Below are 72,089 nucleotides of genomic sequence, written 5' to 3'. Positions count from 1 at the left end.
AATGTTTACAAAAATCTACACATAAACATGACATACATGCAAAAAGAATAGCTAACTAAAAGGAACATAAATAGTAAATGACACAAAGTTCATTTACTTGAACACTGCATTACATATTGAACATAGAGAGAAAGATGAATGGTCTTTTGCAAACTCATAAACAATTAAAGAAAAAAGTCCAAAATATAACTATGGCATTAATCATATATATCAAACTGCATTAAGAGATAACCAAGAAAATGCAAAGACCAACATTGATCAGAGATTTAAAACACAAACTCAAAGTTTTGATGTATTAAAATGCTCCTCCTTTGAACACAACAAAATAAAACTGACTTTTTTTGTTTGATACATACAAAACCACTATCTAAAAAAATATCTTCCTCCTCTCCTTGTACTCACAATCCCTAATTCTACTATCACTCAAAGTCTCACACAACAAAATTTAGAAAAACTGGGACCCATGCTACCTCTGAAATCCCATCATAAATAAAGCTTTTTTTTTTTTCACTTTCGGTTCTGATAACCATTTCTTGGTAGTTCTTCCCATCTTTTGTTTTGATAAGATTTTTATTAGTTATTAAAACCTAACCTTTGATATTACCTTTTCTATAGAGTTTATTAGAAACTCTCTTAAATATCTCCTTCGTATCCCTTGTTTAATATATTCTAATAAAGTTTTAGAAACCTTTTAAAAGTCTCCCTATATTCTATCATAAGGAAGTAAGGTGATATTTGAGGGGAGAATATAATGTTTTCAATAAAATATTATAAAATTCTTCAAACAAAACTAACACTTTTTGGGAGACATGGGTTGCTCTACACATGACATCCGTTCAAATGAATCTTCATATTTAAATTAACAAATTCCCAATCTTACAGATGATTCATTAGAGAATTATCTATACTCTATTAAAATACCCCATAGAGCATGCACACATATTCATGCTTAGGATAAATTCTACTAAATCTGTTGATGGAATTTGGTTTTGGACTCTTGCACAATGATGCTAATGGTTTAAGCAAGAAATGATTGGGATCTTCAATTTGTCTTTCTAATTAAGAAAGGGCTTTTCCAATTGCTACTCTTTATGTTTTATGGACAGAGGGCTTGATACATCTTTTCACATTATGAGGATTCTATCCCAAAAGCATGCCATTCAATAATTAATCATCCTTCCCCGTGATGATCCCATGATTCTGCTTCCAAGCCGAGCTCATAGTTTCTCATGAACACCATTGGGGTCTTCGAGTTCAATTCAGATTTGTGTTTCATGTAAGAGTCCATTGGTTTTACCATAACTTCTATTCACCAGCAATGTTCAAATGTTTAGTTCTCTGAATGGGGAAATTAATATGGTCATGCACTAGTTTGTAGAGCCATACATTATGATTGTTCCCCATTTTTTATTGCATCATGGGATAGAGTATTACTTAGAATACTTGTCCATCATCTTTCCCTACTATGTGAATGTCACCATCTAGGCATCCATAAGTTCTAATAAACATCCACCAACTCTAGTATTCTATCAAAATATTCACTTGCATTTGTGAACATTGTATGTTCCTAGGTGTAAGCACCACTTTCTTCATTCCTTTCACCTTCTTGGTGTCATGAGATAAGGCCCAAGCCTGATGTTCATAAGCTTTCACATTGTTGTTCTCATAAGATGACATTCCATTATGCTTAGGCTATGGGTATTGTGGTTGGTAATTCATACATTTTTTGTGCACATTATGTCAACTTGGCATATAATACATTTATCCAGAGTGTCCTTTGAGCCATGAATACATTGAAATTTTATTAAACCTTCATCTGCATCCAATCTAAATACTTTGAACATGCCCTTGTAAGAAATATTAAAGGTGTCATTGCAAGTCATGAATTTCAACCAGACCTAGACAACATTTCTCTCTTTGGTGCAATTCAATAAGCTCTACTTCTGATGGCATGTGGTAATTGGAAATGAACACACTTCACCTTGGAGTTGTCTAGCATTAGTAACATGGTGCTTTAACAAACATCAAACACTAACTATATATTTCAAAAATTATCAAGGCTACTTAGGCTACTATATTCTAAAGACGAGTGTGACTCCATTCATACCATCTACTATCATGAGTCACCAAAGATCTCAATGGTCTTGAGGACCCAGGTTCTATGCATTCTAACATTGAAGACTTTACGACTTTGCGTATAGCATTAGTTAGTGACCTCTACTCATAGCCATGTGTTTCTATTTATCTAGTTGATAATGCTCACATTTATTTTTGACTCTCTAGAGTGTTTCATGTACTTCAAGACCATGTAAAAATAAAGAACAAGCCACATGTGAGTTTGGCTCTTTTTCTCTATGCATCTATAGTTTGTGGGCAACTTACATTGTTACTATGTTACTATCATAATCTAGTCATGTTGAATCTCTTAAATCTCTAAACCACTGAACTTTAGAAATACTACACCTAAGATTCCAACCATAACCTTGTACATTCTAATAATAATCCTCTAAGCACATCTGTTGTGCAACATCAAACCAACAAGCCTGTAGAACTATTTGCACCTATTTCAACAAATTAAAACACCTCAAACTGCTTTGGACTAGTTCAAAGAGGTTTGAAATCCTAAAATACAAATTTAAATATTGGGTCCATATGGGTACCAACAATCCCCCTTTCAATTTGTTTCCCATTGACCACAAAAACTCAAATAGTAGTACAATTAATTTCATTTGGACTTTCAATAAAAGGCAACAATACTTTCTTTCTTCCATTCACCCAAAGGGTATGTTGACTCAATCTTCCATCATTCATTGCATATCTATCATATTGCCAAGGTCTACCCAATATAATATGACAATAATCCATAGGCATAACATCACACAAAACTTCATCAAAGTAATTTCCAATCTTGAACTTCACCACACATTGTTCTCTTACCAACACATTATGTTCATCCTTGATCTATGAAACATGATAGGGTTTAGGGTGTCTCAACCTCTACAGTTGTATCTTTTTAACTAGCTCCTTTGATGCTAAATTTGTTGAACTCCAACTATTAATAATCACTTTACAGTATTTTATAGCCATCTTACATCTAGTCTTGAAAAGACTTCACCTCAAGATAGGTTCCTCATTAATTCCCTTATTACACAAAGTTTTACTTACCATTAAATTTTCTCCAACCTTAGGTCCACTTAGTGAGCCCTCAAGGTCTCCTTGAATCATAATATTTCTATTACCTTGTTCGTTCTCACTAGAGTATCTATACTAAAAGGATCTATGCCTTTCTTTTCCACATCTACAATAATTACCATGAAAAACATCTCTAGAATAAAAATTACCTCTTCCTTGGTAAGAACTAGTACCTCCTCAGTAATAATTACCACCTTTCCATTTGATCTTTCCTTTGTCATCATTTTCCAGTCAGATTTTCCCTTATCTTGCACATAGCTTTCAGATCTACCACCTTCTCCATAAAACCTACCTCTACCTCTCTAGAATTTACTACCTTTACCACTTTTTCTTTTTTCATACTTCTTTGTCAAGATCTCCTTAGCTTTCAAGTCATATTAATATGCTTCTTCCACACTTTCCAATTTCACAAAACTTATCTCATCCCAAAATCCATATCTTACTCTATTGAGGTACCTTGCAACTTTCTCAACCCCATCACCTACATGTCCAGATCTGATGTCCAATCTATAAAATTCCTCAATATACTCTTTCATAGTCATGTCCTTTTGTGTCAATTTTGGTATCTTTCTCAACAAGATAACTTGGTACTTAGAAGGAAGGAACTTCTTCTTCACCTTGTTCACCATTTTCAGCCAAGGCCTAATATTCTCTTTTCCTCTTCTCTGTCTATCAGTTTGCAAATGCTCCCACCATAATGAGGCATGACCTTTCAACCTAGTGACTCCAATCTTCACCTTCTTATTATCCAGAGTGCCTTCAAACTCAAAGAACTTCTCCATATCAAAGATCCAATCCAACACAACATTGGTGTCCAATTTTCCATCATAAGGAATACCTTCTAAAGTGGGCTTTGAATGTTCCCTAGACAATACTCTCAACGATCTTTTGTCATCCTAATCTTCCTTGGGTTCTAGATTAGGATTTGGTGCTATTATTTGATCATCACTCACATCATCAAGATTAACTCCTCTCCTTTGGGTTGTCTCCACATCATCTAATATAGCTATAATTTGTCTCAACATGTCCATAATAGTAGGGTTAACATTTCCTCTACTTCAAACCTTTTTTACAAATAGGTTCCTCCAAGATTGTAACCCTATGCAAGTTATAGGTCAAATTTTCATATCAACAACCCTAAAGCCAAATTAAACTTAAGGTTCTACAAGATCCAATCTCTACAAGAATGAAACTCAAGCTATGATATCACATGATGCAAGGAGGGATTGAATAGCTAGGGCCAAAGGCATGCCTAACTATCTAAATACCTTGCTAAGTAAACACAATAGAAGTAAACACACAGTGAACAACACCAAGGAGAGAAGAGACAACAACACTTTATTGATTTATCCATTTATTTTCATACATGCCCACCTATAAGGCCTTCTAGGTTATGGAAAAATACAAATGCAACTTTAAATTCTATGATCCAACTTCAAATTTTCTCTTCTAGAAACATTTGTTCATCACCCTCTAAATCCTACCTAACCTATACCTAAACACCCTCATTTATACTAGCCAAAATGATTTAAGGAAGATTATAGATCATTATATAGTAGAAAATTCAACCTTAAAATGGTTTGAACACATCCTAAGACAAGATATGAACATTAAATTCATGATTCGATTTATTTACATAAGTCAAAGAGCAAACTAAGAACTAATCACATAAAAAATCAATCAAAGAAGGAATTGAGCATTGACAAATATGAGGCTCACTCATCACATGAAGGAACACTTGAACAACATAGAATACGTATAGTAACTCGGTAGCTATAGTAAATTAGCTAACTCTAAATAGCTATAGTAACTCAACAACTATAGTAACTTGACCAAAATTAGACAACTCAGAAATAATTGGCACTCGACAATAGCTAGAAAAGTGAACAAAAATGAGTAGGATTATAAGGAAACCTAGGATTCTCATGTATCAAGAAGGAAATGAAAGTGAAAAGCCTCTACAGGTCATAGAAGGAAAATGAGAGGATATAACCATAAGTGATGATGATGAATAAGAGGTAAGGAGATAGTGGCTATTGAGCCACAAGCTAAGAGGGGAAAATGTATTATTATTGCTAACCCTAGTGTGAAAAAGAGTCTCAAAGAAGTGGTAAGAAAGGAAACACCTTTACCTAGGGTCATACATTAGAGAATAAGGATAATTACTAAAGTTGTAAAGCCCTAGAAGAAAGGAATTATAAATATCATCAAGTTTGCACCATTCATAAATTCAACAAAAATGAAGTCCACTACTATGGAAGCTTAACCAAGAAGACAAGAAAAGAAATCAAGAAGAATGTTCACTATACAAAAAGATGATGAAGATGATGAGGTTGAAAGGATAGATTTAGAGAACCTAAGTCAATTCAAGGTGATAGTACACAAGAAGCTTCAAGAAATTGATGAGTTATGTGATATTCTTAAAAATACTATAGGATTATTAGTTTTTCATTACAATAATATGAAAAATTGAGCAAAGAAAATAAGAGTAAAGTAGATGTTGTCATAGATATGATGATAAACTTTAAATGTAAACATATAGAGCTAGGGAAATTGATTCCTCAAGAAATATACAATAATATTGATGGTAAGTGAATATTTTCTCTAACCACTAAAAGATAAATAAGGAAAGTCATAATGGCTCAGATTATGCCTGAATTAAATAAAAGTCAAATTTGTTTAGCTTTGAGAGAATACAAAAATAAATTTGTGCCAAAGAGAAGAGCATACCTAATAATGAAAAATATGATAGAAAGTCTTGTTCAAGAAATTAAAAATGTAGGGAAGAAGATCTATGCTCTAATTCATGTTGATAATGAACAAAAGGAGGAGGAAGAAAAGGATGACCACAAAAAGTTTGAGCTAGACAACAATAAATATTTTGATAATGGATAGATAAATATTGGTGATAATTTTAATAACCTAGCAAAAATAAGTGAAGAGAAGACATAGACTATAACTATTGATGATAAACCTGAAACTGGTCTTGCTAAAGAAGTCTTAACATATAAATAAACTAAAAGTGTACGTCAAGTTCAGACCAAATCTATGAAATTTCCAGTCCATGCAAAGTTGATAGAATCTAATCCTATACTAGTAAAAATAAATAATTATCCAAAGATTGAGATATAGGTGGACATTCAATTGGTCAAAATTATATCTACCCATATTTCTATACGAAGCCCAATTGTCATCCAAGGTAATATATAGGTTGGTGTTACTGAGAAACAAAGTTTTTCAGCCAATATAGGAGAAATCACACAGAAAAATGAAGTCAGTAAGGGCATAACAGGAGATGAGAAGAAATATGGGAGCCTAAATGTTAAATTAGATGAATTTTCTACAAGTGAAAGAACACTAGCCTTAGAATGTCAAATTGAGGGTAGTAAGGAGGCATGCTAACAAAGATTGAAGGTAATGAACTCTAAATAGTTTCAATAAAGGAAAAACAAGATGAATCTTTATAGACTGTAGGTATAATTGTAATTTTAGAAGAGTTCAAGAAATGTGATCTGACAAGGATAGTTGGGATGACAACAAAGTCACACAAGCCAAGTCTAGAGGTTACAACACAAAGTCTACTAGTAACTGTGCCAAGCTCTAGCACACCAGACTCTAAGGGAAAGAGGTTGAAGAAGAAGGTGAAGCACTCACCTCAAGAAATAAAAGGAAAACCTATAACATTAGATGAAGTGATTGTGTTTCCAAATTAGGATAAAAACAAATTAACACATGATTAGATAAAGATACTTCAGAAGACTTTGGCAACAAAGGATAGCAGGAAGAAATGAGAACAACAATAGAAAGAGGTATGATATGAGATCAAGGATATATTCCATGAAAAAATTGTTGTTGATAACCTAAATAAGCAAGATCTAAGCATTGAATAATTGGTTCAAATAGTGAAGAAATATAATGATCTAGGAAATTGACACAAATGAAAAATGTATGCAATGGTTTAGAAGAATGTTTGAGAAAAAGTTAATGGAAAATATTGTAGCAAAGATCACTATAAGATAGGTGGAACTTTATAAAATTATATATAATTTGGAAAAAGTTGTACAAAATGCACATATATTACATAGAAAATTGTGTGACGTTTCATTTTTCACAAAGAAAGTTCAAGCTAGTATAGGTAAACTTGAGGTAGATTTAAAGTATAGTGCTAATACATTGAACATGGATGCAAGTTCAAGTTCTACATATTTTTCTAAATTTGGATTTATGCAAGGAAGGATATAAAAATTAATGGTTGAAGATAGTAGAATAAGAGCTAGAGTCATTTTCTTTCAAGCTATGTTGACACCTCACTTGGAGGTAATATAGAGACTCTTGCAAAGTGCTAGAGATCTAGTAAAGAGTGATCCTAATCTTTCTATAGTAGATAATATAGTTGATCTTGTTGCTAAGTTAGAGATTGAGATCCAAGCATTAGAGTCTATAAGGACCTCATGGGACAATGCTTTAGCAATGATCTTGCAAATTAACAAACTATATTTGAACAAGTATGGTTTGACCCCTACTCCCCAACAACAACCCTAACAAAATCAAGGGGGAATGTAATATGCATGATCAAAGGTATGACAAGAAACACAAAAAAATTTGAATTAACATTTTGAAATTTTTTTTGTTAAGGAGTAATAAGGGTTTGACAAGTCATACACTTAGACATTTGAATATAAAAAGATTTTGAAAAATACAAGTATAGGAATGTAGATTGAGTAGAAACCATGGATTATATCCTAAGGGGTTACTTATATTTTAGTTTTGTAATGTAATCTTTTTATCAAGACAATGTGTTTTTTCCATTAATGCCAAAGACGAAGATTGCTAATCCCTAAGGCAAAGTTGTCTACTAGTGTCAAACACTTAGTCATTCACAAGGTAGGATTAGTCAATCATTACTACAACCAAGCCATTCTATATAGTTGGAGCCATGTACTAAACACTTATACTTATTTCAGTTAAGTGTTGACCACTAGAGATTATTGAGCAAGTTAGAGGTTGTTGAGTACTCCAGTCATTTCCAAGATTTTTTAGTAAGCAATAGATGTCGAGTGATGTAGAGACAAAGAAAACAAGTATTAGGTCAAGTATAGTTAAGAGCAAGGGACAACATGAAGAATTAGTTTGAGCCAAGAACTAGTAAGGTATATGTGTTGAGTAAGAAAATTTGATACATTTGTTTTGAGTGGCACAAAATCCTATGTAAACTATTTTTTTCAAGATAAAAACATTTTTTATTGATCAAGAAGTTGATAACACATCTAATAGAGGATCATTAATTCAGGTATTTAAGGCAATCCATCAATGAAAAAATTGCAAGGACTAAGAAGTAAAAGGACTGAATTTAGATTATTGATAAGAGTCTAGAAGCTTCACCAAAAAACTATTTAAGAAGGGTTTATGACCTAGTTTTCATGTGTGGAGCATGTGTGATTATGAGTTTGAGTTCATCGACACTTAAAGGTGAATCATACAAAGTGACCAAATAGTGCAATGAATAGTTTTGAGAAGAGTTATTAAAGATCAATCACATAGAGCTAATAATACATTGGATAGAGGAGATCTAACATAAACATTGAAGTTAAAACTAAAGGATCAAGTACTAATACATTCTAACATGTATTTTAGGGTTTAAATATCCTAACATAGTACTCACATAGATGTGATGTAAAATCCTCCAATAAAGGTAAACCTAACAATCCTATAAGCCTTTAATAGGGTAGACTCCTCATAGGATAGATCATTAGAAGTGATCAAACATTTTATCCTTAACAGGCACACTTAGTTCCTGCACTAGTGAATAAGTTATGAGTGTAATCCCCACTACAATTTTACCTTCACCTTGGAGGGTTACCATGTTACCAAATCTTTTTGTTAAGTTTTTTATGTGTTTGTGATTTTTATTCATGCAATTAGATATTAGATATGATGTTATGTTAAAGTACATGATTGCATTAGTATAAGGATGAGGTTTAATGAGGGTTTATGCAAAGATATTAAATATGGTTTATGTTTGGAGTGTTAAAGTTCTATAGATACTTATTTACCCTACTCTCAATATCTTACTTTTCTTATTAGGTTTCCAATATAAGGAACTTAAGAGGTAGTCAAGAAAATAGTATCAGTCGAGTGTTAGTTATGGCTAAGCAAGATGAAGGAGAAAATGTAGTAACGATCAAGTGTAGTGAAGAGTGATAAAGTCAGTGAAAGTTGAGCAAGATATACAAGTAGAGACTAAGTTTCCTAGTTTTAACCAAGAAGAAGAACATAGTGATGATCGAGTGTTAGCAAAATAATAGTTTGTAGAAGAATCAAGCTTGAGGCCAACACAATTGAATTTTTTTAATTGGTCAAAATGTGTAAATGATAAATATTGATGAGCTAGCATATTTAATGCGTGCATTGATTTTTTTATGTAATTGGAGGAAATAATTTAAAGATAAGTTTCTAGAAATTCCAAGAGAGGAGTAGAAGGACAAAACAATGGATAGATTCAATGAATCTGATTAAACCCTAAGATCTACATTGATGTTTAAGTGGCAAAAGATCAAAGATACCTATTTAAGGAGGGATAAGGGATGTTTTGTGTTAGGATTTAAAGAGATAGAAATAATAATTACATATAAATATATCCAATGTTAGAAAATAACAAAGCACACACAAGAGAACATAATACACAAATATTTAACGTGGTTCACCCAATCCCTGGGCTACATCCACCAAATAGTGAGTCCAATAATTTTATTATCTAGTGATTACAACCTAACTACAATATGTAATCCCTTATAGCTCAATACCACCACAAGAATCTATTATCACATCACACCTCATGAAATCCCTAACCCTAAGCCATTTTATACAAGATTTTTTCTACTTTAGGGTTATAGTTAGTTACAACATGTCATTCTATAAATTGCTAATAAAATAGGCCCAAATTAAATTTTTCTTTTGGGGGTGGGTGGGGGGTATCTCTCCCAAACCTCCACTTAGAGCACAATCTAGCCCCAAACTCTACCAAGAAATTATGGAGAGTGTGCAACACTTCCTTGATCAATTACTACAATATAACAATCTTCCTCTTTGGGACTAATTAGGTTTCACACTAGACAACAACCTCCCACTTGGAGATTGATCCTATGGAAATTTTTCTACTCCATGAGGCTCCCACTAGATTGAACTACCCTTGACTAAGCTATTCCTTTATTCTGTTAAGTCAAGAACACCAATCAAAGTTGAAGAGGAGTTCAATTTTCCCCTTATCACTACCTTTGTAATCATATCTTCTAGAGTATCATCTATATGTATCTTGTTCAACTTTAACTATCCATCAACCAAAACTAATCACATGAAACGGTACTATAATTGTATATATATATTTTCATTGAATGCAGAGGAAAATCCTTGGTAAGATGAATGACACTATAACTATCTATAAATAAATTATCATCCCTTTTTGGGTGTCCCAATTTTTTGATGAAGAACTAAATCTATATCATCTCTTTGGCTATCTCTGTAGCAAAAATATACTTTGCCTCTATAGTGGATAAAACATTTACCTTTTTTAATTAAGAAACTCAGCTTATTATTGTCCCACTAAAAGTAAATATATATTATGTAGTACTCCACCTGGTATTGAGATCCCCTACTAAATATGAGTCAACATAGCCATGTAAATTAATAGTAAAGTACCCAAAATATAAACATTTACTCAATTTTCCTCTCAAATATTTGAATATCCATTTGACTGCATTCCATGCTTGATTCTAGGATGACTCATATACTTGCTAACAACTCCCATTTCATGTGTAATAGATAGCCTAGTATATACCATGACATACTTTAAGCCCACTACAAATGAAGCATATGGTACCTTTGAAATATTATCATCCTCTTCTATGGTCTTTGGACACATCTCCTTAGCCAATTTCAAATGACTAGGCAAAGGTGTGCTAACATATTTGGCATTTTTCATACATAAACATTGCAACACCTTCTAAATATAATCAATTTGAGATAATGTTAATTGTTTTTTCTTCCTATCTCTACAAATTTTCATACCAAGAATTTGTTTTTCTTCCCCAAAATCCTTCATATAAAATGAACATTTGACTATTAAAGTTTTTTCTTATTGATTTAATTATTAAGTCACTTATTATCTCTAGTTTACTTAAGCTAAACTTTGGGCATATAATAATTGATTCTTTTATTAATTATTATCATGCAACCTAGGTTAGTTACATTTTAGGGTTTTGATCTCCTTTATAATTATTGATCTCTTTGTAATAATTCATTCATTCAATATAATTTTAATTTCTTCTTTGCACATCAACAATGTCTCATCTGTCGATCAAGGAATTCCAACCTCAGCTTTTTCTTCTATATTGACAAGCGTTTGCATGCAGGTGATTCTTGAGAGCTGTGGAGTTGATATTTTATCAACTTCAACATGGTATCAAAGCTCCAAATCTTCATTCCCCTATTTAATTTATGAGATGTTTGGCATGGCTTTTAGATCTGTGCTTTTTTTTCTAGAGGGTTTCAGTTCTTGAGAATAATTTTTGTTGGATATGGAGGCGGGGGGTCACTAATTTTCAACTCACTTTGAGCCTAAAAAGAAATCACCATTAAGATTAGAGCACCCAAAAACCTTCATTTTTATACAAGAAACATCTAATTCAAACATAGATGAATTTGAGGGAAAAATACTTAATTCCTAGATTGGGCACATTTCTTAAGGTGTTAATTTTATGATTTTTGGCATAGAAATTGAGATTTGTTGATAGAAAAATTGAGATTTTTTGGCAAGAAAATTGATAGTTTTTGGCATGGAAATTGAGATTTTTGATACACAAGTCAAGACTTTTTGGCATAGAAATTGAGATTTTTGCCACCAAACCAATGCAGTTTGGCACAAAAACTGGGGTAGTTTGGTATTGAAACTTAGACATGTTGTTGATCATAGATTGGTTTTGACAAGTGAGTGTCAACACACATAAATTATTTACTTCATGCCAAACAAGTAGTACATGCTGAGTATAACATGTATATATTAGAGCATGTCGAGTCCACAGTGAGTGTTGGGCCACTCAAGTGCCAAGAAGGAAATATATGTTGAGTGACATAGGAGCTGAGAAAGAAGTGCATGCCAAGTGATACAAATGCTAAGTCATAACAGAAAGATTAGTGTATGCCGAGCATCAGATACTTTAGATGTCGGGTGACAGTTTTGACATAATTGTTCGTAATGGCACAGACAACTATGTAAACCATTTTTTAGTTGACTAAAGATTGAATTATGATGTTTTGGAGATAAGGACAAATCTCAAGTTGGATTCCCACTGCAATTACATGCAACCAATTAGAAAATGGAAGGTTTAAGTGAAAAAATGGATGAATCATAGCTGTAGATTCATACCTAACCCTAAGTCTCCTAAGTCTTCTTAAGGAGGAAAAACCCTAAACTCTCTAGAGTGTGTAAATTGTTGAAGGTGTGAAGAGAGTAGTTTGCATGTGCAAATAGAGTATTCATTGTGGCTAAGGAGTTATGATCTAAGACTACATTGTAGAACTAGTTAGAGTAGAATAGAGGAAAGAAGATAACATACAACAAAGAGACATCTGATCAAGAAGGATCAAGAAGACAATTGTTTAGAAGTGATTTGTCATCAGGCAAACAAGTTCTAATTGATGGATCAATGTTGAGACATTTTAACAGGCAATTTCAGTCAAAACCTCTTAATAGAGTAGTCCTAATAGGCTATATTGAAATCCTTTAATATAGTTCTTAGTTAATTGTGAGTTAAACTCCTTTAGCAAGGCGCACTTCTAAGAGGGTGTTGAAATCCTTTAACAGGGTGAGATCTAACAATCTTTGTAAGCCTTTAATAGGGTAGACCTTTCACAAGGTAGATCATGTTTCATCGTCAAAACATTGTAACCTTCATTAGATACACTTTATTACTATAGTAGTGAAGATTTGTGGGTGTCATCCCCACCCTCGTTTTACCTTCTCACTTGGAAGGTTTTTGGGTAATCATATCTAGTGTCATATGCATGTGAATGTTTACTTGCTTACATGTTTTAGATGTACATGCTTTACATGTTATTTCAGTTTACACATTGAATATATCAAATGGATGTGTGGTGAAAGCTTTATGGGTCCAAGTTTACATTGCTAATTCACCCCCCTCCCCCCCCACCCTTCTCAGAAGCTTACCTTTCCTATTTTAATTCCAACAATTGGTATTAGTGTCTTGTTCTGTGAAAGAGAAGCTTTGTATTTGTGAGGAAAGATCTTGAAAATAGAAGTTAACAAGTTGGGACAAATTATTGAGAATTAGGAGATTGAAATACATCTCATTCTACATCAACTGAATGAAGCAAGTGAAGAATTAAAGAAATCCTTTAAGAGAAGGAAGGAAATTTCTATTGTGGAGAATAACACACAATACAAAGAGATAGACACTACTAAGCTATTTGTAGATGGAGACTCTAATGAATTTGATGCAACAATCATAGATCTAATGGAAAAGAATAGAGACCATGGTGAGGAAATCAAAAATATCAAGTTAGAACAAGAATCACAAGCTATATTACTATGTGAGGTGACTGAATAGAAGAAGAAAGCTATGGTAGACAAAGCCATGATTGAAGATGATAAAAGATTTTTTGCCAACAAAGTAGAAGAGAAGTCAACAAAACTAAGATCTCCAACATGCAATTAGATACTCTAAGTGAAATGATGAATGCCGACTATGAATTGGATGTCGAGGACATTGAGATAACATCATTGAAGTTGCAGAATGAACAATTGCAAAGTGACCTAAAAAGGGAAAAGGAGTTTGCTGAAATTTTCAATAAGCCTAATGAAGCCATCAGATACTTTGAGCAATTATTGAGATCCCCTAGATCCAATAATGAAACATTTGGACTAGGATACACAAGCATTGAAGAAGGAGAATCATCCAAAAGTGCTAAACAAAGGAACAAAAAGGTTAAGGATTCCAAACCCACTTGTCATAATTGTGGTAAGAAAGGATATATTACTAATGTTTGCAAGAGGAAAACTACAAATCAAAATGCCAAGTACAAGAGCATGGTTCACTACCATAAGTTCAACAAACAAGGTCATCAGGAACATGAATGTAGAACCAAAACCATGCACACACAAATATTTGAAGGATATTTCTATAACTATCAAAAATATGGACATAGAGCTTTTGAGCGTAGATCCAAACCCATGTGGTCATGAAACAAGTAAATAAAGGTAAGGAACAATGGAAACTATTATATCTAGGATTATAATACAAGATATAGCTATCATTGCTATCAAGAATATGGACATGTTCTTGATAATTGTATCAGTACACACTTTAGAGGTGACTGCAAGAGGTGGTTGAGTCAAACCACATGTTTTAACTATTTGAAGACTGGTCACTTTAGTACGTATTTCCCAATAAGGTCAAAGGCACCAAATTGTGGATTTGATAAAGGCAAAGGCAAGGCAGATGTTGAAAATGTCAGAAATGAAATGAACAAGACATGGAAGAAGAAAGAGGATTGTAGCACATCAAATGGAGAAGGGTTAACTTCACCCAGTGGGTCTAGTGATCACACCTCATCAAACTAGGCAATCAAGAGGTATGTGGGACTGATAATTAATAGTTATATCATTCATCAATTCCAAAGGATTTAGTACTAAAGAGATTATAATTAGCATGAATAAAGATGCAAGATGTCTTTAGGAATCCAAGCAAAATTTTTAAAGCTTTTCATAGTACTATTGAGCACGAAATATTTCCTATGTGTGCTGATTGAAATGATAGAAGATATTAAGCTATCAGATTGGCTAGTTGATGCTGAGCTCATAGTAGTTGCTAAGTGATTGAAATGGTAATGGATCCTGAGTGAGCTTGAAATTGGTTGATGTCGAGCTTACAACTATGTAAGCACTCATCATTTATTATAGGGTTTTCAAAAGGTATTTGATCAATTTTTGACTCATTTTTCATCATTTCAAAACTGAGAAAGAGCAAGGAGAGAAAGAGGTGATCTGAAAACTCATTCAAAGAGATTACAAAAGATCTAAGTAGCGATTCTACATCATTTCATTAGATCTTACAAGGTATTTATGAAGAGCAAGGCTACATAGTTTATATTTTTTTAAAACCCTGGTTTTGCACCAATGACATCTAGTTCTAAGAATGTAGAGGTTAATGAGGTTTTAAATGTTTAGCTAGTTAGTAATGAAGATAAGAAACTAATTTACAAAGCTATTCCTAACATTTCTTACAAGAAAGACCCCTTGGTGTGTTATCCATGAAACCGCCAATTTTTTTAATGTTGCATGATGTAACGAAATGCTATAATTGAAAAATAGGAAGCATTGATGATATGGAGATTAGGGAAGCATATAATAGATTATGTGAGAACAATGTACTAAAGGAAGAATTCAAAATTGTTGAGAAGAAAGGGGTGACATGAGCCCTAGATTTTTCAAATATGTTCAAAATTGAATGGATTAGGATAGTCTTGAGTAGAATTAGTGATATTTCATTATGGCTAGATAATGGACCTATCAAAATTACTAAGAGGAAAATTCATAGGGTTATTGGTTATCCAACCCTATGTTGGCCTAAGACATTGAGAAGTGACTAAAAAGAGGTGATTGAGAAGAAAACTGGAGCTATATGGAACAAGAGAGGAATGACTATTGACACAATTACTAATCCATTGAAAGAGTTTGTTGTAAGGGTTATTTCACACAAATTCTATTAATCTAGTAGATTGAACAATGTGCTCTATATAGCTATGGATGTGGGATATAAAATTGTTAAGAAAGATCACATATATGATCTAGTAGAGTTACAACGACAACAACTAGTTGATAGTTTAGGAACAATAAGGAAGACTAAGAGGGCACAATGTAAATTTGGTTCTATATTGATATGCATATTCTTTTATGTTCAAAACACATTCCCTACATTTGGAACAGTTGCATGGAAAACCAACAGATCATTAGTAGTGCAGATTGGTGAATACATTGAGCAATTAGGTGAGAACTTTGAATCTATGATGAAAAGCTAATTTGAGGACTTTAAATAGTCAATGAAGAAGAGATTGAGAATATCAATATCTCTAGTATAAAATCATTATGATGATGTCTATTTTCTAGTGGATACTGACTATACATTTGTCCAAGCTGCTACACAAGGGTAAGATGATTGAGGTCACTTGGATATGAAATAAATGTAGATGAAGCCTTTGCAACCATTACAACTTTAATATCAAAATAAGTTGATAAAAATGCTAGGGCATTTGGAAACTATGAGTTGGAAAAGTCCAAAATCTCAATGGAATTGAAAACTACTTATGTTATTAAGAAGAAAGATAAATTGGTGAAGAAATTAAAAGCTAAATTTGGAGAGGATCTTGAGCAAGAGGAAGAAGAAGATGAAGAGGAAGAAGGTTCTCAAACTCATGCACCACTAGCTTTAACACAAGGAATGGGAGAAGATTAGGAAGAAGAGGAGACTGAAGTTACTGAAGATGTCAAGGGAGAAGAAATTGAGGAAGCACCTACTCCCACTAAAAAAAGAAGAGGAAGGCCAAGGCACAACCTATGGTAAGGGCTAAGAAAATTATAAAAGAAAGCCAAGCCAAGCCTACAACACCTACTACGAGGGCTAGTGCACATTCAACTGAACAAAAGCCAAAAGAAAATACCAAACCAATAGAGCAAGGAGGTCAAGTGCAGAAAAGACCAAGGAGGAAATATGTTGCACAAGAAAAATCTGATGAGGAGAAGATAAAATCAAATGACAAAAACCAATTTAAAGTGATGAGTCACAATCCTCTATTAGACTTAAAAAAATTATGCAAAAATATTAAGATAGTGTAGATTTATTAGGATTTATTCATGTAGATTTTGATAATCTTGGTAAAGTGGAGAAAAATCAAGTGGAGGAGGCTATATATGCCATGATGGTAAAATTCAAGAGTACCCTAGTAGATATTTCCAACTCAATGCCAAAGAGTTTATATGATAGAGTTGAGAAAAAATGAATTTATTGTCTGAACTTGGAGAGACAAATAAGAGAAACCTCACTTGCACAATGTGATGCCTGAACTTGGTAAGGCACAAATTGCTAAGGCTATGAAGACATATTTAGTTAGGTTTGTACCTAAATACAAAGACTCTTTCATTTTTCAAAATAACATTGAGGATGTAGTTAAGAAGTCCACACAGATGTGGAAGCTTACATATGGGTTGACTCCAGTCAAGGAAGGTGAGCAAGAGCTCATTGAGGTAAAGGATGATGATGAAGAAGATGATCATGACGATACTATTAAGGGAGGAACATAAATGCACATAGCTGATAAGGTAGCAACTGAGCCAGGCTAGTAAGAAGAATAGAGTGTGCAAGACACACAATTGCCTATTGTTAACCCTCAATATGTAACAAATGAGAACACTGGAAATAATAACTATTAAGGATGTTTCTAATGTCATAGCATAGAAAATCAATCCCCTTATATAGGAAGATCTCAACAAGATACTTGATTAGTCCACACTATAGGCACAACTTTGTGATAATCCTCTACTAGTTAGTGTGGATGAATTACATAATTCAATGATTGAAATAGAAAGGGTAGAGGTGAATCAACAAGACCCACCTTCTATCATCCCTCAAGTCACTAATATACAACCTTTTGTGAAAATAATAGAAGCCACATATGAAAATATTGATACAATTGAAAGGAAAATGTGGAAACATAGGTCACTACTAAGAACATCAAGAAATAGGTCAGATTGAGTCATCTGCATCTACTACACAAGATCAAGGTGCATCACAAGTCATTGTGGAAGTCAAGGGAAAGCCTAAAGTGATAGAGTTGACACCTAGAATGAAGGAGCAAGCAACTATACAAGCCCTTGTAACCTTATCAATATCTGGCACTCCTCCACTCAAACTCTTCAGAAGTTGAGCATAGATGCAACACCATTGCAGATCATAATGTCGAGCCCAAATTCATCAAAGGCATAAAAATTCATACAATATAGAGATGTGAGACTTGATGAAGAAATTGTTCTACCAAAGTATGACTATGATATAATGACTATGTAAAAGATGGGCGTACTTCAAGAAGCCCTAGCAAGGAAGAAGCATCAAGAATTGCTTAGAAGGGAGCACATGTAGAAGTGGGCATTGTAGGATATAAAAGACACACTTTTAGATGCATTTAGTCTAAAAATCTAGATGAGACCAAACCACTAATTAAACAACTAACAAACATGGTGGAAAAGGTTAGTGATATAGAGCTTGACACTAATGCAAAATTATCAGATTGGTTAGAAAAGAAATTCCATAGTAAAGTAAATGAAAAGATATCAGGTGACATAGCACTGACACAAGTTGCATAGGAAACTAAGGTTGAGGATGTGAAGAGGTACTTGAGAATATATTCTCATTGTACACTAAACTGTGTAATCCAACACTCTTCACCCAAGAAACTAGAAGTCACATTTTGAGTTTGGAAAGTGAGATCAATTCATTAGGTGCAAGACTACCTATGAATCTAACTCAAAATGAAAAGCACTTCAGAACATTGTTACAAACCAAGTCAGTTAGCTACATTGTTAGTCCAGAAGGGGAAAATTAATTAGCATCCAGACCACATTGACCCCCCATATGGAAATCTTGCACAAGGAACTAGGCTATGCTAAAATCCTAATGAAGAAAAACCCAAATATTTCAACATTAGATGACCTAGTCCACCTTGTTGTTGAGCTAGCTATCCAAATCAAGTCTTTGGACATAGCATGTGGGAATCAGGATTAGCTCTCAAGATAATCCTAGATGTCCATAAATATTTTTTGGACAAACACACTATAAGTGTAAAGTCCATTTACATAAGTATAAAAAATAGGAAGAATAAATTTTTTGGGGGAGATATAAGGAGAGTGATATAATGGGGGAGAGTAAGAGGAAAGGGGGAGACATAGATTTTGGGAGAAAAGGGATCGAGAAAATATAGATTAAGCTAAGGGGGAGCAAGGAAAAAATGACATGAAGTCAAAGAGTATTAATTGAGGCATATTCACTTAGTAGGAGTACATAATTTTGGATACAAAAAAAACCTATAGATTCAGGGGGAGTTATCAGATTTTTAGGTATACAAGTTGTTACAAAATTTTGACATTTTGTATATAAGCTGAGTTATAGATATGTTATGCTTGTAAGATTAAGGATGCTATTGCATACTCAAGTGTTTTTGACACTCATGTCAAAGGGTAGATTGTTGATCTTAGATTAGTTTTGACAAGTAAGTGTCAACACACTTAAGTTATTTACTTAGTTCATGCAAAACAAGTAGTACATGCCAAGCAAAACATGTATATATTAGAGCATGTCAAGTCCACAATGAGTACTAAGCCACTCATGTGCCGAGTCACTCAAGTGCTAAGTAGAAAATATATGCTAAGTCACATAGGAGCCAAGTAAGAAGTGCATGCCAAGTGATATAGATGCTGAGTCACAACAGAAAGATTAGTGTATGTCGAGCATCAGAGACTTCAGATGTTGAGTGACATAGTTTTGACATAATTATTTGTAATGGTATAAACAACTATGTAAACCATTTATGAGCTGACTAAAGATAATTATGATATTTTGGAGATAAGGAAAAATCCCAAGTTGGATTCCCAATGTAATTACATGTAGCTAATCAAAAAATGGGAAGGTTTAAGCAACAAAATGGATGAATCACAACCATAGATTCATACCTAACCCTAAGTCACCTAAGTCTTCTTAAGGAGGACAAACCCTAAACTCTCTAGAGTGTGTAATTCTTAGAAGGAGTGAAGAGAGTATTTTGCATGTGAAAACAAAGAATTCATGGTGGCTAAGGAGTTATGATCTGAGACTACATTACATGCTTAGTTAGAGTAGAATAGAGGAAAGAAGATAGCATACAACAAAGAGACATCTGATCAAGAAGGATCAAGAAGACAACTATTTAGAAGTGATTTGTCATTAGGAAAGCAAGTGCTAATCAAAGTTTCAATGCTAAGATGTTTTAACAGGTGATTTCAATCAAAATCTCATGACAAAGTAATCCTAATAGGCTGTATTGAAATCCTTTAATAGGGTGCTTACTTAATTGTGAGTTAAAGTCCTTTATCAAGGAACACTTCTAACAAGGTGTTGAAATCCTTTAACAGGTTGAGACCTAACAGTCTTTGTAAGCCTTTATCAGGGTAGACCTTTCATAGGGTAGATCATGTTTCATGGTCAAAACATTGTAACCTTTATTGGATACATTTTATTACTGTAATAGTGAAGATTTGTGGGTGTCATCCCCACCTAAGTTTTACCTTATCACTTGGAGGGTTTATGGGTAATCATATCTAGTGTCGTATGTGTCTGAATGTTTACTTTCTTACATGTTTTAGATGTACATGCTTTACATGTTATTTCAGTTTACACATTGAATGTATAAGATGAATGTGTGGTGAAAGTTTTATGGCTCCAAGTTTAAGTTGTTGATTCACCACTCCCCCACCTCCTCAGAAGTTTACCTTTCTTATTGCAATTCCAACACATGTTGGCATAGAAATTGAGGCAATTCTCCTCTACTTTTCCTTCTAGCTCTTTTTTGACCTACATGTCATGTTTTGGTCGTAACTTACTCATTGGGATTCCATTTTTACCAAATGAGATATTGTTGGAAAACTAGTTTCATGCCCATTCTAATGGTGGAGGTCACTTTTAGTTTTGGTGTTCTTTTATGTTTTTTTTTCTATCAAAATCAAGAGTTGTATTTTACACTCTAGGAGACATCTTGGGCATCCAATCTTCAATTTGGAAATTCGTTATAGCTTTGGAAAGGTTTTTATGTACCCTTTTCATTGATGCTAGTTGTATTTCCAGATTATGTTTCGGGCACATTCTATTGTATTTTTGCAATTTGGTGGATATCTTGGTTGTTTTAGGTCTAAGGATAATTTTTTTTGCTTAAGATGATTCATCATGGGTTGTACTATCTATTGTATTGACCTTATGTCTCTTTTGGTCTTTGTAGATATCATTTGTATGCATTCTTGCAAACACATGGAGATAAGGTGTCATATTCCATCTGCAATTCCATTTCAATAGTTTTACCTTATTTTACCTTCTTATTTGAGCAGTGTCATTTGAGGACACTCATATAGATTATTGTATTCTTAGGATTCACCATATCTTGTGCTTTATTTTATATGCACTACTCCAATTAGAGTGTCATGGGGGGTTGATATTTTGCCTTAATTTTTAGCCATCTTCCTGTGACTAGTGAGTTTCCCTTTTGTGACATTAGCCACATGACATGTTTGAGATTGATCACCTCAATATACTAATATGTACTCTTTCATGCATCTTGATCATGGTTCCTTGACATGTAGTTCTATTGGCCCACTTTTCCAATTGCTTGTCACCTCACCCTTGTCTACATTAGGGGGGGGTTCTTTTGTTGTTTCTAACGCTTCCTCAGTTTGATGGAGTGAATTATGTATTTATTATTTATTCCTCTATAATAGGTGGATGTAGTGGTTAGGTACCTATGCATTTTGGTAAGATGGTGTTGAAATTCCAATCATGTTTGTTATTAGTGACATATACTTATTCGGATTGTAAGTATTTATTGAGAATTTTGTACAGTTAACCGTGTTCACCAAGCATTTCAATTGCTACAAGGTCCTTTGGACATATTTCAGTTTGCACTGACCAATTACTACTATGGTGATGATCAGTAGTGTAAACTGAGCATCTCAATGTATTCTAAGTTTACCAGTACAAACCAAGTTGTACAATGCTTAGTGAGTTTGGAGTTGATGTGATGCAAGTCTAGTGTTAACCAAGCTACTCAGTGTTAACCAAGTGACTCAATTTATACCGAACTCATAGTGATAGCATTGACTGAGCCATGTAGTGTGAATCAAATGATTTAATTTATATGTTGTGTTTGATAGTATTTGCTGAGTCACCAATGAAAAAAAAATTCAAGACAACTTGGAAGTGATCAGTATGGATAAAGCTTCTATGTATACTGAGAACATGACAATGTTGAGCATTGATAGTGGATGCTGAGTATCAGAACCTCACCGAGTCAGCCTCTAGAACCCAAGTTTCTACACTTTGGCCAACTTTGTAATATTTTTGAAAGCTTATATTATGGCTGACTTTGTAATTTATAAATTGAATTGGTATATATATAATGTATTGTGTCACATCCAAAATGACATGAGATGGAAGAAATATAATAATCAAAGATGAGAAGAAGAGTGTATTACAAAGGCTACAATAGTATAAGGAGTAGCAAAGATTTATCTATCATAGCAAAGTGATTTGTATACTTAGAGGAATCTCATTTAGAAAACTAAGTTGTAGATCAGGGATTAACCACGACTTCATCCTAATAGGTGGATGAATTAAATCCTTTTACAAGGTGGACCTAGTAGTCCTTATTGCTCCTAACAAGGTAGATCATCATAAGTGATCATTGTAAACCTTAACAAGCCAACTTTAAACTGTAGTACTAAAGCTTGTGGCTATCATCCTCACCCCATTTTTACTTTCTATTTGGAAGGTTTCTAGGTCACCAAATTGTGTGTCAAAAGTGTTATGAATGCTTTAATATTTTTAGTTTCTCATGCATGCAATTAGATTAGAATTCATACGAAGGATTAATTGCTAATTAAGGATTAAAATTGATAAGTTATTGATTCATCCCTCCCCTCTTAGTAACTTAGCCTATCATAATATTTCCAACAATTGGTATCAAAGCTTTGTGGTTCTCAAAGTAAAAGTTTAACAACTTGAGCAAAGATCAAAGGCAATGGAGGTATTCAGACTTGAGATTGCTATTGATAATGAGAAGCTAGATTTGGAATTGGCTTTTGGAAAACTCAAGAAAGAAAAATAGAAACTCTCTCAATCCCTGAAAAGAAGAAATGATCTTACAATCTAGATGAATTATCAACTCTAAATTGAATAAAGGATTGAAGACATCCCTTCAAAAAATTTAGATGAAGTTGATGAAGAAATCAAAGAACTATTGGAAATGAATAGTACTCTTCAAGAAGAAGTAAGAAAACTAAGAAGAGAGAAAGAAATTTAGTCAGTAAGATTGTGTGAAGTCATGGAAGAGAAGAAAAAGATAAAAGGAGAGATAGAAGGAACGAGCATTGAAATTTAGCACCTATCCCTTCAATAAGTAGACTTCATTAATCAACTCACCAATGCAAATGAATAAATCATGAATCTAAGATCAGAGAATGAAAGATTATAGAATGATATAAACACTAAAAGACAAACCAATGAAAGGATAATGAAATCTCAAGAAGACATGAATCAGTTGAATGACCAAAGTCATTACAGAAAAAAATGAAATGTAGGAACTAGATATATAGAAGAAGGTGAATCATCCAAGCAAGGATCTCAAAGGAATAAGAAACCTACTTGTAGTCACTATGATAAGATAGGTTATACATTAAACAAATGTTGGAGCAAGGAGAAAGAAAAATTCAATGGAAAATGCTAAAATTGTAATTAGCATGGTTATAGAGCAAATGAATACAAAGAAAAACCAAAATTTGAAAAAGGTGAATGTCACAAATGTAAGAAACATGGGAACAAGTCATGATAATGCAAAACTAAGATATTGAATCCAATAGAATAGATTGTAAAAGCTATATTTGGTTGGGACTACAACACTTGGTGTAGATGTCATTACTATGGAGAATTTAGACACATTGGAATGAATTGTGAGAAACATCACATGAGGAAAAGATATACTACTAGAAGATGTTTCATTTGCACAGAACTTGGCCATCTTGCAAAGAACTATATGAATACTCAAAGAATTGAAGATGAAGAGAAGGAAAAAGCTAATAACATCGAAAAGAAAATGAGATAGCAATGGGTTCCACAATCTTCTAAAAATGCTAGTCCAAGTAATGATGATCAAGTCACTCAAGAATTGGGTGACTCCACCATTTCCACTTGATTTGTCTAAAGAGAATTGGAACTAGGATATTGAAAGAGACATCTAATATCAGTTCCAATTAATAGGATGAAATATCCATATTATCATTCAAGATGAAAAGTGATCACCAAGTAAGAAATGGGAGTCACTACTGAGTTACTATTTTTATCGAGCAAGGTTGGGTTGCAGACTCTACCAAGCAAGGTCAAAAGTAACTAAATTTTGTATAGTTACCAAGTCACAAAAGAGTATTGAGTATTTAATGCAAGTGAAGTGGATGATATTTTCTCATTTAAGTGAACAATTGTACCAGGCATTTATGAAAAAAATTGATAAAAAGGGTGAAATCAAAGTCATTTCTCACTATGAATTTTCAAGAGCTATTTGTATAGAGTGATCTTCTAAGCATTAAAATGATTTGAGCCAATTATTACTCAAAGATTTCATATTCTCCCAAAACCTATTGAGAAAAGATGACATCCACCAGCAACAAGTCAAAGAAAAACTCAGACATGTTGGTTTGAAGTGTGGAATGGAAGGCAACAATTTTCAAATTGACTGCTATAATTGCAAAAACCCTAGATCCAAGTAGAGAATAATCACAAATTCCTCCAGAGGTAATATTAAGTAATGATATTTGTTCACATTTCAAATGTGCTATTCAAGATATTAGAACATTAGAGATGGATAAATGTTTGAACGAGTTATGTGTTGATGGTGTGTTGAAACCTGAGCACATACATCTTGAGATAAAAGGTTTAACTCACATTCCTCATATGCCATGAGATTTCCAAGTAAAATTAATAAGATTTATCCTTGGTCATGTGCAAAATGGTTAGCTATGGTTGAAATAGCCAATTTTGATACTAAGAGTATGACCCACAGGATCACTAGTCTTCCCATGTTGACAAAGGCAAAAATTACTAAAACCCTATGTTAGGTTGAATTGGAGAAGAAAACCATTGGCGAGTGGGATGGAAGGGGAATGAAGATAAGCTATGTCACTAACATGGAATTGAAGTTTGGCATATATGTCATCACCCACAAAATCTATAGTTCAAGTACACTGAATAGTGTATCTTGTGAAGTAGTTGATTTGGCATACATGGTGGTCAAAAATAATCTATCACTTGACCTTGTCGAGTTATTGTTGAATCAATTCAATAAGAAAATGGAGAGCATCAAAACTTCCAAAAAAATCCATGTAAGTTTGGTTCACTTTTGACTTGTTTATTTTTCTATGTATAGAATTTCTTCCCATCAAAAGGCATAGTAGTTTGGAGAAAAGATATACTGGTCCTTTATTAGATTAATGAGTACATTGCTAAAATGGGAGAGAATTATGCAAGCATTATGGAAAACTACGTTGATGCATTTAAAGAAAAGATGAATAATAGATTCACGATTCCAAAGAAGTTAGTTAAATATTACAAAGATGATGTTTGTTTCATGGTTGACAGTGACAAAGTGTACATTTAGGCAGTTAAGCCAAGAATAACATGGGTAAAACCTCTAGGATATGAGGTGAATATTGGTCAAACCAAAGACTTAATTAAGGCATCAATAAATGAGCTTATTGATCCTAAGGCTTCTTATTTTGGAAAAGTCTAGAATAGAATTGGAAATCAAACTCCCTCAAGTAGTCAACAAGGGAAAGAAGAGAATTGCTAAATTGAAAACCAATTCCACTCTTCTATTGACTAAAGGAAAAGGAGAGGATGAAGAAGTAGAAGATGAAGAAAAGTTAGAAGAAGAAGAGCCACTGAAGAAGAAAGGTAAAGTAATTATTACCAAATTTGCCAAGAAATCTACTACTGTGTTCACTAGAAGATCATCCAGGAAGAAAGTAGATAAAGAAGGGGGAGACAATTTTCAAGAGGTCTCCACCAAACTTTGAGGAAAGAATAAAGGAATTAGAATTAGGATCTGGAATTACAAATTTCAAGGTACTAAAATAAGAGACTAAGACTGTAGAGGAGCAGAAGCAAATAGAAGATGTATTAATATCCAAGATGGGTAAGTCAAAGTACTCACCTAACTAGCTAGCTCAGTAGATTACTAATGCTTTGATGGAAAAGATTAATCCAAGATGGGAGCATGCCATGAAAACTACAAAAGATATAGATGAGCAATCCCTATGGAACCTCATGCCAAATTTGGGTGACAAGGAGGTGAAGGAATCTTTGAAGAAAAATGAAGAGAGTTAATAAGATTCAACACTTGTCTTATACTATTGAAAGACATTGAGCATGTTGTGAAGAATGCTAAAACACATGGAAGAATGTTTATCTTTTTCACAAACCAAGTGATTTTGTAGTTAGTTTAAGTAACACGAATGATGCTGATGATTAGGAGAAAGATGAAGAGATTGATAATGAAGAGGCACGACTCATTTTGATAATGTAGATGATGAAGAGGAACAATGATAGGAAGCTATTGAGGAATATGTGCAAGATACTGAGGAAACCAACCAAGTAAAGATTGATGTAGTGGTCATAGCCTCACTTCCTCATTCTCCAAGAAAAAAATTGAAAACACCAAGCCTAGAGAAAGCTTTAGCAGGATTGACCAACATTGCAAACACAAGCACTTAATCAATCTTTGCACTAGTCTAGGTCAATACTACATTGATAAAAGTGCTAAGCACTTCATCTACTCAGCAAAAAGCTCTTCCCTCTACATCAATTTTGGCCACACAAGGTATTTCTACTACTAGTATTTCATCAATAAGTGCATTATCCACATTTTCAAAAAGTTCTACCATTTCAGCAATTGTTTCCATTCCTACCATGCAAGTAATAAGTGCAAGGATAGTTGATACTAAGCTTCAAAAAAGCACAAAAACTTTGGGAAAAGGAAAGTAGAAGGAAGAAGATATAGATCTTGATGAGGAGATTATCATTCCTAAATGGGACATCTCAATCAAAATCTAGATCAGATCATGTTTCTGGAGAATTTTTTCAAAAGAAAGCCAAGAAACAAAGGCTTAGAGAGGAAATAAAAAATAATTTAAGGTAATTGAGGATGTTAAGAATATTCTAGCAGAGGCTCTAGGCATAGAGGTTGATACTTCTCAACCAATTTTGAATCAGATAGTAGAGGTAGTCCATAAATATAATGAAGATTTGGATGGATAGGAATTTTTTTTGCAGAAAGCCAAGAAAAAGTTTGAGAATAAAATTTTAGAACTTATTGCTCAACAAATTACCATTCATCAAGTAGAACTATCTACTATTCTAGGCTCTCTAGAGACCTCCTGCACCAATGTATCTTCAATTTTTGGTAAATTTTGGGATATATCAATCTTCACTAAGGAAATAATAGATAAATTGTCAAAGATTGATGAGGATCTAAAGGCAAGTGCACAATAGTTGCAACTTGACTCGAATTCAAGCTCTACCCACTTCAACAATGTCAAATTCCTGATAGATAAGTAGGCAAAATTGTTAAAAGAAGAGGAAAGAACAAGATCTACTTTGATAGATATTTAGAACATGATTCTCCCAAACATGGATGCACTGTAGAAGCACATTGCACATTAAAAAATTCTCATCCATGACAACAACTTCTCCATTGCATACCATATGATAGAAGTGTCAATAGAAGTGTAGATTGCATTGCACACATGCAAGGTGTTGCAAGAGAATTTGGACAAGACTTTGACACTTATCTTGAAGGCACATTCAGATTTCTTGTCACATTTTGGCATTAATATATAAGTACATATAACATAAGTCTTTGACATTAATGTCCAAAATGGGGAGAAGATGTAAGGAGAAAGGTGAAAAGAATAAAAATATTGAAAGATTATAGAGAAAATGTATATTGTATAAAGGGGAAAAGATGTATTTAGATGTATTGTGAAAATATGTAAATTATAATATATATTATGTATTGGGGGAGCATTACCATGTACATAAATATATCTCTTACAAAACCAATTTTGAAAAATCTCAAAAACAATATACAATACCGAGTTGGAGATATAAGGTGATAGATATAAGATGTTCTTGAACATTCTTGAATTCAATTTTGACTAATAAATGTTCTTTTCACTAATGCCAAAGGGGGAGATTATTGACATTCTAGTCATGTTTTTTATTAGTGACACACTTATTCAGACTATAAGTATCTATTGAGCATATTGTACAGTTAACAGTGTTAACCAAGCATTTCAGTTGCTACCGAGTCCTTTGGACAGATTTCAATTTGCATCAAGTAGTTACTACTATGGTGATGATCAGTGGTGTAAACTAAGCATCTTAGTGTATGTCAAGTTTACCAATGTAAATTGAGTTGTGTAGTACTTACCATGTTCATAGTTGATGTGATGTGAGTCTAGTGTTAACCAAGATACTCAATGTTAACCAAGTGACTTAGTTTATACCAATCTCAAAGTGATAGCATTGACCAAACTATGCAGTGTGAATCAAGTGATTCAATTTATATGTCAAGTTGTATTGTATTTGTTGAGTCACTAGTGTAGACTGAGTTCAAGACTACTTGGAAGTGATCTGTATGGACTAAGCTTCTACATCTACCAAGTGCATAATGTTGTTGAGCATTGACAGTAGATGCCAAGTATCAGAACCTCACCAAGTCAGTCTTTAGAACCCGAGTTTCTACACTTTGGCCAACCTTGTATTATGGCCAAATTTGTAATTTGTAAATTGAATTGGTATATATGTAATGTATTATGTCACATCCAAGATGACATGAGATGGAAGTAATGTAATAATCAAAGAAGAGAAGAATAGAGAATTACAAAGGCTACAATAGTAGGAGTAGCAAAGATTTATTTATCACAACAAGGTGATTTGCACACTTAGAGGAATCTCATTTAGCAAACCAAGTTGTAGATCAAAGATAAGCCATTGCTTCATCCTAACAAATGGATCAGTTAAATAATTTAACAAGGTAGACCTAATAGTCTTGTGCAAATCTCTTTACTGAGTGTATACTTCATTGTATGTTTGTATATCCTTTTGCAAGGTGGACCTAACAGTCCTTGTTTCTCCTAACAGGGTAGATCATTAGAAGTGATCATTGTAAGCCTTAACAAATCAACTTTATATTGCAGTACTAAAGCTTGTGGGTATCATCCCCACTCTAGGTTCACTTTCTATTTGGAAGGTTTATGGGTCATCAAATGGTGTGTAAAAAAGTGATGGGGACACAACCCAAGAACAAAATGGACACAACAGAAGAGGGAAATTGTATTAATTGAGAAAATAAGCTAGTACAAATAGTACAGAGAAAATCAACTTCAAAACATGCCCTAAGGGCTTACAATAGCATAAATCTGGAGATAATTTCTCCTTTCAGTACCTCCTCTCAAACTCCACTCTGAACTGCCTTTTACAATGCCATAAATCTCCTTAAATAGACCCCAAAGGGTTAAGGACTAGGAGTAAATTCTAAAAAGTGCTAGTAGGCATCCACCGACCAAATAGAAGTTTCTAGAAGCTGCGTTAGAAGTAGGTGCAAATCTAGAAGAATCTAGAAATGGTAACCAAACTTCTGGGAGGCATAGCTTTTGAACCGTAGCTCCGATTAACAAACCGTTTACATTTTCGGAAAGCTCTCAAAATGCTCTATAGCCCTATGGACAAGCTTCACTTGTCCCCCATTTTTTGGCCCTTTTTGAGGTCATTTAATGCCCCTAACCTAACTTTGCAGCATTCTTAGGAGGTCTCCAAAACTTGAAAAACTGCAATAACTTTCAAATTGTGGAGCCTATTGATCTGATTCTTTTTCTGGAATGCTCTAAATCATGATTACATTCATCTGGCCAATTCACACCTTCTAGTTTACCAAAATGATGGCCCAAATACATGCTCCTATTTTTTTTTGAGATTTTCAAATGCACTGATAGTTGAACTGTGAGAGTTGGAACCTTTATTTAACCCAAATGGGTATCCAAAAAAGTAAAGACATGAAACATAAACTAAGTCTAAGCACATTTTTTTGGGTGACACAGGATTGCCCTTATACCTCTGGATGCTCTTGCATCAAACACCCAGGGTAGATTGAAAAGTGACCCTGTCACTTTATGGATGGTAGAGGAAATCCCAAATGGGAAACCTCAGCTGCTGAAATCCAAGTTGAGTCCTCGATCGATCGTCCTTTCCATTTGACCAAATACTCTTCATACTGCTAGTTTCTGGTACTCCTACCCACATGATGATCTAGAATGTCTTCTATCTCCTCCTTCTTAGAAGCAGGAATTGGACATGGTTATAACACCTCATCTGCACCATCATCATGATACTCTGTTAAATCTGCAATGTTGAAAATGGGAGAAATGTGAATACCATCTGGCAGCTCTACCTCATATGCATTTCTTGAGTCATGTTTCTTCAAAATTTTGCAGGGGCCAAATTTCTTGATTTTTAGCTTGTTGTAAGTCCTGACTGGAAATGTTTCTTTTCGTAAGTGCACCATGACTAAATCTCTTACTTGGAATTCCTTATGTCTTCTCCTTTGATCAGCCCTAGCTTTATGCTCTTGATTCATCTTGGTAATGTGTGCCTAAACCTCCTCATGTAGACGCTTGATATGTTCAGCAAATTCCTCAGCTTCAACACTTGTCCTCTCCCCTTGCTCTATCTTCCTCAATTCTGGTGCAGTCCTTGGGCTATTCCCATATACAATTTGAAATGGTGATTTTCCAGTACTCCTATTTATAGAGTTATTGTAAGCAAACTCTGCTTGTGGTAGAATCAAATCCCATCCCTTGAGCTTATCGCCAACTAAACATCTCAGCAAATTGCCCAGACTTCTGTTTACCACTTCTGGTTGGCCGTCAGTTTGTGGGTGATGCGTGGAACTAAATTTCAAGTCTGTTCTCAACTTTTTCCACAATGTCCTCTAGAAATACCCCACAAATTTAGTATCTCTATCAAAAACTATACTCCTTGGAAGACCATGTAGTCTTACCACCTCTTTGAAAAACAAGTCTGCAATATGAACAACATCATGAGTTTTGTGGCATGGAATGAAATGTGCCATTTTGGAGAACCTATCAACCACCACGAATATTGAGTCATTACCCCTTTGTGTCCTTGGCAATCCAAGAACAAAATCCATACTTATGTCCTCCCATGGCCTTGATGGAATAGGCAATGGCTGATATAGGCCAGTATTCTAACTAAACCCCTTGGCAACTTGACAAACCTGGCAACTCTGTACAAACTTCTTCACATCTTGTGAAATTTGAGGCCAAAAATAATGTTCTCTAAGAATGGTAATGGTCTTATCTCGATCAAAATGTCCTGCCATCCCTCCACTGCGTTTCTCCTTAATTAGATTTTCCCTCATGGAACTCCTTGGAATGCACAATTGACTACATTTGAACAACATGCCATCCTGAATCAAATAGTCTAACCACTTGGTTCTATCTACAACAACAGGTTCTTTACAAGCTTTCCATGCTTCAAAAATATCAGGATCCTCGGGGTACAAATTCTTGAGTTCATCAAACCCAACTACTTCAACTTGCATTGTTGTAAGCAACAACTGTCTCCTACTTAGTGCATCTGCAACCCTGTTAGATTTTCCACTTCTATGCTTCAACACAAATGTATAGCTCTATAAGAACTCTACCCACTTCATATGCCTCTGATTCAATTTACCTTGACTATTCAGGTAGTGTAATGCCTAATGATCAGCATACAAAACAAATTCCTTTGGCAATACATAATGCCTCCATTTCTTTAATGCCTGAACTATTGCATAGAATTCTTGATCATAAATAGAATACTTCTTCTTTGTATCATTCAATTTTTCACTAAAATATGCAATAGGCTTACCTTCTTGGCTTAATACAACCCCAATAGCGCTGCCACTGGCATCACAATCCACCTGGAAAACCTTTCTAAAATCTGGAAGTGCCAACACAGGTTGTTCTATTACATTCTTCTTCAGCAATTCAAAACTTCTTGTAGCTGCTACAGTGCATTTGAACTCTTTTCTATCCCCTCTTATTGTATCAGTTAGGGGTGCACATATGCCACTAAAATTCTTAATAAACTTCCTATAAAAACTAACCAGACCATGAAATGATCTTACCTTAGTAGCAGACCTTGGAGTAGGCCATTCCAAGATGGCTTTTACCTTCTCTGGATCCATTTTGAGACCTTTAGGTGATATAACAAACCTCAAATAGACTAACTCCCTTTTTGCAAAGTTACACTTCTTCAGATTAATTAACAATTTCTCTTCCCTTAACCTTTCAAGGACACTACGAATATGCGATAAATGTTCTTCCAAAGTTTTTCTGAAAATTAAAATATCATCCAAATAGACAATAACAAATTTTCCCAAGAACTTCTTAAGTACCTCATTCATGAGCCACATGAAGGTGCTTGGGGCGTTCGTCAATCCAAAGGGCATGACTAACCACTCATAAAGACCCTCCTTGGTCTTGAAGGCTATTTTCCACTCATCTCCTTCTCGAATTCATATCTAGTGATAACCACTCTTCAGATCTATCTTTGTGAAGTACTGAGCTCCACTCAAGCAATCCATAATATCATCCATTCTTGGCAAAGGAAATTGGTACTTGATGGTGATCCTATTTATAGCTCAAGAATCTGTACACATCCTCCACTCTCCATCCTTCTTTGGTGTGAGTACTGCAATTACTACATATGGACTCAAGCTCTCTCGAATCAAGCCCTTCCTCAATAGCTCCTGAACCTCTCTATTTAGCTCCTCTGTTTTAGTAGGTGTCATCCTGTGAGCAGCCTTGTTAGGCAAACTAGCTCTTGAAATAAGATCTATCTGATGAATGATTTGCCTTACTGGTGGCAATCCATCTGGAACATTATCAGAGATAATATCTCCAAAATCCCCTAGTAAATGTGAAACTTCAAGTGGTATTTCACTACTACCTTTTTTATCTTTCCTAAGAATCAAAGCATAGCACATATGCTGATGTTTCATGCCATCTAAAAACTTCCTTTCATCAACAAGACAAATCCTAGCACTGCTACATACCTTTTCACCTTCCCTTTTCATGGGCTTCAATTTGTGGCATACTCCATCCTTTTTCAAAGAGTATGTGTTTGCATGTCCATCATGCACTGCATGTCTATCAAACTACCATGGTCTACCCAAAAATAGATGGCAAACATCCATCGAAATAACATCACAGAGAACTTCATCATGGTAACTCCCAATTTTGAATTTCAATAAACATTGTTCACTTACCAGAACCTTATGATCATCTTTTACCCAAGCAATCCGATAGGGCTAGGGATGTTTCTCCCTCTTGAGCTTCAGCTTAGAGACCATCTCTTCTAATACCCAGTTATCAGTGCTACCACCATCAATGATCACGTCACAACATTTATCCTCACACTTGCATCCGGTACAGAACAAACTCCTTCGTTTTCCTGGTTCAATCTCACTACTTAGTAGGACTCTTTCATTTACCAAGCTCTCTCCTATTTCTGCATCCTCTAAATGTGATGATTGTGCATCCTCATCCACATGAGCAACCCTAGCTTGGCCCTCAGCTCTCCTATCTATCCTTCCTTGTCGTTGAGGGCATTCAAAGGCACGATGACCTTCTTCATTGAAATGGAAATAGGTACCATGGAAGCCTCCTCTTCCTTGTCCATGTCCTCTACCTCTTCCTCTCTGATTTCCAAAGTCTTGGTCACGGGAGCAGTTGAAACCCTCATTCCTCTGGTTCCTGCTAGTACCCTCATCTTCATTTTTCTTTTGGGTTTCATTGCGGCCTCTAGATGACCTACCAGTTCCCCTTCCTCCTTGACCACACCCTCTTTGTCTTCCTTCAAACCTTTTATTTAGCTTCTCTTCAACTCGTAGGGCAAACTGGTATGCCTCTTCAACGCTAGTCATTCTTACCAGACTTAATTCCTCCTGGATGGTAGGTCACAACCCACTGATATAATGAGCAACCTTCTCCTTATTTGCTTCTACATGTCCCACTCTAATCAAGAGTCATTAAAATTCCTCTGTATATTCTTGGACTAATATTCTTGCTTGCTTTAACCCATGCATCTTCTTAAACAAATCAATCTCGTAGTCCACAAGAATGAACTACTTCTTCAATTTGTCCACCATGCGATCCCATCTTGTGATCTTCTCCTTTCCTCTTCTGTTTCTTTCCAATTGAACCTCTTGCCACCAGATTTTGGCATGGCCTTTTAGTTTGGCCTTTGCAAACTTAACCCTATTTGGGTCCCTTATATCCTCATACTCAAAGTATTCTTCCAGTTCATTGATCCAATCAATCAACTCATCTGGTTTCAGATTTCCTGAAAATACACCCACTTCAATTGTGGGTCTTTTCCCAAACTTAGTAATGGCCCTAAAAAGCCTTTCCTCTGCATGATTCAAAACTTCCCCATCAAATTCCTCTTCTGGTCCCATTACTTCTTCTTCATTGTCATCCTCACTGTTGTCACCTGCGGCAACATTTGCTCCTCTACGGAGCTCCTCTTGCAATGCCTGCACCTACCTTTGGCGGGCTCTAACCTCCTTAGGATTAATAGCTCTGGCCCTTCCACAACGCTCTCTTCATGGAGGCATCTTCTTAACTCAAACTCACAACCACACAGTCCTGGTGCAAACTGCCTCACATTCAGCGCTCTGTCTACACACTCAGGAAAACCAGCTCTGATACCACTTGATGGGGACACAACCCAAGAACAGAATGGACACAATAGAAGAGGGAAATTGTATTAACTGAGAAAATAATCTAGTATAAACAATACAGAGAAAATCAAATTCAAAACATGCCCTAAGGGCTTACAATAGCATAAATCTGGAGATAATTTCTCCTTTCAGTACCTCCTCTCAAACTCCACTCCGAACTGCCTTTTACAAATGCCAGAAATCTCCTTAAATAGACCCCAGAGGGTTAAGGACTAGGAGTACATTCTATAAAGTGCTAGTAGGCATCCACTGAGCAAATAGAAGGTTCCAGAAGCTGCGTTAGAAGTCGGTGCAAATCTAGAAGAATCCAGAAATGGTAACTGAACTTTTGGGAGGCATAACTTTTGAACCGTAGCTTCGATTGACGAACCATTTACATTTTCAAAAAGCTCTCGAAGTGCGCTATAGCCCTATAGACAAGCTTTGCTTGTCCCCCATTTTTTGGCCCTTCTTGAGGTCATTTAATGCCCCTAACCTAAATTTGAAGCATTCTTAGGAGGTCTCCAAAACTTGAAAAACTACAATAACTTTCAAACCGTGGGGTCTATTGACCTGATTCTTTTTCTGGAATGCTCTAAATCATGATTACATTCATCTGGCCAATTCACACCTTCTAGTTTACCAAAATGATGGCCCAAATACATGCTCCTATTTTTTTTGAGATTTTCAAACGCACTAATAGTTGAACTGTTAGAGTTGGAACCTTTATTTGACCCAAATGGGTATCCAAAAATGTAAAGACATGAAACAAAAACTAAGTCTAAGCACATTTTTTTGGGTGACACAGGATTGCCCTTATACCTCTAGATGCTCCTGCATCAAAAAGTGTTATGAATGCTTTAATGTATGTCAAATTGCATGTCAAAAAATACTGTCCCCACTAAATTTTCCTTACCTTTGACCTCAAATTCTTGTAAACTTCATATATATTTCTTCATCTAGATTACAATGAAGAAATGTGGTAACATCAAGTTGCTTCAAATGTAAAGCTTCAGTAGCCATAATACTTAAAACAATGCGAATAGAAGACAATTTAACAACATGATAAAATATCTCATCAAAATCAATTCCCCTTTTCTATGAAAATCCTTTTACAACTAACCTGGCATTAAATATTTTCTTACCTGCATCCTTTTTTTTCAATCTATAAACTCATTTATTTTCTAACACCCTTTTACCTGCAATAAACTCACATAAATTGTTAGAATTCTTTAGAATAACTGAGAGGTGGGGGTGTGAATCAGTTATTCAAGGTCCAAATGCCCTAATAATACTTTTTCATTACTTTTAATGAATCCATACACTTTTCATCCATTCAAACTTAGACTAACCATATTAGCAAGTTACAGTAAATCAACATGTAGCAATAAAACATGCAAGATTAACACATGACACAATGATTTACGTGGAAACCCAATTTGGGAAAAACCACTAGTAACATGCTACTTGATTCTCACTCTTCCAAAATGATGCCTTGTTAAAGGCTTACAACACACTGTTAAATGTGACCTTGTTAGAGGATTTCACCAAACTATTAGGAATGGGCCTGATTAAAGGACTTTAAAACATTCACTTGGAATGTCACCCTATTAAAGGATTTACCTCATGGCTATTAAACCAACTTAAGTCCATAGGATTTAAACTAACTGTTACAATTGCTAGAGAGTAACAATAATGGAATGTTGATCTGATACAACTTACAACATACTTTGTAGATTTCATATCACTCTTCAGTTCTATCCTTTTGTTTGGCTTTAATCACTTCAGCTCTGATAGCTTGTCTTCCTCTCAAGCTTCGTCTCCTTGAGTCTTCTTACTCATCATGCTAATGCAATCATATCTGGAGTCTTCTTATCAAAACAAAGTAACTGTGCTCTCTTTCTCCTTAGCACCTCCTTCAGCACTTCATGCTTTTATGCTCGACCACCTTCTCCTCTATTTTCTTCATGACCTTATGACTTCTTAAATAGAAATTTGGTTTACCTTTGCCGCTCGATTCTCCCTCTCCAATCTTTAGGGTTTCAAATGGATTAGATAGGATACAATGTATCTACCCTATATCTTGCTCTTATCTAGAAACTTCATCTAGAATCCTGTTGTAATCTCCAAAAAATGTTCTACATGGTGTTCTTTGCCACCAGCTCATCATTCTTATCTTCCATTTAATTCATAGATTTCTAGATAAAAACCTTAATGGCTTGGATCTAGTGAATCTTCAATTTTCAAAATAATGTAGCAACTCGGCATTATTGATTTACAGATGCTTGGCATCTCTGTGTTACTCAACACTATTGGTTTTTTGATGCTTGACATCTATTTTTGCTTAGCACTTGATTTTACTCGGCACCTAAAGTTCACTTGGCATATGGAGTTCACTTATCATCTAAAGTTTACTCGGCACTTGAAGTTCACTTGGCATATGAAGTTCACTCAGCATCTGAAGTTTTCTCAACATCTAAAGTTTGTTTGACACTTGAAGTTTACTCGGCATTTGAAGTTTGCTCGGCATCTAAATTTTACTCGGCATCTAAAGTTTCCTCGGCACTTGAAGTTTACTCGGCATCTGAAGTTTGCACTTGCTTGGCTTCAACTGGGAATCTATTTGGCATCTACTACCTTGCTTGGCTCCCTCTTTCTAATGAACTTTAGTTAGGCTTTACAGATGTCTTTGCTAAAACCTTACATCTTTGATACATTTCAGTATGCCCATCCTCTATGCCATCAATACACTATTTCATCAATGACTTAGCTGATCCTTGTACTTCATTACAAAATCATAACTTAAACCTTTCTCTAGGTGTTCTAGTTACAACTTATTGATTGCCTCCTCCTTGTCAATCAACCACTTGATGGTATTTGGATCACTAAAGCAATTATCATTCTTGCAAGTAGAAAGTTTGACATCAATGACAAAACAATGATTGAGAACATTCTTTACCAGTTCCATATGATTATTTCAACAATGATCTTCATGATCTTTTCAATCATTTCCAACATAAATATCAAGTATGATTTTTTTGTAAAGATTCCATTTATTTTGTCATTGTAGATTCCTAGTGAATCTTTGTATCCACCTACACAACTTCATCATAACATTTAGGTTCACTAGAATTTGTTAATAAAATAGAATAGAAAGAGGTAGAAAATATTTCTAGAGTTCTATTTAGCCATGTTGATCATTTAACATTCAGTACACTATGTGGCATTTTTTGTCATGGTTGTCATAGAGTGTGAGGGATTAATGGAATACTATCTTTTTGCGTATCATGCAACATTACATGATTATTTTCTTTCTTCTTATATTGCTACAATAGATATTTGTACAACATTTTCTCATTGAATATGACATCTCTTCTTATAATTTTATGGTTTCCAAAATCCTGAAGCCTATAAAAAAATTCATCACACTAGTACATTTGACCCTATTTTTTGACCTAAATTTTTGACCATCTATTAGAATGTTTTAAATTGGTTGGAATATGAAAGAAAAATATCTTTTTTTAAAAATCCATGCTTGTGTTGGTCAAAATTTTGACCAACATGATCTTAACATGAAAAAGACATGGGTTTCAGATTGAATGTTATTCAGCTCAAATTTGCCCACTCCAAAATCTCTCTTCTGATTATGCTATTGGGGGGTCGACTTATCAAGACCTTATTCAAGTGTATGATATGAGCTGACTCCTCTCGGAGACAATAACCTTCTCTCTTCCACTTAGCAATGGCAACTATCAAACAATTTTAACATGGAGCATGCGGGAGCTGTACAAGCACGAGAATTGGTGTATGTGATCGACTGTATTTTGGGGCTCTTAGCATGTGAATGAAGGCCATTAATGTTCAAATGATGATGAATGGAAATGCGTTCTTTTTCTCACACTTGCAAATGGATATATGAATTTTAGATTTCAAAGTGGTGATTTTTGTGCAGAGCATTTACGATCAATTTCCCATCTTGACAGTATGGAATCGCGAGGTTATGGATATCAAGAAAAATATCATCCAAATGAGTTTGAGGTTCATCAAGAGGCTTATGAGTTTTTTGGAGAATGGATTTCTGACTGAAATTATTGTGGTTAGAGTTGGAGACAGAGGATGCAAGAACACTACCACTAGCAAAGATGGGATTTTTCTAGCCATTGGGGTGTGATGAATCCGGTCCTTCCTCAGCTCATCAGGGACCACATTAACCCTAATCTCTTTCTTTTTCTCATTATAATTAGTAAATAAAATCATTTATTGCTATTACTAATTATTCTTGGACTAATTATCTTGGAGTTCTTCTGCAATGCTCTATTGATATGTGGGTTGTTTTCACCCTATCAGTGGATCTATCACTTAATTATTACAAATTGTAAACTCATGACATTGAAAGTTACAATAAATAAGCCCCAAATATTCACTATCCATGATATATATCTCTAGGATGTCAAGGATTTATTGAGGGTTCTGAAATTTATTATAACTATCGAGAAGGCATAATGAGTGGCTAAATGTTTCTATTGGACCTGAAAAATACTTGATACCTATATCTTGTTCAAGTTTTCAATAGCCGTATTCATTCTAATTTTTTTTCTCAACTTTAGGTTTTTAAACAATCTTTAGAGATTAGATAGATTTGTTCAATTATGTAATAGTAAGTTTAACTTGGAGTGTCTGGTTATTGCATTCCATGGGAGATCAACTATAGGTTGTGAATGAAGCTAATTCACAGGCTTCCTATTATATATCTCAAAATTCAATACAGTGGTAGTGTTAAATGTTTTGTATAGTAAATAATACTTCATACATTCACTTGTATGATAACCTAGTGTCTATATACTGTGTAGGTGATTTTATCCCACGATGAAGACCCTCCTGTTGTTATAATAATGGATTACAGGTAATCTCTGGTAACATATTGTTTTAAAAAGACAAATGTTCTTTTGCATTTTATTTGATGAAAATAAGATCTACTATAAAGTATGGATTTAATGACAATAGATATCCATATTGGTTCTCTATAATGATAGCATTCGAAATTGATATATCTGTTTCTTATAGTTCCCAACATAGTCGGAGATACTTTAGGCACTCATCTTTCTGCTATCATTGTTGGTTGTACTTTTGACTAAACTTCTATTTATCTGTTGGTCATTCATAAACATTAATACAATTTCTTTCTTTCTATTAAATCATGAATTATTATTGTTGTTACTTGCCCAAGGTAAAGTAACAATAAAACAAGGACAATGAAGGTCTATACAATTAAAATGGCACAATAATATGTCTTTTGTAGCTTATTTTTTGTATATGGTTTTGTTAAAAGTTAGGAAATTGATGAGAATGTGGTTGAGAAAAGAGATGTACAATTATATGAAAAGTGCTTTACCTAAATAGGTTAGAGGAAAGATTTAATATATAATCTTTTATAGATCAGTGATGTCCAAATCCAGTAGTAACACATAATTTACATTTGGATGCAGATTATGTACCATAGTGATTGAAATTTCATGTTTTAATACACTTTTCATAGTTCTACATCTTGAAAGCTGAGGCAAGATGGTTAAAACATATGTTAAACACTATTATTCATTTTATTTGGTGACTTCCCAATGACAAATAAGAGAAGCTAAAAATGGTGATTGGAAGGGGTGGAATCCATCACTGGTCCTTGGGACCAAGTCCATATACCATGCATCAAAACAAGTAAAAGCTTGGGAACAACTCTACTTAAATGCTACACCCAAAAATTCAAGTTTACTAATCTTAGCTAAGTCAAAATGTGAAAATAATAAAATTAGTAGATTTCATTTTCAACATTCTATATTCAAGCATCCCATCTTGAGTTCCATCCATCATAAAAAAGAAGAATGGGTAGAACTTAGATCAAAATTGATATTTTGAACTCAAGATCATCTGTTAATTGACAACCTATGGGATTCATGTTAAGTGTAGTTAAAAAAGGATATGAAAACATTACATTCTGCTACAATATTTGGGATTCGATAGTAGACAACCCAAAATTATTTTTCCATTTTATTGTTTTTAGGCCTTGATGATAAAATTTGCAATTTGAATAGCAAAAACAAGGCTATTATAAAACCAAAAGGCAAGTGATTCTTAAGGCTATTCTGTATATATTTCTTATTTTGTGTGGGTGGGTTGTCAGTGTTTAGGACATGTTGATTATTTATTGGTTGATTGATCATTCTCTACTGAAGATAGTTTGCAAAACTCATGCATAGCTTTAGTCAGGTCAAATGGAGGGGCATTCAAGACTTCTTTAAAGTGGATGACTATGCTTTTGATTTCTTATGTGTCTAAGTTGTCAAGTATATTGTTTGAAATAAGCCCATGCATTCATTGATTCTGGACTTTCACATTTGCTGAGGTTATTTTACTTGTGTGTTTTTAAAGCATCTTAATGCAACCTCCACAACTAGTCATTGAACTAAGACATATCTTCCTCATGTATGTTGGTATTAAGGACAAAGGGACCTACATGGCACATAGTCATTTAAATAATTTTTGACATTTTGTTAGTAGGGGAGTAGTGAAGGGTATAATCCTCCCATGTTGAGATTTTCACTATCTAGCCACTTGTCCTATTGACAAAGCATTTTGGGACATGTGATGCTCTATATGCTATCCTTGTTATTTAATTTTGACCAATGTAGGATTTAATTCAACAAAAATCCAATTATATATTTGTGTCAAGTAGTTGAAGGCTTCTACCAGTATTTATGGTTACATTTCATTTAGAAATTTGATTGTATTACTGTGAGTTTTCATTTCAGAAATTTCATTTTTCCTCATATATGTTGCAAATAACTACAAGAAAAGGGGGTACAATTAGCACACAAGAACCTTTATTCATCTGGTAGTAGGAGGAAAGGATGTATAATCCATTACATTTACAATTTCACCCTCTTTCTTGGGTCATATATTATATTCAAGGGTCAATGGGTTTGACTCAAAAAATGTACAGTTGAATCATGATAGCAATATCATAGTTTGACTTGCTGTGGAAAATATCTTAGGCTTATCTATTGATGAGCTCAAGGGGCTTTCTAACGAATGGTTCATAAGGTACAACACTTGTTGTGGGTTTTGCAAATGGGATTCCAAGTAGAGTTATGAGCTGAGCTACTACTTATGAGCTGAGCTCAAGACCAAAGGGTAGCTTCACATTACAACCATATTCCTCAACCTAATCTCTTAGGCATGGTAGCTTTATTCATTCCAGCTAGTATTATTCCTCAATTTAAAATGCACATAGGGGCTCTATTCATCCTTAACTTCTATGTTTTAGGGGCATGGTGTTTTATTTTCATCTTCCTACAAATTTTTTTAAACTTTTGCTATCTCTAGTCCCTTGTGGACATTAATATAATTTTCTCTTCTTGCTATACACAAGGTCTAGTTTGACTGTTTTCTTTTGAGATTTTATCCTGAAGTTCATTTGGTAATGCTAAACTGTATTGATCTTTAAGCTTCCTTTGGAACTCAATGATTTCTTTTTTGAGGGTGATTTCTATTCACTTGTTCTGCCCATAGTTTCCATTGTCTTCTTTCTCATGGGACATGACAATATCGTAGGCATAATCTTCTTGGTTAATTGGAACGTGCCTTGTGATCCATGCCATTGAGGATCCAATTTAAGTCCTTTGTATGATGATAACGTATAAAGTGGCTATAAACCCCAGATGTAATTCCTTCAAACAAAGAGTAGCACAAGAAATTTATTAAGTTTTTCCATAATCTGTACAGTATTTATTAATTATTGTGCATTATAGTATTTCACAATTATTATCTCGAACATGGATGATCTAATGAGGGTATTGAAACCTGTGGATGAGAAATCACTGAGTGCTTCGTTGGAGCACACATAGGGAGACTATAACTTGAGTATTTACCATTGTCTAAGCATGCATGTTGTTGATTAGCTATGCTATGTCAAATGATGGGGAAAGAAATTCAAACTAGTTTCCTAATGAGATTGAGTGATTTATTGAAGTTTCTTTGACATTGATGTTCTTTGGAATAGTGCCAAGTCACTTGGATGTTTGAATTGATCTCTTTGTTGAAGCATAATTTCTTAAGGACTTATTTTTGAAGGGTGTAGATGACTCATAATTTTTAGTTAATTATGACGTATGTCGATGGAGGAAGTGCTAAGTTTTTGATGTCGATGGAGGAAGTGCTAAGTTTTTGTCAACTCTTTTCAGATGTTTTAGCTTTTCCCCCTAACTGTGGCATGAAGTTAGATAAATTACATGTGGTTGCAGTACTGGATATTGATGCTATTGGCACATTTACAATGAGTCAAGCAACATTGAAGTATTTGAGGGAAGGTGGAATTGGAAAGCCTCCTTCAGAGGCTAGTGTTATTTTAAACTTAAGTGCTACAATACAGTACCTCAGCTTTTTGGTATCAAATTCATGTCTTTGCTGCAAATGTTCATTTTTAATCATTATATTCTTTTTGGATTAAGATTTGAATTAACTATTTAATAAATTTAAATGTTTTAGCATAAACATGAGAGTCATTTTACTTACATAATAATTTAAACAAGTTATCTAGCAAAGTTTTGTTTTGTTTACATGCAACTATTGATAGTCTTACAAGATATATGGTTTTAGAGTGGGGGACAGATTATGGAATACATGTAAATGGTATTGCATCTGGTCCAATTGAAGGTATTCCTGGAGTGGACATACTTTCACCCAAGGAATTCCTAGGTGATCTTCAGAAAAACCAACCTCTTTATAAAGAAGGAGAAAAATGGGATGTTGTTATGGTGATCATCTATTTGGCATCTAACACTGGTTAGTATCTCTTGAACCTATCTAATAATCAATATTTAAATCTACAACTCTAGCCTCATGTTGATATTTTCCTACAAGTCTACAAAATAATGTTTGAATAATATAAGAGGGAATTTGTTGATTTCAAAGTACATCTCTTAAAACCAGCTGACAATGGTCAAAGCTCTTGGGGCATAGCAATGAGAGTATAACCACCGATTGTTCTTGTTCCTTAGGGCACCTATATCAAGTAGCTCTACTATAGTCACGATGCAACCATCAGTATTAGCAATCTCTATTCTTCCATCTTCAATGGTAGCTAGTTTATGTAAGATGCTAATGCAAATTTCTATAAAATCAACTTCATAGACAGTGAGGAGATGAACAATCTTGGAAATGACATCTGCTGACACCATTCTAGACTAATTTTCAGCGTTTGTTGATAAATGATATAATGTGTTTAGAGAATCTTGTCTACATTGGTAGGAGTTTGAGCTTAGTATTTTAATTAGGCAAGGAATTTCTCCCATGGAGCCAATACTTTCCTTATTGTCATCCCAACTAGATAGCGCTAGTAAAAGTACCAATGCTACTTCAGCTGCTTTCAAATCAAGAAGATTCAATAACAATGGTACTACACCTGAAGATAGAATTGACGCCTTGCTCCTACAAAATAAAAATTTCAAGAAAACTGTAATAAATTTGTCATAGATATTACATGAATACATTTAAACAATTGATTTCTAAGGATGGTTTAATGAAATGCCAAAAACATTTTTAACATTTTAGATTAAAATTGTCTACCTATTATTGTTCCAAGTTATTTTGAGAAGTGCCAATGCCCCTACTTCTTGAGCCTTTGTATCTAGTGCATCTACAAAAGACTGCAAGAAATTCATGAGAGAAGAAATAAAATGATTGGCACCCATATAAGAGCAAGCACCATCATCCTTACACAATAATGCAACTTCTTGTGCAGTTGCACACTGTACTCCTAAACTTGATGAATTAAGGTTTGCAAGCAACCTTTCATACTTTTTAGTACTCTACTTTTCTATATTTTGAGTGTCCACCATATTATAAGTCAAAGAAGGGTCTATACCACTAATTTGTATCAATTTTTCCTGTATAGATAAAATTGTGGACTCAGAGGAGATGTTATGATCTAAAGTGGGAGTTGATAAAGCACCAGCATCTCCTTCACCAAAATTTGCAACTTGGTCATCATCTGATGATCCCACCTTGACTCTTTTCAACTGACCATTAGCAACACTTTTCATGGAATCTGACCACTCCCATCTCTAGTATATCAAAGGCAAAGAAGTTGGGGGAGGTGGTTCTAGAACTCTGATACCATTTTTCTCACACCAACTCCCAATTAATCCCTTCACACAGTAGTTAGGAGTGACAAAAAGATATGATAATTTTTGTTGTGTTTTTGGGCATGTATCATTACCCTCACTGAACCATTTCTCTATGCATACTCTTTCATATGTTTGACCAGAGCAAATGATCATAGGATCCAACATTAACTATAAGGAAATTGGACATCTAAATTCTTCAGGAACTGCTGGCAACATTCCCATGGAACTTCTAAGAGTTTCCTTGGAACCCAATTTGAATGATTGGATTTTAGAATCATCCTGGTCCCTCCTCCTGCTATTAACATGAGCTTCATCCAAAGAACTACTGACTGTAGGAGAACATGGATTGGAGTACTGAGAATCGGCATCATCCATACATTCATTTCTGAAAAGCTTCTTGTATTTTCTTAGGATGTGTAGGAGGTATGAAATAATTGATTCTTTTCTCTCGTCATCCTCACAACGAGATTTATCAAGTTGCTTCCTCAAACTTCTCTTCTCCATTGAAATTGTTTTAGGAGATACTATTCCCAACCTTGTAGCTGCTTGATGGAAACGTTCTAGTTCTGATATATGATTTAGACCACTGACATCTTTGTCCTACTGCAAAAATGTTATAAGATCCCTAGTGATTTCCTTTTCTGTGGTAATATATACTAAACAATATACCATTGCATAGGATTTTGACTGCACTTTCTAAAAAGAACAAGTATAACACATTATGATAAAGTTAAAATTTATCTTTTTGATCACATTTAATATATATTGGAATAAACCACTTGAACAATAGAATTAAAACATAGACTTACCAACAAAAGGAAAACTACTACGCATAGAATTTACCAAAATATTTCACTTATTCATCAACATTGTTTTATTCATAACATGCAAGTACCGAAATAAGCCATGGAAATATATAAATAAAAATATACATAATTCACAATCTTCACACCTACCAAGCTAGATTATGTGGTACAAGGACTTCAAGACGCTTGAAACCCTAAAGCAAATCATCTTTAACCCTTCCAAATTTGATTAAAACTGCATCCCCTGTTATTGCCTGGCAATGTATCACATATGAGACAAATTTGGATTTAAACATTGAATAAGTCAATAAAATGTACACATTTGAAAAATAGAGCATAATTTTTTTGAGTAATTGCATTTTAATTACGTCTCAGGTATCTTATTTTCCATAAGCAAGAGAAATGAGTTGGAACTCCATTAAGAACCGGGTTTAGAAAACATAAACCATTGTTAAGTCTGACTAATTAGATAATTCAAAATTGCTGATACTTTTGTATTAATAGGTTGTGGAAAATATTTTTTGTACCAACTTATAAGATTATTTCATCTTGATCTAATTTGTTTACTTCTTTCTAATTTTTTTATAGGGTACACATTCCTTTTCTCCCATAAGTTGACATTCTTTGCAAATTTGGTTATGTGCAGTAAATATTACATACCAAATAGAATTTTCTGTAGTCTCCACAATGCTAAAGAAGGGATTTTGCCTTTTCAAGAGCTAGATGAAATGCACATAAGGACTGAAGGCCTGACTTATAATGTGGACAAGCTACTTCTATGGCAAGAAAGATTTTCATAATCTTACCAACAAGCCTAACAAGTTGCCTACACATACCTCCATGTAGTTGCACATATTTGAGAATAAAATAAAATCATCAAAAAAATTGGAGTACCTTTTCTTTAACTCTCACGTGTACTCTCAATTATAAGTTCAATAAACAAAACCAAAAATATAGTTTCAAAATGTGACAGTACTTAGCAATCATGCAACTTTTACATTTTAGATGCAATAGTTAACATAAAGTTACTCAAAGCTTCACTTAAGGTATTCCTATGCTATATAAATGCATTCTTGCACAAGAATCCTACCACATGATGTGAATTCCTAGATTTTGAATATCGTGTAGGTGGAGTACCAATTAATGTTTCACCAGATGTGCAAAATCCATATATCAAAGAAGGAAAATACCAAGAGACACTGTTGCACATGGAAGAAAGAGAAAATGTAGACATTCATATACTCCAAATAAATCCAAAAAAGATGGAAGAAACAATTAAAGAAAACATCCTACTAGGAAAGAAAATAGGGCAATAATTATTCAGATAAAAAATTGAGGCAATAATGGAAGAAGGCAGAGGAATTTGAAGCAAAAGTAATGGGATAATACCCTTGATCAAAATAGAAATATGGGAGCCATTAGCATGAACTATGAACAAAACAAGTAGGCAATAGGTTGAAGTTAAAAAAGGATCAATGAACATTGAATACAAAACAGTTGTCAAGCAATACTCAAAAGAGTTTCTTTCAAGGCTAGTCATTCAGGTATGATAAGAATTACTGTACTTAAGAAAATAGGTTTGCTCCTCATTTCAAAATCTATAGAAGGTTTATACTTGAGAAAAGTAGACAGATCTTGCAGTTAAAGCCCACACATAGAATAACACTCATCTTGTTAATTACTTGACTTGCTAGCATGCACAGAAGCAATCATAAGTATTGATCACAAATAAAAGTCCAAATTCAAAAAGTTTTTCATCTGGCTATTTCATAGATACTAATAGTGTGTGTGCAAGAATGTACATACTTTAGGTGAGCACTTTAGAGAAAGAGAGAAAGATACCTTTGCATCATTAGTAGTTGAGAATATTTTCTCTACAACTGTTTCTATTCACTAGATCAAAGCACTAGACTGCATTATTTCAATGAATCAACAAAATCATGAGCACATCTCTCTCTCTCTCTCTCTCTCTCTCTCTCTCTCTCTCTCTCTCTCTCTCTCTGAGTAAGTATAGTTGAATCTATTTGGTCTATTTGAGAAAAACAAGGTATGTTAATTTTTAAGTATTTAAAATTTCTCTGTTTTGAAAAATCTTAATTTAATTTTTTATTTAAGGCCGAGTCATTTTGCTTTTGGCGTGGTATTATTGAAGTAAATGCTAAAAATCATTGGTGAAAGAAAAATCTGTTAAGAAATACAACCCAATCTATTAAGAAATATAACTTGTAACATACCCACATAGAGCTGTTCTTTCTTTCTTGAATATTTTAAGCTACTGAGTCTTTTAGGTCTCAAACACGAGTGATTTTGATGTGTATTGTGCAAAGTGTTAAACAGGAGGTACACTTCACATCCAAGTATCTAGCTACTGAGATCATCACAAAAATGGAGGAGCATGAAAAGCCTCTTGGTTTCAATGTTAAAAGAAGAGATTACAAGGTTATGTTTTTTCCCTAAGCTTTTTAGTTTTAGTATAGTCTTATTAGTTGATTTGGTGATGTCTGATCTTGGCCATATTAACCAACCTGTCTTATCTGTCTAGGTCAAATATTTTTCTTTTAACAAACATTCTGTAGTACCAATGGCATGCTCACATTTCCTTGTGAAGGATGAGCTTTTGATGTGGTGAGCTTGACATGAAACTTTGGTTGAAATGATAGTCTTCTAGCAAAAAATTGGTGGGATCAGTTTGAGAATGGTTGTATTTGTTGGTTTTTGACTCTATCAGCAGCATGTAGTGAAGGATAAAGTGTCTACATGGGTTATCAAAAGACCCTTGTGCTTACAAAATTGAATATTTATATTCACTAGAAATGGTTTCTTTGACTGTTTTGAACTCTTTAAGGATCCAAGCATAGGCTCAAGTCACAGCTCCCCATAAATTTAATGCATTGAGCTCGAGTAGCATTTTTTTGAAATGATATTCTTTCTTTTAAGAAAAAAGCTGAGATTGAACTAAATCTACCTAGTCCTTGTAGATCCGTATCTGTTAACAAACTATACAGGGAAAGGCAATGCCATGGCTACATGAGTTACTAAGAGATTGTGGGGCCTATAAACTTTGAATATTGATCTTCATTAGAAAGTCTCTGACCTGTAGCAATGGTTGAAAGAGATTAGAGGCTGTAGTCTAAGAAATTAGAATCTATAGTACCCATAAGAACATATGCATTTATCAATGATTCCATGATTCATAGTCATGATGTGATTACATACCACCAGTAAAGATATTCAGGCAATAAAATATGTCCCTTAAATTTAAAGAAATGTTTTTTTTGCATGATTTTGTAAACATAATGCTACCATTCTAGGAAAACCTCACAGCCATGCTACAGTTGTATAAGTACTTCTTCTAAGACACCAACTGTGCATTTAACAAGAGAAAAAATCAAATCTTGGTTCAGAATTATTCCTGAGCCAACTCTAGCAAACATGATGTCCCATGAAAGAGCCCTTGAAAAAAAGTCTCCACAATTTTTTCTTTTCTCGAGGTTTCAAAACAAAATAGTAGAATAGATGTCCAATAATGCCTCTTATAAAAAATGTGGAACAGTAACCTACTTGCAATAAATACAGAACTACAGTACATATAATAGACATTAAGCATATACTAAAATGGTTTCTCTTTAGATTTCTATCACATAAGGTACAATTGCCTATAGGTCCTTGCCTTGAGCTATCTACAATCACCCTCTCATGGAGGAGCGATGGATTGTTACATTTGAGCTTTCCAAAATTACTCTTTTCTAAAATTATTTTCAATAAATAATAAATTGATTAGTAGGAGATATTGTCCAAGTAAGTCAAATTGGGATATTGCTATCAGGATTCACTTAGGAAGGCCCAATGCTTTTGCGAGCATCACTTAGATGCAATGATTGTTAAGTGTTCCATTTATTCTTGTGTAAGATGGATTCTTGTGAACCACAACTCCTGCAACATGGTCAATGAGTTTAACTCAAAAACTATACAGTTAATAGCAATATCATAATTTTTTAAATATTTATGAGTTTACATAAATCATTATGCATCTATATCCATTTGATATTCCTAATCTATTTGCATAGATGAGGCTTTAGGGACCTAAAATAGGTCGTAAGGGGCATCTCTCTATAGCCACAAAGGTAAGTTAATTTTATTTTCTTGTTCAAGATTCTTTAGTTCCCTAAAATTTGCTTTGATTTAGAAATATTGTAGTCCATGCCGAGAAATTTGAAATATCAGTTTTTTTAAGCATGTAACAAAATGAATGTGCACACAAACCCCATTGCTTTTGCTCTCCTAGTAGCAATGTATTCCCTAGCTAAGATTGTACAAAACATATGTAGGTTTTTGAAGTTTCTCCCTCTCTTTTTGTTGTGGAAATGAAAAAGGCTGGCGGTGATACACTAGAATACACTAGAATACAACAAGGTAATTAAGATAGTAGAAGTAGCATATGATATATGAAATAGAGCCCTAGTCTTTTTAAGGGGATAAAAGGATAGTAGTTTGATAATATGGGATTTGAATAGAATTTTTGAGCTTTATTGTAGCTGTAGAGTCTCTACAAGTATCTCTTAGTGCTGGGTAACATAACACTATATTTCAAAAATTGGCGGCCCTTTTGTATTCCTTTTCTTTTTCTTTGGAATTTTTTTTGGCTTCATTTTTTTGTTCATTTTCTTCCTTTTACATTTAGTGTATGCTCTATTCAAATTCATTGGATAGTTGATCAGTAGACACATTGTTGAAGCAACCTACTATTAGAAATTAGTGTTTTAAGTTGTAAAGGGGATCTCAAGAAAATTCCACTTACAAATGTTGTGTGAAGTCTTGCTGCATTGCAAGCAACTAGAGGAGATGGCTCAAAAAGTCAGATGAAGAGATGCATGAAACCAAATATTGCCTCACATTGCAGACCTCTTTGATGCATTAGAAGCCTTTCATGCTCAGATCAATGCTATCTAGACTACAAGAAGAAGAGGTCCCATGGCAATGGAGGGTTTCAATAATGATGAGACTGTGACACAAGCAGATGCCACAAATACAAATAAAGTTAATGATGGCATCATAGGGGAGGGAATTCACTATTTCCTAGCTAAGTTTGGCAACAAACCAAGGGTTGATCCCCTATTCTACATAGGAAGCTTAAACCCAAAAAGAGTCAATGGACTAGATCACTTAGATAAAATGAGACTTAAGAGTTCAAAGATATCGAGGACTGTAAGAGTCAAGTATGCAACAAAAAATTTGGATACAAGTTGGTCATGTGGAAGATGACACTCAGAAATTGTCAAGGTATGTAAATGGATTGTGCATCTCCTTTTAGTAGGACATGTGCTTTTTAATCATCAGGTCCATCAAAAAGGCCTACCAATTCACACTAAAGATGTAGTTGTCTCATAAAAAAAAAAGACCATGCAATTGTGGTAAGGACAAGAAAAGAAAACAATGCATAGGAAGACATACCTCATCACACAAAGAAAGCGTGGAAACTAATGGCATGTGTCAAGTGTGAAATGTGAGCAGACCTTTGACAAAGCTGTAAAGAAGACAAAGCCATGTAGGCTTCAATGGAACTTGCTTTAGATGTAAGCAAGTGAGTCACCATGAGTTTTAGTTCCAGAAATTGCCCAAAACCAAGGTTGTGTAAAGAAGAGTGTGCATTTGGTAAGTAGTGGAGCAAAAAGCTCTAGCCCAAAGGCTAGAGAGAATCTAATGATGTAACATTTTGTTGAGAACTGCATGTGAGGATGATAAGTTGTAATTGAATACCAATTCATTCCAAACATATACAAGTTGAGAAAGGAAGTAATGTATGTTGATAATTAGCAAACGTAACATCAACAACTTAGCAGCCATGAAGGTAGTGCAAAGATTGGTGTCAAAGACTGACATGCTTTGTTGCAAAGAAAATACTCACGATGGCAAAGCAGTATTAGGTCTGAGGCTTGTCTTGTGGTTAAATGTTTTGAAGAAATTGCTTCTCTTCACTGGAATTGGGAGTCTAATAAAGAAGTAAATCATTTGGAAAATATGCAAATTACCTTGTTGCCCTTCTCCATGAGAAGGAACCTATCTCTACCATGCCTTGCTATGAATGACATAGCCACTAGACAATTATCATGTTGTCCTAAGGGTATGCTTGTCTATCAGTTTAGGTAAATACAAACAATATTTAGTAGCAAATATTTTCCTCATAACATAATACATAGTGTTCAATCACTGAAAGATAATGACCAACACCATTTGTGCTCATTACATAAAACAAGGAAAGGATGAGAATAGATGTAAATGGAGTAGGTCGTGTAGACTACAATGGAGATCAAACATTTTGGGTCATATCACCAACAACATTTGGTTGACCATCCTTGCCAACAACATGATTCCTAGTACTCAAAAGCATCTAAAGTCTTTTGCTTTCCACATTATTAACATTTGAACCTGAAGGTGATGTCAGATTTCCTTGTGCTTGTGCTTGCATTAACTATTTTTGTTGTGGAGTTAGCATTTGAAGTTTGTGGTATTGGTACTATGGATACTATGGAGAATGAATAAATGAATTTTTTTTCTATAGAAGACCTAGCCAAAGTTGGTCAAGACCCTGGATACAAACATAGTTGAAAAATAATGAATGTCAAAAAATGTGCTTAAGACTAGAAATACAAAGAAAGTATTTTCTAGTGAAGTAATGGATAGCATAAGAACATGAGAACTAAAGTACTGTCTAACAACCATCATATAAAATAGCCATTCAACTTTCCTCAAAAGGAAAGTAAATAGATAAGATCGTTTCTATGATCTTTAGTTTCTTGTTAGAAATGTTCTTTTTTGTACATTTGTATATTCTTTATAATGATATTGTTTTGATCATCTGTTGATGCATTAAATTTTTTTACCAATTACTTCTCAGTAATAGAAAACAATTTATTTCTACCTTTAAAGTTTGTATGGGGTGCAAGAGCAGCATTGTCCATTTCGTTAATTACCTTGTTGAAAAGTTCTCTCAGCTACTTTCAGCAGTATGGATGCTTGTAATTTTTCACTGTTGAAGCTTAGGTTTATGTTGTACTCTTAACTATTTTTGAATGTGTAATTTTTATTTGATCTGATCCATGTTCATGTCCAAGTTGCCTGATTTCTGTTTGGATGCAGTCTATTGCAGGGAAGGTTTTAGTTGATGGGCAAGTGGTAGGCAAGGCTGGGATGTCTATTTTAGAGAAGGCTTCCATTGAAATCATTGCTGAAGTTCCAAAATACGTATGTAGGAGATTATCCTTAATACTCTTGACTTTAGTAGTAGCTGACAACATATTTTCATTGTATATTCCATGGGATTTTCTCTTCACATTAGACACCCTTGTAACAAGAAAACCATTGGCAGAGCAGGATACAAGTTGGAGGGAGCACTCGAGAAATTAAATATTGATGTTGCTAGAAAAGTTGCATTAGATTCTGGTTTATCCATAGCTAGCTTCACAGATTGCTTGCTTTAGCATGGCGCATATTTTGTTTATGGAGTTGATGTAAGCTATGGGCAGGTGAATTAGAGCATCAGTTTGATAGAATACATGCACATTTCTACAGTAAATACATTCAGTTTCATTTTCCTTTTGTTATTAGAAAGTCACATCAAAATTATGCAACTGTTGTACAATGTGATGTCTTACAAGTTAGCATCATATGTTTTATGATTACTTTATTATTATTTTGATATTTGGATTGTTAATCTATGTTGAAATGTATACTAAATGATTATGTGGGCTTGAAATGTTGAAAACAATTTTGCAGTGTGGTTCTGTTTCCAGTTGCAATAACTTTCTATATCACCTAGTGGTTTATTCAATTTTTCAATGATTTCTTTAAACCAGTATATGTGAGGTTGGGACTAAACATATTTGGTATGATTCTCAAATTCCTCTTCCCTAATTTTAGTTTTCAAGCTTGGACTTAATGAACAACTTTGTTGCAAGTAATGTTGTATTTATTTTTATATGTTATGTGCTTTGTGCTTGCAATATAAATATGTGTGGGTAGATATAGCTTAAAAATCATGAAAGAATGAATCAGGCTTAAGTCATTCCATGTCACTTGTTTAGTAGGCTTAATATGGTCAATCATTGATTTATTGTCTTTTATAGAACAAGATGCATTTTCAACCATCTTAGATAGTGAAAACTATGCATATTCCTCTCAATGCCCTAATGTGTTATCCTATATGCATTTTCATATATTTGCAACATGTTAGTCATAAAAGAATGGAATTGGTCTTAAGCCATTCCATGTCACATCCTTTGTCAACTTAATATTGTGAGATTTCTTGGGCAACCCTTAGTTGATGACTGGGACTGTCTCAAAACAATGGTGAGTCCTTAATCTCCACACCTACATTTCTCTTCATGGTTCCTGATAGTGAAAACAACTTAATTACAAGCACACAGGGTCCAATTCATTCAATACAAGAACATAAGAGGGCTATTTGAGTATGATGCTAGTATTCCTTGTTGACATTTGTTGAGATTATGTATTAAGCTCAAGTAGACTTGAACTTAAGACCTCCCAAATGAGAAGCTCACAATTTATTGTTTGGTAAATCCAAGATGGCCATGCAAAGATAAGGGTTTTGTGGATGATATTGTGAGTGAAGTGTTCATCTAAGCTCTTGACAATTGCCACATTTCCATCACCCAAGACATCCAAACCAACAAATTGCTTAGTTTCTTCAGTAAACTTGCTATTATCATCTACATGCATATTAATGAAGAAGCATATTAGTTATTGTCAGTGCTTACAATAGTTTGATTAGTTATTGTTGATATTTTTTAGGCATTCTATAAAATAGTTCACATGCCTTGCGTATGATATGACATTTTTCATGCATCTTGCACTCTCTCATCCAGTCGATGATGGATTACGAAGAGTGATCTAAAATGATGACACTAAAAAACACAATAAAATCCAAAATGAACTTGCATTACAAATGGATTGTGGAAATCTGATATTGTTGATTTTGCATGCATGTCTACTAGGACAATCACAACTTAAACATATTTATATGTTTAAGTTGTGATTGTCTTGGTAGACATGCATGCAAAATCAACAATATCAGATTTCCACAATCCATTTGTAATGCAAGTTCATTTTTTATTTGATTGTGTGTTTTTTAGTGTCATCGGTTCAGATCACTCTCCGTAATCCATCATCGGCCGGATGAGAGAGTGCGGGATGCATGCAAAATGTCATATCATACACAAGGCATGTGAACTATTTTATAGAATGTCTGAAAAAAATTTACATCGAGGCGTTGGTAGAAATTTCTACATTCATTGGTCAAAATTTCTACCTTCATTAGTCAAAATTTTCAACCTTCATTGGTTGAAATTTCTACCTTTATTGGTTGAAATTTCTACCTTTCTTGGTCAAGATTTTCGACCTTCTTTGGTCAAAATTTCTACCTTTATTGGTTCAAATTTTTACCTTTCTTGGTCAATATTTTCTACCTACATTGGTCAAAATTTCTACCTTTATTAGTAAAAAATTTCTTCCTTTATTGGTCAAAATTTCTACCTTCATTGGTCAAAATTTTGACCAATTCTTGGTAGAACTTGCATCATGGCTATGGAATTTTTTGACCAAAGTATTGGTTGAAATTTTGACCAACCAACTAGTTGGTCAAAATTTTGAGCAAAAAATTCTGACCACTGGGTTGGTTGAATTTGGTCGAAGTTTGGTCGAAAATTGGGTCAAATTTTCAACCAATAATGGTCAAAAAATGGTCTCAGATGTACTAGTGTCAATGCCATATTTAACAAATATACATTTCATAGATTTCACTCCCAACTTGATTCTATTTTCAGAATCTATATGTACAAATACTTCACAATTGAAGGTTTTGAGAAAAGAATAATTCACCTTCTTAAAAGTCCATGCTTCCTCAACAATAACACAACTCAAAGGAGTAGAAGGACCTCTATTAATAAAATATACAATAATATTGATAACCTCTATGCACATGCTTAAGGGTAGCCCATCATGCAACCTTGTAGGCTCCATGATTGCTATGTTCATGTGTTCAACAACTCTATTTTCTTGCAGAGTATTTAGAACAATTTTTTGCCTATGAATACCATTAGTGGAACAATAATATTCAAATTCATTTCTACAATACTCACCACCATTATCATATCAAAGATATTTTATCCTTTTACTAGTGTCATTTTCGTCAAGAAATTTTCATTTCTTAAAAGTTTTAAATACATAAAATTTCTTTTAAAGGAAATAGACACATACTTTTCTAGTTACATCATAATAAATATAACATATTAATGAGAGTCACCAATTGAAGATACTTGAGCTGGTCCCCATTTCTCAATTTTCTTTTTCTTTACAGTCTTCACAAAAACTAACTCTCTTTTATTTTCTATACGCACAACTTTCACAAAAAATTATATTGACACATATTAGACTTGGTAAAACTTTCTTTGAATGATTTATTTTCATAACTTTCTCACTGATGTGCCTAAGTCTATTATGGCATAGTGTTGTATCATAATCTATAACATTTGTTTGTTCTCCATACTCAACTAAAACAACTATTTTTGAACATTCATTTTTTTGTGAAACAATTAAAGTAGAAGAAACAATGTGAACTATACAAAGATATAAGATGCCTACTTTCACACAATTTTCTACTACAAGGGAACCTTTTGAAAGCTTCCAATTTTTATCATTAGAATTAACTGTGCAACCTCCATCACCTAGCTTCCTTGTTAAAATTAAATTTCTACTCAACCTTACAACATGTCTTACCTCTTTTAGTACCCAATGATTCCCATTTTGGAACTTAATCTAATTTTTTTTCCTTTCCAACAATTTGATAGGGTTCATTATCCTCAAAATAAACAAGCCCAAAATCCCCTTGAATATAATCAAGAAAATAATCTCTATGGGGAGTAACATGAAATGAATCCCATAAGTCTAAAACCCATGAATCATCATCACTTTCTAAAGAAATAAGAAAAATATCCTCTTCAGATTTATTACTTACCATATTTGATTCCTTGTTCCCCTTTCTTTGTCTTCTTCATTGTTCTTTCAAGTCCAACAATCTTTCCTCTTATACCTTGGTTTCTGATGTAGAGATAAACTCAATGGAAGCAAAAACAAAAGGAACCAACACCAAAAAGAGATAGACAATAATATTCTTCTAATTAATTCATCAACTAAACAATGTATACACTTTCTCTCCTACAGAGTTCTTCTCCTCATAATTTTACATCCAAAAACATAACCTAAAACTAAACCTAAAAACTCTATTTATACTTGTTATGACGATCTACAAAATATTCTAGATTATCACAAAATAGGAAGAATGACTTACAAAATACTCTAGATCAATATAAAATAGGGAGAATAATGACCCCACAATGGTCTAAATGAATCCCAAGAAAAGATCTTACCCTAATGACGAATTAGGACAAATTCCTCAAGTTGGCTTATGCAAAAATCATGTCCAAAATATTTTATGTGGGTGCTTCTACACCATACTCCCTAGGGAATTTTAACTCAAGCCCACTTGAGATGAGCTCTTGTAGAGTGGTATTTTTCTTTGTGATATCTTGTCCAGTCATTTTCAAAACAACTACATCTGAATAACCTTTGAGTTTTACCAAATACTGCTTGGACTCCCTTCCTCTTGTCTACTTTATGACTTTGGTGTCAAATATCTTTTCTAGCTATGGTGTCTTCTTAAATGGTAGGCGTTGAATGTCTTCTGTATCAGCAATTTGTCTTGTATCAATTTCTTCATTGGGTGCTTTGAATGGTGTGAGGTTTGCTATTTTGAAGATGGGAGAGATGCCAATCTCAAGTGGCAATTGAATATCATAAGCATTAGTTCCAAACTTCTTCAATATTTGAAAAGGACCTAGTTTTCTCATCATAAACTTGGTAGATTTACCTTTTGGTAGCCTCTCTTTCTTAAGATTTTCCCATACTAAATTTCCCACTTCAAATTCTAGGTGTCTCCATTTCTAATCTACATGCTTCTTATGCTTGTCAAAGGTTTGTTGGAGTTGTGCTTTGACTTCATCATGGATTTCTTTTATGGCTATAGAGAATTGTTCTCCTTGGGCACTAACTTGTTGCTGTGAACTCATATCTCTTAACTCAAAGATCCCTCTAGGATGAATTCCATACACCACTTGAAATGATGACTTTTCTATACTTCTATTGAAGGAGTCATTATATGCAAATTCAGCTTGGGGTGGGATTACATCCTATTTTGTTGCATGTTGTCTTGTGAGTGTTCTTTAAAAATTGCCCAATGTTCTATTAACTACCTCTATTTGGCCATCAATTTGAGGGTGGTAGGCTGATGAGAATGATAAATTGGTTCCAAGTTTCCTCCATAAAGTTCTCCAAAAGTATCCTACAAACTTAACATCCCTGTCTGAGACTATGTTGAGAGGTAGCCCATGAATCCTTATGACTTCCTTGAAAAAGAGATATGTTGTATGAGAAGCATCATTGGTCAACTTACATGGTAAGAAGTGAGCCATTTTACCAAACCTATCTACTAAAATAAATACACTATCATGCCCCTTTTGTGTCTATGGTAGCCCCATTACAAAATCCATCATTATGCTTTCCTAGGGTCTAGATGGTATTGGCAAGGGTTGATAAAGCCCTACATTTGTAGTCCTTCCTTTGGCCCTTTGAAAAATCATACATGTTTCCACAAATTTTCTAACATCAGTCTAAATTTTAGGCCAATAGTAGTACCTTCTAACCAATTCTAAGGTTTTATCCAAACCAAAATGTCCACCCATCATTCCACTATGCTTCTCTTTGATAACATTTATCCTCATAGAGCACCTAAGTACACATAGTTTTCCTCCTTTGAAAATAAGTCTATCTCATATCAAAAAAATAGGAAAATCAGCATGGTATCTTTCACCAAACTCCATACATATTTTTTAGATGTTGCCAAAATCTAGGTCTGCTACATACATGTCCTTGAATGCTTCAATTCCCACACTTTCTAGCTATATCTAGGAGATAATCAGATTCCTTCTACTAAGAGAATCAACAACCTTGTTTGATATGCCCTTCTAATGCTTGATGGTGAAGGTATAGGCCTATAAATACTCCACCCATTTCATGTTCTTATGACTTGATTTGTCTTGGCTATTCAGAAAACTAAGTGCTTGGTTATTAGTATACACAACAAACTCCTTTGGAAACAAGTAATGTCTCCACCTTTTGAGAGCTTGAACCAATGCATACATTTCTAGGTCATATGAAGAGTATTTCTACTTGGCTTCATTAAGATTTTCATTTGAGAAAGCCACTAGTTTTCCTTCTTGACTAAGAAATGCCCCTATAGCAACCTTGTTACACTAATAGATTTGGCATCGATTTGCGATGGCTATGTGTCGCAATTATGACAACAATGTGTCGCCACTGCGATAGACATAGACGTCGTAGTTATTTAGTCGCAATTTATGATGTCTACCCCTGCCGTCGCAATTGTGATGCCTATCCATTGCTATGCAGCCACCTTGTTGTCCCATCATCCTCGTCGCAATTCTTGTGTTTTTCGTCGCACCTACAGCAACCCCGTCACAATTGGAGGGTAGGTGTGATGGCAACTGCGTCACAATTCTCGTGTTTTTCATCGCAATTGCGATGCCAACCCATCCAATTACGTCGGGGTTACTGTAGGTGCGATGAAAATGCTGTGGAAGGAGTAAAAAAAAAAAAAAAAAAATCATGCTTTAAGCTGGTCTGATGATTCATAGATTTAACTAAAGTTGACACCTAGACGGTGCTCTTCTGACATAGAAGTTACTTCCAGCATCCACATAGCTAGATTATAACCTTCCTTGATCTGTGGAACCCCCTCAATAGCCTACATGAATCATTTTCAATTAGCTGAAACATATATGATGATTGCAGCTAGTGCTTGACTCTTAAGCTCAACGTATTGAGAATGTTTGCTAAAAGCTTAGTGGTCAACACTATCCGACATGACCAATTCCTTGTATATAAAATCAACTTCCTATTGGTTCTAGTACAATAAACTATGACTACTTACAACTCCAAAATTCAAACTGCTCATCAAAAGGTATAGAATTTAGATCTAAATCTCTCAATAGAATAAAATCATAGTGGATGGCATCTTACCGAAAAATATTCTATAAGTTTGTTAGAATTGTGACGAAGTGGACCTGGATAGATAAGCTGACCTCCTCGCTTCATTAAGAATAGCTGTAGCATATTTCATTTAGCTTTAAGAAGATACCAATTTCAAATGCTTCACAAAGCTATTTTAAGAAAACCAAATCTTTACCTCGTCAAATACCTTGAAGATATCAATACTAGGCTGATGGATTGTGCAAACAATAGTTCTCCCCGTGTCAACTATATTTCTTACTGTTCTCATAATTATAGTTGCTGCTCGAGCATCCAAGCCTGAAGTTGGCTCATCCATGAATATAATTGAAGGATTAGCCACAAGCTCTACTGCTATTGTTAACTGCTTATGCTATTCAGTAGATAGGCCATTCAGTCCAGGAAGCCCAACCAAGGCACCTCTCAAAGAAGTGAGCTCCACAAGTTCCATTACTTCATCCACAAACATCTAAACATTGAATTTCACATTGTAATATTACATATATAATTAAATAGAATAAAAACAAAAATAGAGCAATGAGGCTAGAGTAGGAATTTAGAATATTAAAATAAAAATAAAAAAGATGGTGCCAAAAGAATTCCAGATTAATATTCATCGAGAGTTCAATTTAGAAGGAGATTGTTACAGTGAATATTTTCGTAACACTTATCAAATCTTTGGTAGCCAGCAACCTCTTTGCACTGGACTTCAACTAGGTTTTTTATCCAGCAGTAGTGAGTCAAGGCATTAATAACGAGAAGTCAAATGGAGATCTTGATATTCAATGCTCACAAGATCAAAACAGCTTTCGTGTATACACCAAATTTATGGTTGGCAATGAAACTAGGGCTAGGTTTGAGGCACCTACCAAGATTCTGCATGCTCAATCTGTCAAGTACATGAGGACACTACCAATAATATATTTCTCAATTGTAAGTGGACTGTTCAAATTTGGTGTCTACACAGCTACGATTCTCTACAACCATGCTTGGATTGATGATCTAGATATCAAAATATTTAAATTTAATTGTGTTATATCCATAGTAACAATACGGTTAATAAATCAGAGGTAAGCATTAATTAGAGAGAGATGCCTATGTTCCAATTATGACAATACAAGGAAGCAAGTGGGGAAATGATTATGAACCATCTTCCCCAATGAGTGATTTGAACTGCTCTCACAACTCCTAAGTTGCTAAATTGGAATCATAACTGGGAATGGGTAGTTACATACAACATACCAATACAACAATGTTTTTTGGGGCTGGGTAACTCCATACAAAAAAAGACAAAACAAAAAAGTTACATTAATTTATTTCATTAAGTATCCTATACAACTAAATAGTAAATATATGTAGTTAACAATACTTAATCATACTATAAAATAATCTGTACATAAATTGTAAGACTAAAATATCCAAGGTAACATATTTACGCAATTTGGTTACTTCAGGAAAAGATGGTGACTTATTTCAATTTGGAATATGTATCAAGTCTCAAGTCTATCTGTGATATTTTATTGAGAACAAAAATATATATCATGTGCAGCTTTATGCCATATCCTATTAACACATGAGGTTGTTGCCAATGTTCTTGCATCCATTTATTGGTGTAATTGGGAGCCTCTGAGATGACTTCAGGGAGATCAAAATTAAAGCATTTGATATTGGGGAAGGAGCGAGAAATAACGGATCTTGCACTTTGAGTGCATTTTACATCATTTAGGGGCTTTAATAGCCTATTACATCATGTAAACACTACCATCCACCCATAACTCTTCCTAGGACACACTAGGACTTCAAATGACCCCTTACATCATATAGACTCCCTATTTGTGCCAATTTGAGCTTCACTTACATCTTATTGAGCTTCACTTTGTTTCGAGAATAGTTTAATATTCTCTACTAAACAGGGCCAACCACGTGAAGGTGGAAGCTCATTTGGCCCCACCCCCCTCCCCCTAACATCACTTTACATTCCCCGTTAACATCTAACATTCATTCATTCTTTCAACCATTAATAAAATGTAACATTCAATCAATATCACATGATAACATTCAATCAATATCACATGATAACATTCATTAACACATTAGATTCGTTAACATGCAACATTCATCAATATTTTGCATTAACACATAATTCATGAACATTCATTAGCACATAATTAAATTCATTGAGACATAAAATACAGTCATTATCAATTAAGGTATGTAGTGACAATCATTTCTTTTTTTTCTTTCTATTTCTTTTTTCTATGTAAGCTCTAAGAGGAGCATCAGTGTCATCATCAATTCCCCCCTCATTAGTTGTTCTGTTCTCTGTTCTTGATGATCTCAAATTCCTATGCTATTGCAAAGGGGGGTCCTCTGCAATAACAAATAAAAGAGTTAAATTAAAAATAATTTATTATAATTGTTACAAGTATTTAATTATTTTAAATAACATAACTATGTCTCTTTACCTGATCTGACCACATGATTTTGTCTGGACTCAACGTCAACACGGTCATGAACATCGACCCTTTGATCCTCTACAACTGCTATACAAAATGTTACGTTAATCCAAACACCAATTGCAATTACATATAAAAAATTTAATAGCAAATGTATACCTCCACCACTGGGATGCACATCATGCGAACCTTCGACATCCACAGATTGTGTAGAAGGATTGTCAGGCTACATTCCAACATCTTATGCATTGTTATCATTGCTTGCTTAAAATAGATATATTCACTTTATATTGGAACTTAACATCAAATAGACTAATTGGTAAAGTATTCAATTTGAAATAAATTTCATTTAGCTTATTTACCTGTGGCTGAGATGCATCAGTATTAGAACCTTCCACACTAATTTCAGCTCATAGCCATTCAGCCACGGCTCTATAGCCTTGTTGGAAGCCAATTCTCTTATCGTCTTCTGTGAGGCATCTCTTGAACTTTGAGCCCTACATTTTTGCGTGGTATGGTGAATTTTACTTGCATTGTTTCATCAACCAATGGAGGGTATTTAAAATATCAATAGCAAATCATCTATATCCATCAAAATATAATAGGACAAAAATCGAGCAGTTTTGATGGAGCAATCTACTATATAAATGTTGCGTGTTTGTATGCTTTGCTTGTACCAACATATTTTCTCCAAATTATTAAGTTGGGTAAGAGTTAGTTCAGCTCTTTGGAAATAAAAATGGCTGCAAGTGCTGCTGCATTCCCTCATTCTTTCAATCACTTCCTTTATTCTTAACTATTGGAGGAAAATTCAGTCAAGGGTGAGATTTTAAATAATGTCATATTAGTGAATCACAAGTTTTCTTCACTAATCTAGAATGCAGAGTCTTGACTTCAATTGTTGAATTGTTTATATTGAATATGAAAATCCACTACTGTTATTATATTTTATTGACCTGTTTATAATTGATGAGCTAAATAAGGGAGTCCTAGCATTTCCCTTCACATTATATAAAAAATTTGATACAATTTTTCATTTACTAATACTTACAACTCTTGCTTGAAGTTTCGAAAAACCACCAGAGCCGAGCTTGTGTGTCCCATGCTTTTCTAGTCTTGCCTTTGTTGCCTTTGATGTGTCAGACAATCTATGAAAAGTTTGAAATATGTTAGATAGTATGTATATGGAGGTTAATTAGTACATAATTAGATTCTCAATAGTATCACATACCTTGCTGTACTCTCCACTAGTGTAATATTATTTTACTTGTCAGCTTTATACTTTCCATCCAAAATCAGAGCCTGCCACTCAGCCTTAGGAACATAGGGCGGAGGCTCGTACCTGGGGTTATCCCTTAAATTTTTTCTGTACTAGTCCCTAATATACTTCAAAAATAAACCAACTTTTTCAAGGAGCTTTTTTCTCTCGAATGCACGAGATCCAAAGAGTTGGGTCATGCTCTTTATAAGATCATCCTTCAACGGTTTGCGTTGCTGATTCCACCTTTTAAGTAAAAAAAAACATGTTAGACTCATAAATGAAGTGAAGCTATCTTTAATATAGTTCAAGAAATGGATGAAAAGGAAAACTATTATAGAAATTATATGAAATCAAAATAGTGGTTTGGGGTTTTAGTTAGGATATGATGTTCCACCAGGTATGCATGGTGGGCCCAAATATTCGCAAACACTCATCACCAAGTTTTCTCCAAAAAAGATCATTCCCTACAAAACAATCATGGGATCATTAGTCGATGAAGAGTGATAAAAAAATAAATTACTATTATATCACTATAGAATAATAATAACTTTAAAGTACCTGGAACTTTGGCTACTTTTAATGGAATTCCTTCATTGTCGCTGATGATCAATGTGACATCCTTCACCGTTCCCATACTAGGAACATAGGAACATCTAGGAAATGATGTTGCAGGTCCTATTGCAAAAAGTTTCATAAGTTTCATAAGTCCTTGTCATGATCAAAGTATAAAAGAACAAATGATAATTGATGTTATAAAGTTGTAAAAAAGAAACTGTTTGTTGCTATCATAAGAGAGAAAAAGAGGGATTTGTGTACCAGCAGATGGTGCAACAGTCGATGCATGTAAGTTGCGTGTTGCTGACTCAGCAGTCGGAAAGAGATTTGTGGTTGTCCTTGATGGAGGCGGCGTTAGTGTAGGATTCAATTGATGTGAAGCTGAAGAATAAAATTGTTAGAGCATGCATAAATATAGAACGCGTGGACTAGCATGGACAAGATTGTTAGAGCATTAAAAAAAATGATTGTTCGAGCATGTATTGTCAATGATTATGATCATTCCTATATATATTCAATGGAAAACAGAAGTGGCGAATGGAACATGCGATCTACCTGAACCACCTGCAGCACCCTCATCATGGGAACAGGGCTCGAAATCAAGCAAAAAACTCTGTAAAGACAACGCATCCATATTTTAATTAATGCCATAAAAGAGCATAACATAAAAACCATTATTGAACTCTTGTTATAATTAGAAATTTCATTAATACTTACTTTTAAGGACTCAGAGGTGTGCAACAATTCAGATGCCCTATCTTTTATTTGTTGAGGCATAGGCTTTATGGTTGCCAAACGTAGAATTTCTTTGCTAATTTTCTTTAAATTAATTTTAATCGAACCGATCGGGTCATTGATCTCTGCTAAATCGATATAGAAAGGGTCCTCCTCAAGGGGGGCCTACTGAGGGACTGTAGGTTCCTTTCCCTCCCTCCGACCACTAGCCCTCTGTGACAACAATAGTATTAGTATTATCAAAATTACTCCAAAACAATAAAGAAAACAACATTAAAAAAATAACATTTTTCTTCTATCTAGTTTGCACAATTACAAATGAGTTTTACTTGCTCATGTGTACATGAGTCGGGAGCATCGTCAGCATCCCCTCTAGGCGGTTGCTCCATATTGTGCCCCTATGTCAAAGATGAAGTATAAAAATGTTAGCCAAAAATTTATTGACTAAATGGTATGTTGGAGTCATTGATTAGAAGTTGGTTTAATAGTATGTACCACCCCCATGATAGTAGCCTCATTTGTATCTATGAGGTTCAAATTGTAATCAATAAGAAGCTCTTCCCCTGCACGTATTGATTTTATCACATAGATGAATACACAATTTCCCTCGCGTGCCTCAAATATGCAATTGGGTTGCTTTATAGTTGACCCAGGTCATGTACTATTTATAAAACCCGCAATATTCCCTGTTGCTTTTGGCCTTCCATCAATGTATAAAGCCATACTTTTACTTTGATTATTGTCTTTCTATTGTATATAATTTGCTGAGAGGGCATACCTACGCATACTTTTTTTATATTTAACAATATGCATCCAACTTTTGTAATCGTAACATGGTCCAACATACTCCATCAATTCAGAAACTTTGTTGTAAGACACTTTTATGCTATCCATAGAAAATAGGCCCAAATCATGTAGTGATGATGGTGCTATGCGATATATCCTCTCGGTAACACAAAAATCAGTGTTTATTGGAGGAAGTTCCTTGGGTACCCAATGTTTTTGTAGATGTTGGTACCTCAAGGGCACCTTGATGTCGCCTTCCATCTCATCATCATAAGAACATGACCCCCCTTGAGAAAGGAAAAATTTCATGCGTTTATTGAATTTCCTTCTAGTCCTTTGACCTCTAGTTAATCTCCCTATTCTAGATAAACTGCATGTCTCACTTTCCTCTTCTATTCCTATATTTCCCTCACTCGAGGAAGACACTTCTGACAAATACCTATTCGCTGGTACCTGAAAATGGAAGAGATTTTAGAAGACATCAATCTTACTATTGATAAGTGTATTAAATAGACTATCTATAAGGAGTATTGACTTATACCTGTCGATCCATGAGACTGTGCGGGATGCTCCCGAAAGGGGTTCAATTTCCTGCAAATGTAATTCAATTATCGTGAGCATAATCACATCATAATCATAATCACATCCATCATTAGCATCACATAAAAATTAAAAACATTAAAAGGTACACAATAAAACACTTAAATTAGGCTCACATTATAAGCCTACTAGGGAAGTAGGCCTAGTGAAGGGCTAAAACTAGTTTTTTGTATCAGATGATGAGTTGAGGGCTTAGTCACCTTGGGGACATGCTATTTGAAGTTTTTTGATATGTGTGGAGGTGGAGGAAACACCTAGACTAAAGCCACTTGCATAACATTTTGAAATTCAGTTAGATATTTTATATTAATTAAGATAACTGTAATTTCTTCCAAAACCCATTATAATAATTTTAAAATGGATTAGCAGTATTCTATTTGTAGTTGAAACTTGTAGCTTTTAAATAGATAATGAATAAACTATGTAACCATATATATAAGACAAATATATTTCTAGCAAGAAATGAATATTAAATAGATTAAGGAATTATGGCATACCTCTAAATTCCATCATCATCATCCTCGTCGTCATCATCATCATCATCATCATCATCATCCTCCTCCTCATCATCATCATCGTCATCATCGTCCTCCTCACCATCATCGTCGTCGTCATTGTGGTCGTCGTCGTCATCATCAACATCATCATCAACATCAACATCATCTTCATCATCATCATCAGTAGCAGCATCATTGTCATCATCTTCTTCTTCTTCTTCATGAAAATTTGTGTCAGGAACATCATCCAATAACTGTTGATTGTGATCACCATCTACATCATCTTCTACTTCTTCGATATCTTCTTCTTCCATCGCATTATACTTTATTGGCCTTCCTCTCAGTTCATGTCTAACAAAAAATGACCAACCTGGTTTATGTGGAACCTCTGAGTAAAATACTTTCTCACATTGGCTTGGAAGAACATAAGGCTCATCCCCAACTGGCTCAAACGACCTTGTATTAACCATTGTAAATCCATTATCATGTTCAATAACAGTTCTATCAGGATCATTTGGATTAAGTCGTAGCCTGTACCATTTGACAATGAAGAGTACTAATTTGAAGGAACTAAAGTCACACTCAATTATCTCATCCAAAATGCCATAGTATCAATTTTCAGACTCTTGAGGATGTAAGTCATTTCTAGATGAAATATTAGTCACTTGAAAGACTGCAGTTATTCCTGAATCACAAGTTTTCTTTGTGTCATCCAACACTTTGACGCGAAATTTTTGACCATTATAGAACATAGCCTTGTGGTGTTTAACCTGCAATAATATGTGAAACATATCAAAATTATTGTATTGTGAGTTGATAAACATATGGGTGATTAATAAATTTGTACGTACTTGGAAATCTCTTGAACCACGTGCTAAATCTATTTCCCTTTGTGTAACATTGGAATCTCCATTATGATGAGCTTCTTTAACCAATGAAGATACACCTTCGCATGTTAATGTGCGACCAGAATGTTGACATTGTTCAATCCATACCATCATCCAATCAAGATTGTTTGCAATATACAAATGTAGTGCATCCCACTCTCGAGCACCTGTACAAAAAAAAAATAGACAACTTACAACCAATTTATTCTGAAGATTAAGAAATAATTTATTACAATAACATCTTATAATTTATTACCTCTCACTTTCCTCAATGTACCTTTCCCCATCAAGTACTCCCCTTCTAATTTTTTAAAAGGCTCGAGATCCCAAATGCGATCTACATGGATATTTGATGCAAACTTAGAAAGATATTCAGTAATATACACCATAGTCTGGTATACCATATATCCCTCTACCATAGAACCCTCAGGATGTGCTCTTTGTTGAACCAAAGCCTTCAAAGATTTCGAATGCCTCTCAACCATCTACATTAAGAGATTCAAGTCACAAAAAATATATAGATATGAGACTTTACAAAATAATATACAATAGATTACATAGCAAGAAAAACAAATCACGAATATAATAAATATATACAACAAATTATAAACCAATCATTTCATTGTTTTCTAACATAACATAATGAATAATTCACGTAGTTTATGAATATATTGTAAATACAGAAGAACATAACTTACCTTGACGAAAGTATGCCAATCATGCGTTTTGAGCCCTGGCCCGAATTCACTATTTTTTGATATGAGATTGTTTATGTTTGCAACAAATCCTATGGGAAATCGAATTTTTTGTATGACTTCTTTTATGGCATCACTTTGCTGCTCCGTTAATAACCATGGAAGGGCACTTATGTTAATCTGATCTCTGTTGCTATTTGAGTGAATGAAATTTTTCAATGCAATATGATTGGATTCATGTATGTCATTACAAATTTTGACAATTTTTTCTTTGTCACGCCTTCCATCCAATATTTTTCACAATGTCTCTGTTATATTCTTTCCAATATGCATAGTATCAAACAAATGCACAATTTGTAAGTGCTCGTAGTAGGGCAGCCTACTAAATTGTCTGGGATAGCTTTTTAGTCCCTTTGGAAGGTTGTCAGTATTTCCTTGACGACCTTCACGATCATCAATTACACAATTATTCAACAAAAATAACAATAGAAATATATAAATTACAAACATAAACCATTAGGTGGAACATCATTACCTCGACGATTAATTCTATTATATTCCAACTTTCATAGGTGAGGTGTCATTCTTCGTGGCTTTGATGTAGTCTCTTCTTTCCCATTGAAAAGATGTTTTTCTATACTTCGATACTTATGATTCTTGTGGAGAAAGTGTCTACACTCATCAAACACCTACTTTCCTAAACTTTTTGAATGACGAGATTTCATCTTTGGACCACAAACTGGACATGCAAATTTTCCCTTTGTTTGAAGACCTACAAGATAATGATGTAATTGGATTATTAAATATGTTGATTTTTATAATTAGAATTATTGTGCGCAACTTGAATTCACTATAACATACCACAAAAATGTGTTAGCCCTGGGGCATCATGTATTGTCCATGCAAGTATTGCATGGAATTGAAATTTTCTTTGTCGTATTGGTCTAGACACATCATACATAGTGACACCATTCCATAACTCCACCAACTTGTCGATAAGAGGCTCAATATATACTTTCATATCTTTTACTTGATATTTACCTACTTGAATGAACAGTAACATTACATAGTTATTGTGACTGTTTTACTGCAAGATTTGTAAGTAAGTGTAAATTAATAACTATCAAATGATAAAATACCTAGAACAATCATTGCCAACATAATGTGCTCCCTCTTTATTGACATCCATAGAGGAATGTTATTGTTGATAACAAAAACAGGCCACACCGAGTAAACAGATCTCATCTCTCCAAATGGATTGACACCATCCGCTGCCAATGAAAGCCTGAGATTACGAGGTTCTTCTTTGAAGTGTTGCCACTTTTCCTCTATGTGCATAAATGCCAAACCATCCACAGGGATTCGAATAATTTTATCTCGACTTCTATTGCATGCATGATAATCCATAAATTGAGCCAAGCTACTACACCTGAATAATTGTCGCATTCGTGGAATAATGGGGATGTAATGAAGAACCTTTTGAGGCACCTTTTTTTTTAGTTGATCTATTCGATATCTACTCGTATGACATAAAGGGCATTGTGCTGCAAATTCATGTTCTTTATAATATATAATATGATCATTGGGACAAGCGTGTATTGTTTCATACTCCATTCCAATATCTTTCATAACAACAGTTAATTCTCGATATGAGTGAGGTAGAATATTTGATGATGGTAATAGAAACTTGCCTATCAATCTACAACAAAAAATATAAGTTGTTAATATAAACAATATTAGTGGTACATTATTCATCCTTTGTTAACTATAAAGACATATATGACATACCTTAACATACATGACATTGTTATGTTGGATAAACCATTCATAACCTTCAAGTTCAACAACAACAATATAGCAGAGAGAAGAGTTGTTTGGGAGTCTCTGTATAGGGGCTCGTATGCCTTCTGAAGTAGAGGTACATCGAGGCTATCATCATCATCATGATCAGATACGCTTGGACTAGATGTGTCATGGATCAATGTATTTATACCATCCTCTTCAATTGTGTTTTCTGGCACATGATCGTCATCTTCCATGGGATCATTATCTTCACCTTGGATATTTGCACCTCCATGTTCCTCCACTTCGAAAGCCATATTCTTTGGATTTTTGTGGTTCATATCATGTACTTCCCTAGGAAGATCAACCTATATAAAATTGATTAACATAAATAAACCATGATCATCAACTCATCATCAAGTGATTTCATATGTATATAAATTGTTAAAATGATATAATGAACGACTTACCAGTGGATGATAGTCATGCCCCCCTTCAATGTGGCCATTCTCCCTACAATGTCTCTTAACTATTTTGATTAGCAGTCTTCTACGGTTTAAGCCCTTACAAATATTGCAAGGACAATAACATTTTCCATCACCTTTTCTTTTCAAGTTAGACCACAATCTAGCGATTGTCTCCCTGTTTTGTTCTTCACTTATATTATCTGACATGATCGTTCTTTGCAGGAAGCAAAAATCAGGCTATGAAAACTTCGGTCTACTGCAACTTTCAAAAACTAAGAAAAACTGTCGAAAGTACACAAATCTTCTTAGACCTAGCTAAATACTTTAATATTTTAAAAATACTTTCTTTGAATTTATTCCTAAGATTATTTGTAAAACTTTGACCAACCGCCTGAAGGTCTTATTTCAAGAGACCTTACAACATTAAGCCACTAAAAGAAATTTCAAAATATATAAGCTAAAAGTCTAGTTAAAATATACATTAGAATAAAAAAAAAACAATTTTCATACCCAAGTGCGTGGCTATAACTCATACAATAGCCTTCTTGCTTAGCTATAGAAGCTCTCCAACAATCAAATTATACAAGCTACAAGGCCTAACAACAATTTAAAAACATATAAGCTATAAGTCTAGTTAAAATATACATTAGATTAAAAAATATACAATTTTCATACCCGAACGCGCGGCTATAACTCATGCAACGACCTTCTTGCTTAGTTGTAGAAGCTCTCCAGCAATCAAATCATACAAGCTACAAGGCCTAACAAAAATTTCAAAACATATAAGCTACAAGGCAAGACATATTACATGACATGGAAAAAGGAACAAAATTTACAAGCTTTAGCAAGAAATATTAAATGACAACATAGTGCTAGAGAGATCACAATTATATGAGTCAAACATAGTCATGAAAAAGCACATAAATTAGTTATTATATGCAATTAAAAGATATAAAGTTAGATAGGGACATCCATAGGGCATATTGAAGAAATGATATGGTCATATAGATTTCATATGGGATTTTGAAGATGATAGTGTTCTGAGGCAAAGAATCCATTCATATAACCATAATGACATTAAATGTTTAAGCATGGACAATCATCAAATACCAAAATAGAGCAGCAATAAATCATTAGCAATAGTATTTACTTGAAAGTTTCTAAAGCCTTTTCAAAAAGTCCATTTTGTTCTTTTAACTCTTAAATCATTTGCTTTCATTTCTGTCATGATACAATAGCAAGCAATGTTATTCAGAATTAGATTCAACAAACCTTAGCAGTGTAAATAGCCATCTCCTCTAAACTGGACTCCAGACATGAGGGGGCATTCACATACTCTT

General features: G+C 34.1%; 2 pseudogenes; one reads left to right on the top strand and one right to left on the bottom strand.

Annotated features, from left to right (window-relative positions):
- The first annotated feature begins 43,042 nt into the window (after positions 1–43,042).
- LOC149545725 (peroxisomal 2,4-dienoyl-CoA reductase [(3E)-enoyl-CoA-producing] pseudogene) lies at positions 43,043–43,727 on the top strand (annotated as a pseudogene).
- A 118-nt stretch (positions 43,728–43,845) lies between these two features.
- Positions 43,846–60,347, bottom strand: LOC149545724 (U-box domain-containing protein 45-like; annotated as a pseudogene).
- Positions 60,348–72,089: the final 11,742 nt, after the last annotated feature.

This window comes from Cupressus sempervirens, chromosome 7, assembly GCF_028749045.1.
Source record: "Cupressus sempervirens isolate cs-2001-9-10 chromosome 7, ASM2874904v1, whole genome shotgun sequence".
In the NCBI taxonomy this organism is placed as follows: Eukaryota; Viridiplantae; Streptophyta; class Pinopsida; order Cupressales; family Cupressaceae; genus Cupressus; species Cupressus sempervirens.
This window is presented reverse-complemented; position numbering and strand designations above follow the sequence as displayed.